This window comes from Fistularia commersonii, chromosome 12, assembly GCF_037954325.1.
Source record: "Fistularia commersonii isolate RoL2024-O1a breed Wild chromosome 12, RoL_Fcom_v1.0, whole genome shotgun sequence".
In the NCBI taxonomy this organism is placed as follows: Eukaryota; Metazoa; Chordata; class Actinopteri; order Syngnathiformes; family Fistulariidae; genus Fistularia; species Fistularia commersonii.
Window position 1 is genome coordinate 2,606,123 of NC_141295.1, and position 71,837 is coordinate 2,677,959.

At 42.1% G+C, this 71,837-nt stretch overlaps 2 protein-coding genes across 6 annotated transcripts in view; both read left to right on the forward strand.

Moving 5' to 3' along the window:
• The first annotated feature begins 6,859 nt into the window (after nt 1–6,859).
• LOC147228120 (serine/threonine-protein kinase N1-like) lies at nt 6,860–54,648 on the forward strand. 2 transcript variants are annotated; one of them, XM_086156340.1, is made up of 23 exons: nt 6,860–7,652; nt 29,616–29,810; nt 31,913–32,018; nt 32,484–32,632; nt 33,538–33,658; nt 40,448–40,593; nt 42,604–42,817; nt 43,559–43,753; nt 44,612–44,721; nt 44,796–44,939; nt 45,237–45,312; nt 46,230–46,365; nt 46,671–46,755; nt 49,162–49,250; nt 49,553–49,625; nt 49,745–49,836; nt 50,042–50,218; nt 51,364–51,426; nt 51,611–51,687; nt 51,800–51,942; nt 52,541–52,648; nt 52,788–52,868; nt 52,962–54,648. In XM_086156340.1, the coding sequence occupies exons 1-23, from the start codon at nt 7,629–7,631 to the stop codon at nt 53,163–53,165; spliced, it is 2,808 nt and encodes a 935-aa protein (XP_086012466.1). In that variant the 5' UTR covers nt 6,860–7,628; the 3' UTR covers nt 53,166–54,648. The 2 variants fall into 2 exon arrangements, with proteins under 2 accessions (XP_086012466.1, XP_086012467.1); XM_086156341.1 differs by having other exon boundaries at nt 49,162–49,241.
• A 3,227-nt stretch (nt 54,649–57,875) lies between these two features.
• Nucleotides 57,876–71,837, forward strand: part of LOC147228121 (dual specificity mitogen-activated protein kinase kinase 7-like) — a 20,628-nt gene continuing 6,666 nt past the window's right edge. The window contains exons 1-12 of one of the 4 annotated variants that reach the window (XM_086156345.1): nt 57,876–58,373; nt 60,338–60,385; nt 63,259–63,397; nt 63,952–64,018; nt 64,664–64,777; nt 65,119–65,238; nt 65,375–65,482; nt 65,566–65,745; nt 66,241–66,321; nt 66,840–66,982; nt 69,668–69,754; nt 69,854–71,837. The exon at nt 69,854–71,837 is cut by the window's right edge and continues 6,666 nt beyond it. In XM_086156345.1, the coding sequence (XP_086012471.1) occupies nt 58,091–58,373; nt 60,338–60,385; nt 63,259–63,397; nt 63,952–64,018; nt 64,664–64,777; nt 65,119–65,238; nt 65,375–65,482; nt 65,566–65,745; nt 66,241–66,321; nt 66,840–66,982; nt 69,668–69,754; nt 69,854–69,920 (1,437 nt within the window). In that variant the 5' untranslated portion in view covers nt 57,876–58,090 and the 3' untranslated portion in view covers nt 69,921–71,837. The remainder of the gene's footprint in view (nt 58,374–60,337; nt 60,386–63,258; nt 63,398–63,951; nt 64,019–64,663; nt 64,778–65,118; nt 65,239–65,374; nt 65,483–65,565; nt 65,746–66,240; nt 66,322–66,839; nt 66,983–69,667; nt 69,755–69,853) is intronic. The other 3 variants (XM_086156344.1, XM_086156347.1, XM_086156346.1) reach the window with 3 other exon arrangements.

The following is a 71,837-nucleotide window of genomic DNA, read 5'->3' on the forward strand; positions in this document are numbered from 1 at the left end:
GAAAGGTGTACAAGACAGTGGTGAGACCAGCGATGATGTATGGACTAGAAACTGTTACAATGACCAAAAGACAGCAGGCAGAACTAGAGGTTGCAGAGATGAAGATGTTGAGGTTCTCTTTGGGTGTAACCAGGATGGATAGGATCAGGAATGAGTCTATCAGAGGAACAGCACATGTTAGATGTTTTGGAGAGAGGGTCAGAGAAGCCAGACTGAGATGGTTCGGTCATGTACAGAGGAGGGATAGAGAATATATTGATAGACAGATGCTGGAATTGGAGCTGCGAGGCAAGAGGTCTTGAGGAAGACCAAAGAGAAGATTTATGGACAAAGTGAGAGAGAATATGAAGGTAGTTGGTGTGAGAGAGGAAGATACAGAGAATAGGGTTAGATGGAGAAAGTTGACTCGCTGTGGCGACCCCTGACGGGAAAAGCCGAAAGAAGAAGAAGAAGAAGACATCTCTGCATATGTTTACATTCTCCTGCACTATGTTTTCTGTCACTATACTTTTTCATTTCCCTCCACCTTCTATAGATTATAACATTATGTTTATCACTACCAGTATTTATTATCAAGACATGTCTAAATGCATTGCAGACCGCAAAGTAAGAATTTCATTGTACTGGGAAAGACATTTCCACATTGTACACATGACAGTAAACATTTTGAATTTTGAATCTCTTCTGGTTCCCATCAATAAATTTTCCCTCTCTATCCTTTATCATCCAAGACCTGCTGCACATCCTCGCTACCTATGTTTTCTTGCCAACCTGTATAAATATGTCCCTATTTTTAATCCTGGATACTTCCCTCCTATTGTCCATTGAAGTCTGCATCAGTTTCCACTCTCTCAGCTCTGGGGATATTCTGCATCGCTTCATGTGACTCACTCCAGAACTTCTCCAGAGGTCCAGTAGGGAGCCTGCAGAGAGCTGATCAGTTTTCAATAGATTCAACGCTCCGTCTATAATCCCACCAACACGTCCAGACCCTCTCACATCCACAGGAACCATTTGACACCTCTCCCCTCACTCTCCTGTACAGCTCCTCTCTCCGTCCTCAGTTCTCAGTCATCCAGGTCCTGGTAAATTCTTCTCAAAATCTTCTTGTCGTAGCAACTGGACTTGATTTTCTTACATTGAAGATGTTTCCCCCCTCATCCAGAGGCTTCTTCAGTTCTAATGGCCTGTGGGGAGTTTACAAATATTAGTGCCAGGGTTTTGGGCGGGTCCACATTTCAATGGCTTTCAATGGCAAAGGGGGTTGTTATGCCAATGGGGTGTTGTTAAGTGGGGACAAGGGTACACTTTTTGGGGATTTACCTTTATTAGAATCGGAAAAGGTGAAGCCGAACTCCTCAGAATGTGACACAAAGGAATGAAACCTGTTGGATCACATGGACTCAGGCTCCAGTGGACATTAACAGGGACTGGTTCTGGTGGTGGATCCTAGAGGGTGAAAGGTTGAGCCTAAGCCTCCTAAGGCCTCTGTTCAGAGATGTTTTTTTTCATTTTGACAAAGATGGTTTCTTTGACTCCTCTCACGCACCATCTGTCTTCTCTGGCCAGAATGAAGACATTGCTGTGTTCAAAGGAATGGCCCTTATCCTTCAGGTGTAGGTGGACCACCGAGTCCTGTCCTAAAGTGGTGACTCTCCTGTGTTTGGCCATCTGTTTGTATAGAAGTTATTTAGTCATCCCAATGTAGACGTCATCACAATCCTCAGAGCAGGTGACAACATGCATCACATTTTCTATCTTATGCGAGGGTCTTTTGTTCTTGGAGTGCATCAGTCTTTGCCTCCGGTGTTGTAGGGTTTGTAATGTACCGGTATATGGTATTTGTTGAAAACCCTTTGGAACGAAACGCCAGCAACATAGGGTATGACAATGTTGTAATGAAAAATTTTGTATGTACCCGTAGTCTCCATATGTGGAAAATATAATGAGGCTTTATAACCTTGATGAAGACTGAACCTGTTACCCACTTGCCTCCCAATTGGCCCTCCTTTTGGTGCAGCTGTTTACTCCTCGGGCTCTTGGTTTCTAAGCAGCCCATTGTCTAGAAGCTTGTCATGTTGGTTCCATGGGGAACTCATGAATGTTACACAGGGGTCCATCCACAAGGAGGGCCCAATGGTCCTCCTAAAGTATAAAAAACACACCTGAGACACACCAATGAATTAAGTCTTAGTACTCTCCTCCAGATTATTCTGTACTGCTTGAGACTTGTACCTTTGAGGCCTCAAATAAAGACCATTCTGACCAGTCTTTGTCATTCACCAACTTTTTTAAAGAAGCCTCCAAAAGGAAAGAAAATTTCCACAACAATGTTCTTCTGTTTCTGTTTGTTTTCCCCCTGTTCTGTGCACTTGCATCTGGTGATTTCTGATTCTGTAAAAGCCCAGTCAGAGAAGCCACTGGATCTTAGGGCTTTCCTAATACAGGGCTTTCCTCAGTCATGCTGCCTTGAGCGGTTGATGGGATGTTTTTGGCCCAGTGGAGTAAAGTTCTGATTACCCATAGCTCGTACTCAAGGGGGTGGTGTGAGTTGGAGAGTAAATTCTGGTTGGTGTGTGTTGGTTACCTGCCCTGTCCATGTCCAGGCTTGTGTCCTGTTTGAATTAGAGAAAAAAATCAAAAGCTCATTATGCAAAGAACTTCATCATTCAAGTGCAAATGGCGGCATGGTTCTACAATTGGTTGCTGGAGTAAAAGGCAACCCATTCTGACCGAGCCTTGAAAGGTAGAGCTCCTTGCAGCCTTTCAGCCACAATTGTCTTTCCGCTGACAGTCATTTAAAAGAGCAATACAGCAGCTTTTTGTCTTGGAGCCCTCTGTAAAGCAGAGCGAGTGGAACACTTTCTAGCAGCTGGACAATGCACTCAAAGTGTGAGACAAACAGCTCGTCGAACCAACTATGAAGTGAGTGATGGCAGAACACCCCCCCAGGCTGCGAGTGCACTCCTGCAACCAGCACAAAGAGCGAGTTGTCCTAATCGCTGTCCAAGAGAGGAATGTTATTGGTGCGGGAAGCCAGCCCACATTTCACACTGCAGCCCAATGCCATGACCAAGGAGTGAGGAATATCACTGTACGGGGTACACTGTACACGATTCTACATGGGCATGTGACAATAAACGCTTTGAAAGGAGTCAAGCCTCGCAGCCAGCATTGGAATTGCCCCCTGAGACCACTGCCATAACCCCCCTCCAGGTCTTAACTATGACTTGGCTGTCTTGGCCGAGCTCACGAATTATATGTGGACTGAAGCAATGACGGCTCGCAACGCAGAGCACGAGGTACACCATCTCCCTGATTTGCCCTTTGGTCCTGCCTGGAACCACTGACCCAGAACCATGAAGTTAGAAATGCACTAGCTTCAGAATCACTGCTGTCACCGACAAATGCACCAAGATGTTGGAGGAGAGGACTGTTGCCTCTCACTGTGTAGATCATAGTTCTGACTGGACACCTGCATCATTGGTCTGGACTTGTTGCATAAATAGAGAAGTGGTTCACGTAACTGGGGCGACACTGTACCTAGGTTTGGAAGCCAATGAGCTCCATCCCTAATGGTGAGAAAGGACTGTGGCGCACCTCATCTCCAGCAAAGGAGCTCACCACCTCTTCACCCCCTGTCATGGAGAGCAAGCTTGCAGCCCTGGAATTACTTCAGCCACCTTCCACATCAAAGCACATCCACATTGATGACCATACTGCCAGTGCCGAGAGGGCTTGGAGATGGGCTAGAAACACTAGTTACTAAACCTACTGGACGTGTTTTACATCATTTTTGCAGCAAAAGAAAAGAACTGCACACAGACCAGGCAGGTTCAGCATGAGACATTAGCTGGGCCCACCCAATCAGTCTGCAGCTGAAAAGCAGATAAAAAAAAGTCGGAAGTAGGAATCGTCAAGCCTTCAGGTAGTCCATGGGCAGCTCCAGTGGTCCTGGTCAAGAAAAAGGTTGAATCCTGGTGCTTATGTGTGAACTATTGCTTAGCAAAAAGACTCACCTATACCTCTCTTGGTACCCTATCATATGTTTTTTTCTAGGTATACAAAAACACAATGCAGCTCCCTCTGGCCCTCTCTGTACCTCTTTATTAGCATTCTCGAGGCAAATATTGCATCTGTAGTACTCTTTCTAGGCATGAAGCCATATTGCTGTTCACAAATGCTGACTTCTGCTCTCACTCTAGTTTCCACTACTCTTTCCCATAACTTCATTGTATGGCTCATCAACTTAATCCCTCCATAGTTGCCACAATTCTGCACATCCCCTTTATTCTTAAAAATGGGCACCATCACACTTCGTCTCCATTCTTCAGGCATCTTCTCACTCTCTAACATCCTGTTGAATGATCTAGTCAGAAACTCTACCGCTGCCTCACCTAGACACTTCCACACCTCCACAGGTATATCATCAGAACCCACTGCCTTTCCACTCTTCATCCTCTTCGATGCCTTCCTCACTTCACGTTTACTAATCTTTGCTACTTGGTGGTCTACAATAGTCACCTCTTCTACCCTTGCCTCTCTTTCATTTTCAATATTCATCAGCTCTTCAAAGTACTCTTTCCATCTTCCCATCACTCTTCTAGCATCTGTCAATACATTTCCCTCTCTATCCTTGATCACCTGGACCTGAAAACCATACAACACTCCTCCCTTTTCAGCTTCCACTACTTTGTCCTCTGCTCTGCCTTTGTCCTCTTGATCTTCCTTGTTACCAGTCATCCTAGGAATAAGCATCCTATGCTGTCTGGCTACACTCTCACCTACAACTACTTTGCAGCCACTGATCTCTTTCAGGTTACCTTGTCTATACAAGATGTAGTCTACCTACTCTCATAAGTTACCCTATGTTCCTGTCTTTTCTGGAAAAAAGTGTTCACTACAGCCATTTCCATCCTTTTTGCAAAGTCTACCACCATCTGTCCCTCTGCGTTCCTGTCCTATATACCAAATCTGCCCATCACTTCTTCAATTTCCCTCGATTGCCTTCACCAACATGTCCATTGAAGTCTGCTCCAATTACCATTGTCTTGTCTCTGGGGATATTCTGCATCACTTCATCTAGCTCATTCCAGAACTTCTCCCTCTCCTTAAACTCACATCACACCTGTGGGGCATAGCCACTAATAAAATTTAGCATCACACCTTCAATTTCCAGTTTCAGATTCATAAGTCTATCTGACATTCTTTTCACCTCCAGAATGTTCCTAACAAACTCCTGGCTCAAGACAACTCCTACTACACTTCTCTTCTTGTCTGTGCCATGATAGTACAATTTAAAGCCTGCTCCTAAGCTTCTAGCTTTACTACCTTTCCTCCAGGGCTCTTCGACACACTGTATATTCACCTTCCTTCTCTGCATCATGTCGACCAACTCTCTACCTTTTCCTGTCATAGTCCCAATATTCAAAGTCCCTACTCTCAGTCCCAGACTCTTGCCTTTCCTCTTCTCTCTCTGCTTCTGAACACGCCTTCCTCCTCTCCTTCTTTGACACTTGCTGTCGTATATTTCGACCACTGATTTTAATCATGCAAATCACTTATGCACATGCAGTTCCATTCAACTTGTCTGTCGCAGAGGGGAAACTGAGTACACTTTCCTTCCACCACCAAAACCTGCAACCACATTTTCTTTCTTTCTGAATCCTTTTTCATGATATCAGCATTCATTATGACACCCACCCCTATTTTCACTCCTGTTATATCAGCATACACATTTTTATCTTTACTTGACTAGAGTGGATTATTTAATTTCATGCAGGACTTTTGAAGGCAATATCAGCATTGATGTAGAAATAGAAATAATAAAAAAATAATAATCATTTGTTTATGACAAAGGTGTTGAAGGACGATCAACTGGCTCAGTATGTACAATGCTTCTCACCCAATGTCAGCTTGGACAATGGATTCCCAGTGAAACCCATGGGACTTGCATGCAGGGTAGCAAATATATGACATATCATGTGAGAACGTGTAAGGTGTGTACTGAAGTAAAGCACCCATGGTAGAGTGAACAGCCATCATGCTGAAATGCATCAGTGACAATCTAACATGAGTGTATTCAGTCTGAAAGGAAGCACAAGTACTTTGAGTCATGGAGTCCATTCAGTTTTTCTAAGCTTTTAGAGACTTTGTGTTTGAAAATGAAACCTTTTATCACATTGATCTAAATCAGGCCACAGGTTGCTGTGGCTCCTGAGCCACATGCAGCTTTTACGTTCATGTCGATTTTGTGTGTTTGCATGCTTTTTTTCGCTGTGCACAGAGAATGCAGGAGACTTACTTGTGCACGTGATTGCACAAGTAAAAAACACACAAACACAAAATTCAACATGAACTTAAGAGCCGCATGTGGCTCAAGAGCCGCAGGTTGGCCAGGCCTGATCTAAATGATTAGACCTTAGATTAATTTTGCTGGTCTTTTAAAGTACTTTCACCTGAACTCTGTCAATATTGGAGGATCGTGAAATGAAGTAGAAGGGGCAGCCATTCAAAACACAATGAGATGAAAATAAACCAGACAATAAAGTTAATTAAAGAGACGCACGCAACACTTTGGTATGGCGTGAGGAGGGTAGACAGTGTATTACAATACACTGTCTACCAATACAGTCCAATACAGACCTGCCTTTGGGATGTATTCGACCTGCCTTTGGCATCAACAGTTGGTTCATTACAAGTTACCGTTGACTTGACAACGATGGCGAGCACATGGTCACGTGACACATCCGGGCGCGTCCGCGTCTCAGAACTCTGACCAATGAATGCCTGGGCGGCATAGCTCTTGCGTCGGGGGCGCGCGCTGCGTGTAGCTTACAAATGTGCGCCCCGCCCGTCAGTTTTCGAAAGCGATGAGCTCTTGTTGCCCATCTGGCCTGTGTACGTATATTACCGTGCGTGTGCGCGCCATCGCGAGAAACGGCATTTTGGGGATTTTTTGGCGTGCGTGTGTTTGTGCCCCATTTTAGGGTGGCCTTAACGGGCAGATCCGCAGTCCATTGTAAGCGGGGTTGACCGCGTGAGCGGCTGTCGGGTCCAGGAGACTGACAGGCGGCTTTTTGTGTGACTTGTGATACGGACGAGAGGCCAAGGCGTGTTCACGGATGTTACCACTGGACAGACCGGAGAAAGACTTTCATTTTAGAGATATACAAGACATGACGGAGGAGCGGATTTTTCTTTCTTTTTTTTTTTTTTGGCTTTTTTAACGCCGGTCTCGGGCTGCTCAATGACAAGCTCTCAGAAGACTGATCCAGCAGCTCACCAGTTCCATTAGATACTTGTATGCAAATGGCGAGGCAGGTTTTAAAAGTCTGCGAACGTATTTATTTTTAAGCGAGAGCTAACGTTTTTTAAAGGAGGATCAATTCAGGCGCGGCCAGGCGAGCCAACAATGCGGATTACCCCTTAACTGCCTTTGTGTCAACAGGCTGTTCGTGTCAAGCGGATACCACACTCTCGCGACCAAAACACTTTTTCTTACCATCAGTCATCGTCATATATCTGTTCATATTTTCCGATGAGCGACAGGAGGCTGAATACATAGATGAACTTCTCCATGGGCACAGGTTACCAGTGAAACTAACAAAAACAGAGAAACTGGGACAATGATGGCGAACGACTCTGTCCAAGTAAGTTGATGAATGATTTGTCTCCTTAAATGTGTTTTTACGCAATGCTGTGGCACAAGTATGTAACGCCAATTTAAAGTCGTCACACTATCACCACTTTTGGCTGGTACTTTAAAGTGAAGTAATGGCTGTGTACTAATCTAGTCACATGGCCCTACTTATGGTTTGATCAAATAATTTGATTTTTTTTTCCCCTTACATTTGAGTTATTTTTGAAGAAATCACTGGCATACGCCATGAAAATTATGTAACAGATTTTTTTACTCAATCATCTGACTACTGAGCGCAGTTGACCCAACTTTTTCTTTGTGTCTGAAACCCACGGGGCTTCTAGTCTGATCTGTGGTTGTTCGATAGCTGCAGTCTGAGGAACCAGTAGCAACTCTGTTGAATTGAAGACGGATAGTTTTTCTCTGGTTAATAATATATGACCAGACATGAATGGTTTAGAAGAGGGTAGATACACAGACCATCACCCCAGGGTGGATTTATACCATGAAAGTAAGGCTGCTTGAGCTGCACTGATGCCTTGTGACATTAACTTGAGTTTGTGGAGAGAAACGACAGGTACATACAGGCACAATAATGGTGTTTGTGATGAGTTGACACACCTCATACGCAACAGTCTGAACTCCCCTGATGCATTATTTCTTCATGCAAGGATTATATCTGGGGACAGCTGCGTACCTGGCATTTCACAGGTAATCTTGCGATGACAGGGAATAAAGGTGAGATCCATATGCTGCATGCAGCTAATCTGTTAACTGAATTGAAATTCTGTGGCAGTTTGACACTTACTCCAGTGTTAAAAAGAAAGAAAACTGCTGTCCTGCAGGTTCCTTTGTCTTACCTCTTTTCCAGTTTGTTTTACAATCACACCATCTTGTTTGCTGCTGAGAAACTCAAACCAAGATAGACTGTACTAATTTTGTTTCCCAAGCAGAAGTAGCCATATGAGAGCCAGGGGCACAAGAAAATGCCCAACTGGAATAATAATGGTGTAGGGGTCAGTCAAGCAAATAAGAAGGAAAGTATTTCAAAGCTGATATCGAATCCTAAACAAACCTTAATTACCCATGGAAGACGAGATCTGTGAAACCCCTTTGTGTTTTGAAGTCACAGCGGAATGCACATAAGTTTCAAAATCCAGACGGGGAATGACAAGTTAGATAAAATACCTATATAATCCATCAGTCGAAAAACCGGTTGCCTGCTGATTTCTCCAAACATTTCCAACTCTCATCTGATCACGACGCTTTGTCTCTATAAAGACTTGCCTAATTGGCACAATTGGCTCACCTGTGCCATTTAACCCCTGGTGTGCCACAAAGGTGCGCAAGTCTGCCAGCAGGTGTCACCACCATAAAACAACAAAATAATTGCTCCTACATATTGTGAGGCAAGGTTCTTACCAAAACCTGACTAACAGAAAACATTAGGCAGTATGCATTTATGAGTCTTAAATTTTTCAGTGATCTTTATTGCAAATAGAGAGAGTTAACATGGAGCATTTATTGTTGTTATTGTTGTTTTTTGGCTCTTTTTAGAACACTACTACTGATCAGATTCCCAGTCAAAGATTAAACAGTACTTCTCTGCTTCTGGGGACAGTTAAATATAAAACTTTTCACACAGAATGTCATCTTGAACACATTAGCACAACCCCTCTCCGAAAGGATGTGGAGGATTTCATGTCATTTCTGTTCCTGAATACCTTATTTGTCACTTATTTGACTGAAGCAGTGTACCTGAGCGTTCTAATGGAAATTGAGGGTCACATTTGCATACTTTGTGTGCTCAATAATCCCAGGATTTTTCTGACAAATCAATTGCTAGACCCTCATTCCAGTTATAATATTGCTGAATGTATCTATTTTCCCCTACCATTTATTTCTCAGGCCAAGTCTCAGATCCAAGCATGTGCCTATAGAAAAATGAGCCACAGTCGTGAGCGTGAGTCACTGTGTAACTACAGGTACAGAGTTGCTTTGCCACTTCAACTGGTCCTAATTGCAGCTTTAGTGTTTTGATGTTCCCTGGCTTGATTACCAAATATGTGCATGCTTTGTGTTTGATAACTATGTGCAGTGTAGAGTTTGAAAATCTAATTTCCCTGTTGACTAGACAAGGATTCATGTACTAGACTGAAATGTGATACCAGATTAAGCTATTTTGTCCATTAATTTGTACTCGCTTTATTAATCTGTGGTTCCAGATGTACCTACCTGTTTATATTTTGTCTATCTCTCTCTCTCTCCCACTTTTTTCTCCCCAAATCACTGGAAAACCACAGCGTTTTTGTGTTTGTCCCCAGTGGTTCTATTCATTTTATTTTTTTGTCTACATGGGGTAGGTTTGGCAAAACTCAGGTGGCTAATGGACCAAAAATGATAAAGCTCAAGAAAGACAGAAAACAAAGGTGGAGATGCATGGAGCTCAGTGTTTCCCTGTAATTGTCATTGTAAAGGCAAAAAGGAGAGTAACTGCTGAGCTGAGAGCACTGGAAACCATTATTCTCTGCTTTTTCGACTGGGCTTGTACTTGTCAAAGAAGTCGAGTTCCCAAGGATTAGGCACTACACCAGACACATTTTTGCAGACCGTACCAATGATCAGAGAGATTTTGAGTTAATATCCTTCTTGTGGTTTTCTTGTTTTCGAAATAATCGAGCAGTTTGCCCATTTAGGTTTGATGGTATGATTTGAATATTCCCTTCATCACACTCATGAGTGACTGAGCGTGAGTTTAATATCAGTATGTACAGTGTCACAATGTGATAACATAATGCACGTTTTTGTTTTAACAGATTTTAATTTATAACTTTGTCTACATCTAGACCAATCATATTGGGGCAATTTTTTTTTCATTTGTGAACAGCAGTATGGCTTCATGCCTAGAAAGAGTACTACAGAGGCACTATTTGCTTTGAGAATGCTAATAGGGAAGTACAGAGAAGGCCAGAGGGAGCTGCATTGTGTTTTTGTAGACCTAGAAAAAGCATATGACAGGGTGCCAAGAGAGGAGCTCTGGTATTGTATGAGGGAGTCTGGAGTGGCAGAGAAGTATGTTAGACTGGTGCAGGACATGTAATGCTGACTGTGAGACAGTGGTGCGGTGTGCTGTAGGGGTAACAGAAAAGTTCAAGGTGGAGGTGGGACTCCATCAAGGTTCAGCTCTCAGCCCCTTCTTGTTTGCAGTGGTGATGGACAGCCTGACAGATGAGGTTAGACAGGAATCTCCAGGGACTATGATGTTTGCAGATGACATTGTGATCTGTAGTGAGAGCAGAAAACAGGTAGAGGAAAATCTAGAGGTGGAGGTATGCACTGTAAAGGAAAGGAATGAAAGTTAGTCGCAGCAAGATAGAATATATGTGTGTAAATGAGAGGAACTCAGGGGGAACAGTGAGGCTACAGGGACTGGAGATCGAGAAGTTGGAGGATTTCAGTTACTTGGGGTCAACAGTCCAGAGCAATGGAGAGTGTGGAAAAGAGGTGAAGAGATGGCTTCAAGCAGGTTGTAATCAGTGGAGAAAAGTTTCAGGGGTACTATGTGATAGAAGACTATCGCCCAGAATGAAAGGAAAGGTGTACAAGACAGAGGTGAGATCAGAGATGCAGTATGGACTAGAAACTGTTACAATGACCAAAAGGCAGGAGGCAGTGCCAGAGGTTGCAGAGATGAAGATGTTGAGGTTCTCTTTGGGAGTGACCAAGGTGGATAGGATCAGGAATGAGTCTATCAGAGGAACAGGACATTTTCGATGTTTTGGAGAGAAGGTCAGAGAAGCCAGACTGAGATGTCATGTACAGAGAAGGTATCGTGAATATATTGGTAGACGGATGCTGGAATTTGAGCTGCCTGGCAGGAGGTCTTGAAGACCAAAGAGAAGATTTGTGGACATATTGAGAGAAGATATGAAGATAGTTGGTGGGAGAAAGGAGGATACAGAGAATAGGGTTAGACGGAGAAAGTTGATTCGCTGTGGCGACCCCTGAAGGAAAAAGAGGAAAAGAGAATAAGAAGATTCTTTTGCATCAATCCTGGTTCATGCATGCAATCGCATGGTGAGACATTAGAAGAGGCAAACCTTTTTCCACAATCAACATAGGGGAATGAAATATATTGCCCGAGCAGACAAGTTGTGACACCTTATCGCTCCCATCCTTGTTATTTGTTACCTTTGTTTCTATTGTAAATATTATGATAGGAGATATAATTGTCTCTAAAAGTTTTGTGAACATACTATAGGCTATGTGACTGTAAAGAGCTGTTTGATTTAATAGAAACTTTATAAGTTTGTTCTGGGGGAGCCTGAATCATGATTTAATTTCAGTTAATTTCAATCTAGACCGGGCACTTTTACCGCTTGTTTGGCAGCTAGGGGCTAGCCCCCAACTACTGTTTGTAATGTTTGTAAATTATAGTCTTAGTTGGTTTTGTGTCTTTCTTGATTTGATCCCTCTGTTCCCCAGGGATCCTGTGTTAAACATAAGGACATCGAGATTGTTCCCTATTGTCAGGTACCTTTTTTTTTTTTTTGTCAAAGCTAAAAAACCCTGGTACAGCTGTAGTAATATTCTTAGTTTACTCCCCTCTGTCTGGTTTTACTGTCTGGTCCCACTCCCAAAAACCTTCAGAATTGGACTTGATTCATATGGTATATCTCCCTCTGCCTCCTGCCTCTTCTCCCTTGCTTTCAGTATTGGCAAATTAAAGTATAGGTAAACTCAGAGTAATGAATACATTAAAATTCATAAGCTATAATGTTAAGGGTCTTCATAACCCAATTAAGAAAAAGAAAATATTGCGCCAGCCAAGACAAGTTAACTGCCAGATAGCGTTCCTATAAGAAACACACCTATCTGATGTGGAACACGAAAAATAAGTCATAGGCAGATAAAGTGTACTATTCCTCTCACAGCTCAGAGAGAAAGAAAGATGTCTCCATACATACGCAAATTAATTTCACAAAAACCTCTTTGCTTAAAGATACAGAGTGGAGATATATCTTAGTTAATGGATTAATTGATGGGGAAGAGGTGTCACTGCAGTAAGCCAGTGCTGTATTTCAGTATTAGCTTACTGTTGATTGGGGGAGATTTTAACCGCATAATGTCCCAGCAAATTGATAGACAGCTGCCCTCTAAAGCCCCTCTACCTAGAATGAGTAAAATACTTTGATACCAAACTACAGAAGTAGGCATAGTAGACATAATAAATATCGATCCTTGTCAAATCTTATTGTGGAAGCTTGGCCTGATTTCTTCTTTTGAGGACATTTCAACCCCCATCTGAGAGCTTGTTCAGTCCAGTCTCATCCAAAATGCTTCCTCAGTTCCTGCAAGCAGCTGCATCTGATGTATACAGTAGCAGTAACAGCTGCTTGTTGCTGGAGGGAATTTTCTTGCGTTCCCGTAGATCAGTGCCAGCATGGGACTAACAGGGCAGTAACATATGACGGTGTTGGTTCCTCTTGTAATATGAGTGCGATGCAGCTGGTGTAAAACAGTTATTGATAAGACAGGGGTTAATGTACCAAGAAAGAGCTTCTTTAGCCTTGATCACAGAATGAATTGATCATGACCCAAGTGGTTATTACTTGACCTCAAAGCAGGTAGCTCAGTGCTTTAAAGAAAGGAGTAAAATTTTAGTAAAATGATTCTAAAAATGGACAGGAAAACTAAAAGGAAAATAAGTCACTTTCAGGCTCCAGTTAAAATCCCTGTCGGCAGGATTTGGATGTCTTGTAGCCATGCTGTCATGCACTGGCAATAAGTAATGGTTTTGTTGTGGTCCTAGAAACCACAACAAAGGAACCACCAATGTGTGGTCCCTGCACACTTATAGTAATTTGGTTAAGTGAAGTCACAAGAAGAACTGGAAAAACATATGACCATCAAGGCATATCACATCTGATTCTCATAAGTAATTTGTTGAAAATGCATTTATATGTTTCAGGTTTTCAGAAGGGTATGTACTTAACTATGAAAAATGATACACCTTTTTTCCCCACTGTCAACTTCTTGCTTTTTCCTCCCTGGTGAGGACATCCACTACTGTTTTGAAAAAATTAATAGGTTCTTAAAAATGGTCCAGTACAAGGACGCACACAGAAAAACAGACATTTATCTGAAAATTCCCTCCAGCTGATGAGAAAGATGATTTACATGACTGTGTGATGAATGTAGTTTGTCGCTCTATTGTGAGGGGTAAATGGAGAACAGTGTTAAATAACCTCCATCCTCCTTGCTCCTGCATACACTGGGGAGAACAAGTAACACAAGATACACTGCTGATTTTTCAGCTGGGCCCACTTGCAAAGCATATAGAAAAAACAGAAAGAAACATTGTATTTTTTCTAAGTGATTAATTTGCTTTGTGTTGCATGACTTAAGTGTTTGATACATCAGAAAAACAGAATTTAATATTTGGTACAGAAATCTTTGTTGGCAATTTCAGAGATCAGATGTTTCCTGTAGTTCATGACCAGGTTTGCACATACTGCAGCAAGGATTTTGGCCCACGGCCTCATACAGATCTTCTCCAGATCCTTCAGGTTTCAGGGCAGTCTCCCTTCAGGGCAGTCACCCTTCAAGGCTCATCTTCATCTTCAAGGCTCTTACTGAGGGAAGGAGGTTGTTGGCCAAGATCCTGCGATACATGGCCCCATCCATTCTCCCCTCAATACGGTGCAGTCGTCCTGTCCCCTTTGCAGAAAAGTGATGTTTCCACCTCCATGCTTCACGGTTGGGATGGTGTTCTTGAGGTTGTACTCATCCTTTTCCCTCCAAACATGGAGAGTAGAGTTTAGACCAAAAAAATCTATTTTTGTCTCATCAGACCACATGACCTTTTTCATTTCGTCCTCTGGATCATCCAAATGGCCATTGGCAAACTTCAGACACGCCTGGACATGTGCCGGCTTGAGCAGGAGGGACCTTGCGTGTGCTGCAAGATTTTAATCCATGACGGCGTAGTGTGTTACTAATGGTTTTCATTGAGACCGGTCCCAGCTCTCTTCAGGACCAGGTCCAGCCTTGTAGTGTTGGGCTGATCCCTCACCTTCCTCATGATCACTGATGCCCTGCAAGTGAGATTTTGCATGGAGCCCCAGACTGAGGGAGATTAACCGTCATCTTGAACTTCTTCCATTTTCTAATAATTGTGCCAACAGTTGTTGCCTTCTCACCAAGCTGCGTGTCTATTGTCCTGTAGCCCATCCCAGCCTTGTGCAGGTCTACAATTTCATCTCTGATGTCCTTACACAGCTCTCTGGTCTTGGCCATTGCGGAGAGGTTGGAGCTTGTTTGAGTGTGTGGACAGGTGTCTTTTATACAGGTGAGGAGTTCAAACTGGTGCAGTTAATACAGGTAATGAGTGGATAACAGGAGGGCTTCTTAAATAAGAACTAAAAGGTATGTGAGAGCCACAATTCTTACTGGTTGACAGGTGATCAAATACTTGTCATGCAATAAAATGCAAATTAATTACTTAAAAATCATCCAATGGTTTTTTTCTAGAATTTTGTTTTCGATTCCGTCACTCACAGTTGAGGAGTACCTATGATGATAATTACAGAACTCTGCATGCTTTGCAAGTGGGTAAAGTTGAAAAATCAGCAGTGTATCAAACACTTGTTCTCCCCACTATATGCCTGATGTCTGGGAGTAAACCTGGCTTTACAGCTTCCTCTTACATGCTTTTTCCAGTATGTTGCCACTGAAACTTTAAGTTGCCTGTACTCCCTTCCTCCCCCACCTACAGTACCTCTCCATGACTTTGTCCGTCTCTCCCACTCCATGTGCCCCCCCCCCCCCCCACACACACACACACGCACACAGACACACAATCCCCTCCCACCTGTTTTTCTGCAACTGACCGCCTCCTTCAACCTTTTTCTCATACTTCTGCTGTGGGGTTTTCCTGGCCTTTTGTCTTCCTCATGGGGAAGGGTGGTGTCCTGCTCCTCTAACCCCTTGCAGCCTCATTCCTTTCTCAGTTCGCAGAGCAAGAGAAATGCCAAAAAACAGAAATATGAGGCAAGGACAAAAAAGTGCAATTTTTTAAGTAGTACAATTTTGTCACATTGGAAATGTGAAAAATATTGTATTTGTCTTAACTAAGATAACAAATGTGTGATTTATATAATGGTAAAGTTTATAAGCTTTAGTAGGTTTCCTTTTTAAGAGTACAAATAATTATATATTTGGATGATCAATATACACCAGTTTGTTACATATAGTCATTGTTTTGTGAGGTTTACGCACCATTTTTTTCAATTCATTGACTGAATACTTCATTAATGCCTTGTGGGAAATTGTTCCCTGAATTTTGCCTGTCGTGGATGAATGAATAAAAGATGAGCAGTGGTCAGCCACTTGAGTGGTGCACAAGAAGCAGTTAGGGGTTCACTTGCCCCCTTCCCACTGTAAGACATGTTTGAAGTTCCTCAAACCTTTAAGGAACTAGACTGTTTTTTGTACTTTCAGACAGTAGAGGAATTACTGACCATGGACCTCAGTTCCTAGAACCATTTTAGTTCCTACTGTTAGATACAAAATCATTTAACAGAGATGCTCAGTGATCGATAGAACTCGTAAATAACATCAATTACCAGGTGTCCTCAAGCAGTGCACCATTTTCAAAAAGTAATTGTGAGCAGTTTTCTTACGACTTGCAAAAAAAAATGGACAGAGCCAGTAAAAAATGGACCAACGAAGAGGACCAAGCTCTTCTGACCTGCTATGCCTCAGAGGGATTTTGAGGTCTTGCAGCAGAACATACATTTGTTTGTCAACAAGAAGTACATAACAATTATCTTCCCAATTAGTTACCTAATGTGGGTAACTAACCTTTTGGAAAAATCGTCACATGCCTTTATACATATTATTTTGATGCAGAGATTATATTTAAAATGAATGTTAAAAATTGAAGGTGGCCCAGTGGTTAGCGCTTTGGAATCTCAGCACAAAGGACCCTAGTTTGATTCCAACAAGAGGACCTTTCCTTGTGGAGTTTACATGGATGTTGTGGTTTTGTTCAGGGTAGAATATTGCAGGGTATTTTTAATGCCATCTTGATATCCATCTCTATAATCTTCTCCTCCCCACTTCAATCTTCTGGACTAAACATAGCTTGAAGACCACCACTGCAAGCCTAACTTCAGATAAACTGTACCGAGATCGTTTTTTTTGCGTCATTGCATAGTTCTATAGCCAATAAAGCAACTGAAGTATTTTCTCCTAGGCAGTCACAATACGTGTATGCGTGTATGCAGGGTAGTCCAGTGGTGGTGTTGGTGATGGTAGTGGTAGTGGTGGGGTGGGGATTCACTAATAACATAGAAAATATCCATCAGGGAAACGTTAACAACTTGGAACATCTTGTTTTTCCAAGTGCACAACACTGTGGTTGTGACAGTGTAGCAGTCATCTTTGACACAGACAATCTCCTCATGCTGGTAATGAAATTTAAAAGGTTTTGTGAAGCCCTCCTCCCCTCAGCTACTGGATTTGATTTTAGCAAAGGACTTAAATGTGACCAGAACACAATTCCAATGGCCAAACCGTTAAATTCATAACTTGAATGGGAGGAAACACGTTTGTGTTTTTTTGAAACATACTGCCACTTTTCTCTACGGCTTCTGTACATAGTTTCAGTCTTTACAAAAATGTGTTGTATCAGTATGAGCTCTAAAGCTCTATCAGAATAACCTCTTCAGTTCCTTTAATTGAGCGCTATGAAAATCCATCTTTTGCTCATGTTAGTGTTTTGCATGTTGTGACTCACATGACAATTACTGGTTAGGGACACTTCCCTCAATAGATTTTATTTTCAGCTGCCACACCCATTACGGTAGCAGTAATCAGGAATAATGTCGCCCTGAGTTGGGAAATATGTTGATTCACCTCTTTTATAGCTGTAACTAGGTGTCATTTGGAATTCCCGGTTGCATTAGTGATTTCTCTAAAAATTTAACCTGACATTGGTCACATTGTATTTGACCTAAGGCAAATCACTGCAGAATTGTAATTTTAATCCATACTTTTTAGAAAGCCATATCCAATCATACGCCTTTCGCCTCTCAGGTCCTTGTTTCATCCCTCCTTCTTTCATTCCTTTCTTTCCTGCCAGGTCGGCAGTCACCACTGTAGCATGTCAGGAATGCCTCCAGATGTTTTCTTTGTATGACTCAGCTGCTCAAGCATGCAGACTTACCCAGACTTCTTGATTCATTTACTTTTTTTGTAAATGTAAACAGTGCAAAGAAGGCAGTGTTTTTGCTTATGGTGGAGGTCTCTATCTATGCTTCACACTCATTTGGGAATAGTTCGTGTCTCCTAAAATTGTCATGTGTTTTATGAGGTGTAGTAAATCTTAACTGACATCACATCAGTGATTTGCAGTTAATTGGCAATGTTGCTGGATTCTGCCTGTCTTCTTCGACGATAACACTTATCTGAAAGAAGAAAGATAAAGTAATTTCAGTGTCAGTGGTTCAGCACTGCAAGGCTGCCCTGCTATCCACACCCTCATGGCCATCACTATTATTTCTAGGCTGTTTTTTGGTGTGAGTGAGGATGATACAGGGAATAGGGTTAGATGGCGAAGGTTGATTCGCTGTGGCAACCCCTGAAGGGAAAAGCCGAAAGGAGAAGATACACAAATTCATAATCTACTGACATGGTGACCTCCCCAAAGAACCAAGCACAGTAAGTGTCTGAAATGCCAGTTTACTGAGCTCTAACTTGGGTTTTCTCAGTTTTAACGTCATTAACATATGTTCAGTAATTGATTGTGACTGAGGTCATCCAATGAACTTACACCATGTTTTTGGACTGTGGGAAGAAACCAGAGAACATGGAAAAAAAAACGACACAGAAACACAAACTCTACACAAAAAGGACTCCAGTAGGGAATGAACAAAGTACCCTCTTGCTGTGAAGTGTAAGCGCTAACCAATTATGCTACCATACCAACAAAAGAAGCAAAAATAAATAAATAAATAACACAAACACTATTCAGGACTCATAAAGTGATGGGTCTTCCATTTTGTTTTAAAGACATCACTAGAGCAGACCTGCTTCATGTCAAGGGGCAGACTGTTCCACAATGTTGTTGCACAAAAGGAAAAGGGCCTTCTCTCCTCAGCCCTCTCTCCTCCATGACACACAACCTGGGAGAGGAATGTACATCTAGGCATATGTGACTTCACAAAGTCAGATAGATAAAATGGTACAATGCCATTGATTATTTTATAGATGAGGAGCAACCCCTTAAAGTTTGCTCTCACCTGAACAGAATGTATTCTGCTTAGGTTTACTTGCTCCAGTCAGAACACAAGCTGCTGTAATTCTGGTCAGTTTTCAGGCTTTGGCTATTCTTCTTGGGCAAGGCGAATAAAAGGACTTTACAATAATTCAGTTACAATGTCACAAATGCATGGATTAAGGATCTGCAAGTCTGTATCAATGAATTACAATATGTATCGCTTGTCAATTTTGGCTCTTTCGGTTTTTGACATTTGTAAATCAAATTTTCATGTCTTATCAGGTCTGCAGGTTTCATTTCAACAGCAGCAAAGACCAGGCGTTCCCTGATCTTTGCTGCTATTGAAATGAAACCTGCAAACCTGATAATACCAATAACAAAAAAACACTCAGGTTCAGATTGTGTGGGCAGCATTCCTCCCAGTCACACCTTTCCAGGCCTCGGGGTCTCCATCCATGCAAGCGTTGAGGTCCCCCAGTATGACGAGGGAGCCCCGACAGAAGTGCTCTCTAGCAACCCCTCTTGGGTCTCCAAAAAGGATTTGTACTCTGAACTGCTGTTGCGTCCCCCAACCTGAAGGCGGAAGGAGGCTACCCTTTTGTCCACCAGGTTGAGCCCCAACATACAAGAGCCAAGTCAGGGGGGCAATCGATATGCCCAGACCTGCTCAGCGCCTCTCACTGGGGGTAACTCCATAGAGGAAAAGAGTCCAGCCCCTCCTCAAGAGGCCTGGCTCCAGAGCCAGAGACAATCGTCGAGGTGAGTCCGACCAGTGACATGAGGTTCATGCCTGGTGAGGCACTGACGTCATCCCTGTACGTCTCTTCTTCATATTTGACCGGTAAATGTGAATTTTTTTTTAGTGATTTTGAAAAAAAAATATCTAAAAACGGTGAAGCTATGTTGAAAATAACTTTATAGTACAAATCACTGAATAAATACAGTATAACCATTTAATTTATTTTTTCATTTTGCATTTTTTTTCTTTCCGTGATGACAGGTGAGGCCCGGCCTCTACTGACTGCACATCATTGAGTCTGACTATATCTAGCCTGAACCTTTTCGCCTCGTGCAGTAGCTCGGGCTCCTTCCCTGCCGGAGAGTTAATGTTCCATGTTCCGAGAGCCAGCTTCCGCAGCCACGTATCAGCCCACCAAGGTCCCCCGCTATGGCCACCAACCAGCTCATATCGCACCCAATCTCCATGGTCCCTCCAATGGGTGGTGAGCTCAAGGGAAGGGGGACCCACGTTGCCCTTTCAGGCTGAGCCAAGCCAAGCCCCATGGGTGCAGGCCTGGCCACCAGGCAATGCTCCCTCTAAGCTGCGCAATTGCGCACTGCCCGCACACTCTCAGCACACAAAGAAACCTATCCAGCGCAGTGAGCACACTGCAAATGAATTATATATATTGTGCCGGACACAAAGGGGCGTGGTCTCTCACCCCACGGTACTAACCGTCCGGGGGTGTGGTTAAGCTGGGTATATATAGATAATCACGGATGTTCAAATTCTAGTTGTATTTTGTTTGTGTTTTAAATTAAAGGATCAAACTCTTCTACGCCTCTGCCATTATTTCATCGTTGAAACACCACATTGGTGACCCTGAACTGGGCATGTCTGACTCAGATGAAGCTTGTGATGCTACCTCATCTACAGCGCCCCATCCTGCTCAGCTGGACCCAACTGTCACGGCTGTCCAGCTGCCAGAGTTTTGGCAAAGTGCCCCGGCCGCTTGGTTCCAATTTTCCAACTGTGGGGAATTTTGTTAGAGGATGCTAGGTATTTTTTGGTTGTCACTGACCAACAGACCATGAAACAGGCCATGGAGCTGTTGCGCGACCCACTGCAGCATGGCAGGTATGCTGCGTTAAGGGAGTTCCTACTCAAGAGGTACGGGCTGTACGCTACAGAGCGGGCGGACAGGCTACTTTCCATGTCCGGCTTGGCAGACGGGTCTGCTGTGGATCTTATGGAGGACATGTTGTCGCTGCTGGAAAAATACATAGGGAGACAGGTCTGCTGTGGATCTTATGGAGGACTTGTTGTTGCTGCTGAAATCCGACAACGGCGGGTTCCTTTTTCTACATGTTTTTCCGCGTCAACTACTGGCTCCTGTGCGCGTGATCCTCGTGAACCCCCGATGTTTAGGCTTGGTTTTAGGCTTGGTGGAGGAGGCTGACCCTATCTTGCTAACTTCCAGAACATTCGTTGTGTAGAGTGCGACTCCGGAGCCCTCAAGGACGGCGCATGAAGACGTGGATGCAATCGTTGTAGCTGAAGTATCTGGGCTGAGGAGACGTTGGACGGGCCTTTGTTTTTTCCACCAGCGATTCGGCAGCAGAGCACGGTGATGTGTTCCACCCTGCTTGTTCGCGAGGCTGGGAAATGGCCAAGCCAGCGCTCAGTAGCAGCTGTGGGCGCCGGCAGTCACAATCATCGGCAAGGACTCGAGGTCTGGGCTCAGGTTCCTGGTTGAATCTGGATCACAGAAGAGCCTGATTCCACCGACAAGGGAGGACATGCGGGCCAGAGGCAGCGGAGCGCTATTGAGTGCTGCGAACGGGTCCGCTATAGACACCTTTGGTTCATGGTCGTTGTCAGATTGCTTTGATGGCCACCAGTTTGAGTGGGAGTTTGTGATCGCTGCCATTATGACCCCCCTTATCGGCAGGGACTTTCTATGCGCCAACGGCCTGTTAGTGGACATCGCAAACTGCCAGCTTATTGACGTATTGTCTTTTGCCACCTATCCCTGCAAGACAGAACGGTTTGGGCCACGTGCACACGCCAATTTTTTGGTTTCAGGTGATGTTTATCCTTGGTTGTTGGCGGATTTTCCGTCGCTGACGACGCCCACATTTTCCACCGGTTCATTGAGACAGAGAGTGGAGCATTTTATCCCTACTGCGGGGCCGCTGGCTTTTGCGCGGGCAAGGCGCCTTGACGTTACCAAACAAGCGACTGCTCGGGAGGAGTTCGCTACCATGTAGCGTTTGGGGATCGTGAGGTGAGGCTGTCGAACAGTCCGTGGGTGTCACATGGTGCCCAAGGCCGACGGGTCTTGGCGTCCTTGTGGCGACTATCGCAGGTTGAACAAAATGACTATGGGCGACCGTTACCCCATTCCCCACATCCAGGATTTCTCTGGGTGGTTTGTCGGGCACCACCATCTTTTCCAAGGTTGACCGAGTGCCTGGTTATCACCAGGTACTCGTACACGCGGAGGACGTGCCCAAGACCGCTGTGATCACCCCGTTTGGTCTGTTCGAATTTCTTCGTATCCCCTTCGGGTTGAAGGGGGCCGCCCAGACCTTTCAACAGCTCATGGACTCGGTGCTGCATGATCTCCCGTTCGTTTTTATTTACCTTGACGACATTCTGGTGGCCAGCCCGTCGGCTAATATGCACCTGAAGTACTTAACTCAGGTTTTCCCCTGCCTAGCCAAGCATGGCCTCATTATCAACCCAGCTAAGTGTCAGTTTGGTCTTTCGGCGATTGATTTCTTAGGGCACTGCATTTCACCGCAGGGTGCAGTTCCATTAGTGCAGGCGGTGACTGATTTCCCGCGTCCAGTGTCAATCAAAGTGCTGCAGGAGTTCTTAGGCATGGATAGTTTTACAATTGTTTCCTCCCTCATGCCGCTCACCTCATTCGGCCGCTGTATGAAGCTTTGTGTTCCCGACGTACAAAAGACGGGGTTGACTGGACTCTGGAACAGGTTCAGGCTTTTGACGGGGCTAAGTGCGGCCTGGCGAATGTGGCCCTCCTCGCCCATCCTGCGCCCATGGCACCGATAGCATTGATGACTGATGCGTCTGATGTGGCAGTGGGGGCTGTGGTTGAACAGTGGGTGTCAGATACCTGGCAGCCGCTTGCCTTCTTTAGCCGCAAACCGAGGGACAGCGAACGCAAATACAGTGTTTCTGACAGGGAGTTGTTGGCCCTGCATCTGGCTACGCAGCACTTCTGTTTTCTTCTGGAGGGGCACTCCTTCACGGCGTATGTGGATCACAAGCTGTTGACTTTCGCCATGTTGAGAGTTGGTGATCCGTAGTCTGCCCCCTGGCGGCGACACCTTGCAGCTATTTCCGAGTTCACTGTGGCTGGGAAGTTCAACCCTGTAGCAGATTGCTTGTCGCGGATTCTGGTCTGTCCCATGCATGTCGGGATCGATTATGCAGGTATGGCCGCCGTCCAGCCCAGTGACATGGATGTCCTCGCCCTGCGGTCGTTGAGTACGGGTCTCATGCTGGATGATGTGGCTGTTCAGAAAGGTCTCAAGCATTTCTGTCTTCTTGGGTTGCCAGATTTGGTACCCCATCAGATATTACTTCAGACAGGGGTCCGCAGTTCGTTTCGTCGCTCTAGTCGGCGTTGGCTGGGTCTTTGGGGATGACTGTGCTCTGTACGACAGCATACCATCCTCAGGCTACCGGCTTGTGCAAGCGGATTCACCAGTCCCTGAAGGTGGCGTTGCGGGCTGCGTCCGCAGGCGACAATTGGGTGGACCGATTGCCATGGGTCTTGCTAGGGTTACGCCCACTCCTAAGGATGACCTCGATGCCTCACCTGCTGAGCTGGTGCTCGGACGGGCAGTACGTGTGCCAGGGGAGTTTTGCCTGAGAGGTCTGCTACACTTTCCCGGTTGTTTGCACCCCTAGGTTTGCGTTTTCTGGGCCTGTCCCACCACTATTTCCTGCGGTCTTTCATGCTAGCGGAGTTCATGTTGTGTTTGTTAGGCATGATGCTCACCGCTCGCCACTGCAACCCCCAAATGATGGGCCATTCCAGGTGCTTGAGGCAGGCACCAAGAGTTTTGTTTTAGGCATGGGCGAGCGTAGGGAGCGTGCCATGCTAGATTGGTTGAAACCGGTACACAGGGTGGCAGGTGAAGATGTCTCCCCTTTCCAAGTTTCCTGCCGGGGCCTCCCCCGTCCAAGCCTGCGGCAATGCTCCTGCAAACTCAGCGTCAGGCGCCTCCTGTTGTTGTGCCAGAGAGACGTCAGAGCCGTTTCGGCAGACTCATCAGGACTCCGGTGCGGGGCTAGTTGTGTTTCCTGAGTCCCCTCTGGGTTTTTGGGGGGAGGCTGTGTGGCGGACACGAAGGGGCGTGGTCTCTCACCCCACGGGACTAACGGTCAGGGGCCGTGGTCAAGCCGGGTATATATAGATGATCCCAGATGTTCAAGTTCTAGTTGTATTTTGTTGGTGTTTCAATTTAAAGGATCAAACTCCTCTACAGGTGTCCAGCCAATCATACTATACGATGCAATTACGCTACACAACCAATCACGGCATTGACAGTACTTGCGCACATGCTCTGCCCATTCACACTTCAATAACAACAATGTTGCGGAGTTAAGTGACGCCAGTGCTAGCATGCTAACCTCTTAACACGCAAAGTGAGCGGGCAGTGAATGTGATACGTCCACTCACCAAACCTAAATAAAAAAGAAATGTGGTTCTTTTGAGTTGGAATGGCTGTCGGAGTACGTGCAAATAGAAGAACAAGCGGTGAAACTGGGTGAGATTTTTTCTTTTTCGAGAGAGAAGTAGTGAACGAGTTTCTGATGGAAAAGTATGAACTAAATGGAAGCTGGACTACCTCAAGCGACACATTCAGCAGAAAAGTCATATGAATGCTGTTGGAATTATACGAAGACTCAATATGGGAAAAGGTATTAGTACATTATTGCGGTACATTATGTACACAAAAAAAAATCTGACCCTGAGCAAGTTAAAGTTTTCATTGACAATATTTTACTTGCCATCAAAATGAATGCTGTCAGTCCAACAAATCCACGATCAGATGGCAAAGTATGTGAGTATACCAGAAAGCTGGCGAAGCAAAAGCTATGCCTTTGAATTAATGAGACAGGGCAGAATGAGACAGTGTAAGTGATGTGTGGCCACAGCATGCATATCTAATGTTGCTCACAGTGGTCCTCAGTGTGCTCAGGGAGGTTGTCTGTATGTCCAAACATGTGTAAAATTAGAAGGAACATTGCCACCAGACACTCGCGTCCCAGTCATACAGGGACTGAATAGCCCGTATTCCAGATTCCGGTACCCATGCTCTTGGAGGACCCCCCACAGGACTCCTTGAGGAACCCGGTGGAATGCCCCCTCCAGTTCCACAAATCCTCATTCAGATTGGTTGAGCAAACTCACATGCCCCTCAAAGACCCTGCTGAGGGTGTAGAGCTGGTCCAATGTTCCACTGACAAGACAAAAACCAAACTACTCCTTCTGGATCCAAATTTCAGCTGCAACCAAGGGAGCATTGATGCCAAGTGTGCCCATGTATATGCCTTAATATGGTGTTCTCTTGGACAGTCCATGTCCAACACAGAAGTCCCATAACAAAACATTGCTCTTTGATTCGGGGTATTCTTCCCAGTCATGCACTTCCAGGTCTCGCTATTGTTGCCTGCCTGATTATTGAAGTCCCTCAGCAGAACAAGGGAGTCCCTGGTAGGAGTGCTCTCTAGCAGTCCCTCCAGGGTCTTCAAAAAGGGTGGCCAGTCTGAACTCCTCTGTTTCGTGTATATGAACAAACAACAGTCAGAACCTGCCCTGGAGGCAGGGTACCCTCTTATCCTCCGGGTAAAATCCTAACATACAGGCAACCAGCTCAGGTCCCTTTCCCACCAGAAAGGTGATACATGTCCCTAGCCAGCCTCTGTAGCCAAGGATTAGACTGCCAATGTCCCCTACTAAAGCCACCACCCAGCGCATATCGCACCCTAGGCCCTTGGCCCCTGCTGTGGATTGTGAGCCCATGGGAAGAATCAGAAATACTTTATTGATCCTGGAAATTGAGATGCTGCATAAAGTAAGAAATACAGAGATAAAATAAGATGAACAGAAAATAAATAAAGATAATAAAATATAAGTGGTGTTAAGGTTTAAGATAAATAATATACAAGACCAAATCAGACCAGACTGATAACCCAATAACCTTAATGGCTTTACGGATTAGTCTAAGTCTGTTGGTGTCAGCCACTTCAGGCTAGCTACGGCACTCATAGAACACCCTGAGCATTGTCTGGCAGATGTTGAAAGATCTCAGCTGCCTCAGGAAGTAGAGTTTGATGTGGCCCTTCCTGTAGACTGTACTGTTTTTTTTTTTTTTGTCAAGTTCAGTTTACTGTGGATGCCCCCCCGTGTGTTTCAACTTGTCGTGCAGGTGTTCTATGTTCTCAATCAGAACACCTGATTTCAATTAGGTCAGCTCCGGTCAATCACCGTGCACTGACTTCTTTAAAGCCTGATGCAACTGTTCAACATAGTGACTGATATGCTGCATGCTGCGGGGAAAACCATTTTGTCCAAAGCGTAACAGTCCCAGTGGATGCAGGCTGCGTTCTCACTAAAGTAACATAGCAGGGGGTGCCCAGTGGAGGAACTGTATGTATTCATAATGTTTGCATACAGAAGGTCTAAACTTTTCCCCTCTCGAGTGGTGCAGTTCATATATTGAGTAAAGCTGGGGAAGTATTTTCCAGTGTGACATTAAAGGTCAACTGAGATTTCTTTGAACACGGTGTTGAGTCTTGAGCCAGGATGTTGTGGAGAGTACAGTGTCACAAGCAACAGATGGATGAGCTGAAGGAGGAATGTAGAAAGCCACCATTATGGCATGAGATAATTCTCGAGGGATGCGGTACAAAGTTCAATGTCTGGGTACAAATCCACTCTCTGATCGTGACATGCGCAGGCTAACACCACTGATTTTTGATAAAGATGGCAAGCGCTCTTCCTTTCTGTTTGCCACATACCTTACCGTTCCAATCAGCTTGAAAGGTGTAAAATTCCGGGATGTAGGTCCACTCCTCATTGATTCCCTCAGGGAGCCAAGATTTAGAGCACATTTCACTACTTCCCTGTTCTCATGACCACCTGCCAAAGCAGTCGGTTCATCAAACCGGTTTCCCAGAGATAATATGTTTTCCATGATGATAGATGGGCTGACAAGGCTTATCTTCTCTCAAAAAGGCTCCACTATCTCACCTTATTGCATTTTCTTCTTCTCTGTCCTCAACCTTTTGTGTTTTGCCAGACTTTTGTATGTATTCGAACATACAAATCAGCATTGATTCTCTCTTTTTTCATAGCTGAAGTAATTGACTCAGTCCATGCTATAGTTAATATTAAGATGCTGTTCCTTGCCTTTTCTCTCTGCTTATTTATCATCTTCCTGGTTAAACCCATGACCCTACGCGGTGGCTCTCTCCTCCCTCTCTTCCTGTCCCCATGCTGCTTTTTGTTTTATTCCTCTGTCCTCTCTTAGCTCTCACCAAACCATTTCTCACATGGCCTAATTTATGAGTATTGCTTGACAAACAAGCTTCATTGTATTTTCTATATTTATCTGGGATTATACGGTTTTCCTATGAAAGCTGTTTTCCTCTTTACCAGCTTTTTTAAAGGGGGGGCCCTGAAGAGTTTCTTTTCCCTTCTCTAATTTGGGGACATTGCAAATTGGCCTTCCCTCTCAACTGTTAAATAAGTCAGTTTTACATTAATGCTTAATGGTAATTCTCTGCAGTTTATTCACAAGGGGCAAAGAGACAGCTGATTAAAAATAGGCACATCTCCCTTTGGCTCTTAATACAGCAGTAGACTCGGCCCTCTGTAAAATGGTGTGAACTGATGGAAAAATACAAACCCACAAGCTCAAGTACAGTTTGAACAACTACTTTTAATATAAAAATGTGAACAAAATTTGGTTATATTTTTACCTACTGTCATTCAGCAACCCACACAAGCATTGTTTTTTTGCCTGAGCACATAGAAGCCAAGTACACAATCACACCCTCTATAATAACACTCCGTGGCCTTGCTCCTTAAGAAACATTTCTTCATGTTTCAGTGGAAAGTTTGAAATGGTTCGCCATTGTGCCTTCATCAGAAGTATATAAATTGTTGTTTGTTCTATGTCATGCACACATCTGCCCACATCTTGCCATGACCTCTGGGTGGATGCGATCTCGAGGAAATCTCAAGGTATTGTTCCCACATTGGCAGACGCTGTACTTCTCTCTCTCGCTCACACATACACACACAAAAAAACTTAATATCTGTGTCTCTCAGTATGCTCATTTATGTGTACAGCTGATGTTTTTCTCTGCTTTTATCTTTTTGTCAAACTTCATAAACAGCTAGGCATTTACATTAAATGATTTGAGTGGATGGCTTGAAAGTCACCAGATTGTTAGCAAACAGTGATTGGTTGTTTTTAAAAATCCCTCATGAAAAACTGATTAAATACCAAATGATCTTTTTGTCCCAATCTTAAAATCCTGCCCAGTAATTAACCCTGCCGTCTCTGTGACAAGACCTTTCTATACTTTTGTTTTCTCCACCAGCCTGAATTGTGTACAGTAATTCTCCTGTCAGTGTCCTTGAGTGATAGATTGGTTATATTGCTCTTTATGGCCGAAAAAAATGCAGAATTGTAAAACAAACTGAATACTGCACTTGTGTAGCCAATAAATTTTTGACCTAACTGAATACTTCTGTTGTGTGACCTGAATGTTAAGTTATTAATTGTGGCATTAAAATGCTCTGCAAAAAGACAGTTCCAGTTATCATAACTCAGTAGCAGAACAGTATACCCATCTTTAAAATGAGTTGTGTAAATGTGTAGCCTGGGGTAAGAGGTTGTGGAAGGGACAGAAATGCATCGCAACTTAATTCCTTGGCTTTGATCCAATAATTTGAAAACTCATCCTTTTTCTTCCACTCTTTTGAGATTTTATCAGACAGAGTGTAACAACTTTTTCACTATCAACTCAAACTATGATTTTACAAATTGATTTAGAATAACCTTCAGAGGGTTTGCATCAAACAAGCTTAGTGCCATCTGTTACAGGGAGAAGGACTCTCTTGTGGGCCTGTGTCCTCTTCTCCTCTGTTTCCCATTCTCCACTGACAGCAACAAATCACAGAGGAAACAGGAAAGGCCTGAACAGCTTGGTGTTGGGACGGATATCCTCTTGAACAGGCACCCCCCCACTTCTCTCCCTCTCTTGCACCCAACACAACAAACCAACTGTGCTCCCTGTGTGGTATTAACTGTCTATGCTCAGAAGCATAGACGTACTGAAGATTTCTATGCCCCAGTAGTTTTTGGTTCATAGTATTTGAGTGATCTGCACTATGTGTTGGCATGGTGAGGAGGAAGATGAGGACAGCTCAGAGGTGAACTGTTGTTGGCTTGCTTGTTTGATTTGTGTGTTCCTGTAATGGTGAGTGAGTGACTATGATTCCAAGTAATTAACACTTTCTGTGTTCCTGATTGTGAAACTAGTTTGCCAAGTCTCCACCTCCCTTCCTCTGAGCCCCCCATAAAGACAACTGTTATTTATTCTAGAGGTACAATAGGCAAGAATGTTTTAAGCTGTACACTTATAAGCAGAAACAGAGTTGTAATTGTAAATGTTTAAAAGCAAACCCGTTGTTTGTTTTTTGTTGTTTTTTTTACCCAATTGAGAGCTTTAGCTGTATTTTTTTTCCTTGTCAAAAATTGGATTTTGTCCAGCTGCTGAACAAACTCCAAGAATTGATCATGACCCGGATGACTTGAGAACCTCCACAAATGTGAGGTTTGTTTGTTTGTAGATTTCTGCTAATTTTTCTTGTTTTCCATTCAACTTTTTTCCCCTCTCTTCCCCCTGTCTAGAGTGACTCAGGTGGCCTTTCTGTGCTGGAGCAGCTCGGTCTGGACCAGAACTCTGACTTCTCAGACTCAAGTGTACAGCAACTACTGGATGAACAGCGTGAATGGATTCGCAGAGAGATACGCAAGGAGCTAAAGATCAAGGAGGGAGCCGAGAACCTGCGCAGGGCAACAACAGACAAAAGGAATGCACAACAGGTTAGCAACCTCAGGATCAAGGATGGGAACTCCTTGCCTGTTTTGAGTTGGTTCCATATTTATGTTGTCATTCAATGCAATATGACATTGTCGACTACATTTATATATAACTTAAAATGGTTTTCTTCGTGGGCCACCAAGGGAGTTTCATCCTCTTAGACTTTATAAGGGGGTTTGTACTGCTATAATGATTCTGTTTTAAATTTCAACAGCAAGCAAAATAAACTCATAAACACAGGCCAAAAACGTTATCCATTAGTCAATGTTTTTTAATTCTAGAAGTGAGAGTCAAAGGCACCAGTAGCTGAGGAGCAGCAGCTTTGCACTAACCCCCTCATGAATGGCCAGGCCTCTTACCTCTGTCTCAAAGGGAGAGCCTGGACACCTTTGGAGGAAATTCTTTGGGTGCTTGTGTCCATGTTCTTGTTCTTTCTGACAATTCCACAGTTTGTGACCAAAAGTGGGGATGGGAACATAGATGAACAGGTAAATCAAGAACTTTACCTTTGGTTATGCTCCCTTTTTCCTCTGCTCCATTTATCCAACACTTGGGAACTGGACCCAAAGATACCTTAACTCCTCTACTTGGGGCAAGACCATCCCTTTTTTTTACAGCTGAGGACCATGGCCTTGGTTTTGAGGTGCTGAAAGGGGAGCTCAGCCAGACTCCAAACCTCACTGGAAACAAATGCGATGTATGCTGCAGAGACATATCAACCAGGACATCCCCAAGACATCCAGAGCCTTGAGGAGCTTGGGGCAGATCTTATCTACCTTTGGAGCCCTGCCAATGAGTAACTTTATCATCCTCGGCAACAAACCTCAGCAAAGTATTCCTTCTGCCGAGACACATCTTGAGTCAAGGTCAGCAGCACACCTTTCCCAACATTCGGTGTACAGCAGTGACCGTGAAGTGCTTCCCCCTTCTGAGCCACTGGACGACTGACCAGAATCTCCTTGATGCTGTTCGGACGTTGTTCCACCAAACTCCTTTCATGCCATAGTTTTCACCTCAAGTACTAGCAGGCCTATCGGAATGCAGCTTCAGTGGCTGCTATCAGTCAATTATCGAACAGGGGTTTCATGGTACGCTGGTGCAAATAACACATACGCACACACTTATGCCTGAACGTGATGTATTTTATGGAGTAGTCCATGATGAGCATGAAAGTCAAATAATAAACACAGCTTGGATGAAGAGCGGGCGCAGGGGGGGGCATTCGTCCCAATTGCACCGCTCCAGGTCTCTTTCGTTTCCCACTTGGGTATTCAGATTTCCTAGTAGAATGAGAAAGTGCCCTCTCTCACCCCTTCCAAGGATTCCCAGAAAGACGTGTGTAATCTGAACCACTGTCTGGTCCATTGCACAGTCAGAACGCATCCCCCAACAGGGGGCAAAAGGCTACCCTCTTATCCACCAGGCTAAACCCAAGCCTACTAGCACAAAGTTAGAGGCAATAAGTATGGCTACACCAGCACCTCTCACCGGAGGCTAATCCAGATTGCAAAAGAGTCCAGACCCTTTTTCAGGAGACTGATCCCTTGTGGCAAGGTGAGTCATGCCTTGTCTAGCCAGAACCTCCCCACCTTGCACACAGGCTTAGGTTCCTTTTCCACCAGACAGATGACATTCTGAGTCCATAGAGCCAGCTTCTGTAGCCAAGGAATGGACACCAAAACCCCAACCTCAGCCACCACCAAGCTCATACTGCACATGATCCCTTCGGCTCCTCCCTTTAAGGTGAGCCAGCTAGGGCCCAAGGGTACAGGCCAAGGCATCGGGTGATCACCATCTATCCCCACCCCTGGGCCTGCCTCCTGTGGGTGGCCCCAGTGATATCTGCATCTAGGCGAAGGAAAACTCCCTCCAATGATGTCTTTCTTCATGGCGGTACTCTGCACTTTGTCTCGATCTTAACCGAAGACGTTCTTTTTTCCATGGGTGACCCTGCTTGGGGCATAAAGTCCCTGACAAACTGAGCTTATAGGATCCTTGTGACACGCAAACCCCTCCACTAGGATATGGTGGCGGCTTGAGGTGCAACATCAGAACCCTGATTAAGCAGATAAATGTTGCAAAATAATGTTTCTCCTTTTTATAGGTGGAAAACCAGCTACGAAGCTCCAACCGCAAACTAGATAATCTACATGCTCAGCTGCAGGAACTTGATGCTCACATTGTGGTCAAGGGAAGTGACGACAATAAAGGTGCGTTCATACTTAAAGCCCCTACCTATACCTGTTTATCTTTCAGCAGTTACACAATGTCTAAAAATGTTATGTCAAAATGCAGGTCTTTGTGGCAGCATTGAACTTAGAGGAATTTCACAATCATATGTTAACATACCCTTTCTCATCAGATTAACCCTCATGTGCAGTATACCATAGTCTAAGTTAACCACCACCACTTTATTATGATTTATCTAACTGCCAATCCCACTTTCTCCCCAAATGAATTGCACTGAGAGGAGGAAAATTAGCTGTAATGTTCTCAACTAAATAAAGCTAAAACGGATTTGAAGTCACAAATGTCCCAGGATATATTTTTTTATACAAAAACTCAAATGGTTGTGCCCATGACATTCTCTGGAGAATTATTCTGTGTTAGAGAATGCTTTTGTTGCATATTTTTGTTTTTTTTTAAATGCCATTGGCATATTTTCCCCTACCAAGATGATTGTCCTGAATCTCCTGGGCCAGACAATCAAACATCGGCCCACAAGGAGCGCATCACTGCCCTCGAACGACAGCTGAACATCGAACTGAAAGTCAAAAAAGGGGTTGAAAGCATGATCCCAATCTATGCCAATGGATCGACCAAGGTAAGATTAGATTGTGGACAAAATGAGCAGACGTCACTTGATCTGTGCCCACTTTGTAAAGGTTGTTGAAATGAGATTTCTAAATTGTTTTTTCTTCAAGCTCAGACTCAGCCCCCCTTACTTTGACTCTCACAGGGTGCAAGTAGTGCAGTCTGACTCAGGACACAATTTCTAAACACCATCCATTACATTTTTTTTTCACAAAATATTCCCAGCTAATTATATTCACGTTCCTCAGAATTATAATTGTTGAATTTGCAATATGGCAAATTGAAATAGTAAAATTGAAGTGACATTAATGATTTGACTAGCTCAAATGTGTTTCTACGTAATCACATAAGTATTGTCTCGTCAGAGTATCCACTATATTACTATACAACTACAGTATAGCGTTTGTAACTTCTATCCCCCCTCCCTCCCAAATAAGGACTTAAGTTGAACAAAGTCTGACTTTCTAACATGGAGATAAAATACATAAAATACATTGCCACAATTATCCTGGCAAAAAGCTCTGAAATGTGATACTTCCACTTCAACCAGGACTGATCTTCCGATGTAATTCAGAAATGAGCAGCTAAATTAATATTGTATTAACTTCTCTTTGCCACTTTATAACATACAATTTCCAACAGATCTCACCAGCTGAGTTCATGATGTTGTTTTCAGTAAATAAACAGTGCAGTCTGTGTGGGAGAACCTTACATTTCATTGTACAGTGACAACGATAGAGATTTACCAATCTGAATTTTAATACTATAGGGCAAAGCAGTTACTTTTCCCAGTTCTACTTAGTTTTACTCATACTTTTAGATAAAGAAATTAGTTAAATATTGCATCAATGGCAGCAATGTTGTTAGAGAAACTAGATGGGGAGGATATTTCATTCTTTCCTTTCCATTCCTCAGGATAAAAAGATGCTGCAGACAGCCCAACAAATGCTGCAGGACAGTAAGACCAAAATTGACATCATTCGCATGCAAATCCGCAAAGCAGTACAGGCCACAGAACACAATGAGGATACACAGGGTAAGTTTAAAGTGTACTGTAATCAGTCACTATAGATTCTAGAATTTCTTATGGCATTGTTGACTCTAAACTTTGGTATCTGCCAAATAAACCCCTTAAGCTGTTTCTAAGCCTCAGAATCAGCATGTTCAATGCAAACATGAAATTTGGCTCCAGTTGACAGTTACGCTCCTTACAGATAAGGTGAACTGACTGGACAAAAACATTGTAAATCATGCAAAATAAAAATTTGAGTGAAATGTTCCAGTAAACAGATAATAAAATTTTAAGAACAATAAATTCCGAGCCATCCAATTGTATCTGCCACATTTTAGCACTAATTAGCTATGTATGAGTCTATGTAACCAATTCACCATTTGTTAGGATCGAATGTACATTCTTAGCATATATTAACCATATATTATCCCCTTGTCTTTCAGACAACTAATTGTCTAACAATAGTTTGCCATGTGTCAACATTAAACAATTTGTGTTGTTAATATATTATTAATAGCTTATCATCATTGTCTCAGTATCTGCAAGTCATCTATTAGCCCATTTAGGTTTATCACCAACAGCTATTCATGTATTAACCTCTGGAAATTCTGTATAAGCTTCTCTTGAATATTTTAGCATCTACTAATCATCACAGTATCTTTTTGCTGCAGTTAGTCATACATTCGCATTGTTGCACATTAATTATACTCACTTCAAAGTTCTGACTAATCACAATAGTTCATGGACATTATTAGGAAAAATATAAGAAAAATTCTGGCCAGGTGAGAACAAGGTGCAAGAACTCTTAAACAAGGGTTGTGAGAAAAGAGTGTAGTTTTTGTTCTTGCAGCCCTCTGAATATTAGCAAATTCAGTATTAGCATATTTGAAATGTGTGTTAGCTTCTTTTGAAATAACCATGGTTTGGCTTACAATTCGTATGAGAGCTTAAATTCAATGCAAGTAATGTTACTTGCATTTAATTTAAGATCTCATTATCTCTAATTTAAGATCTCATTATATCTCCCGATGGCTTAGAGTTTTAATTTTTAGCCAGTTAAGTTGCCGACATCCGTTGATAACAAGAACCACTTAAATTAAACAGTTAAGTTATTCTGTCAGCTCAAGGTTATTAATACAGCCTGCAGTAGCATCCTCCTCAGTGATGATTTACAGCAGTTTCCATCCTTTTAGTTATTTGACAGCCACCTTCAAATTATTTTCTCGTTCAGTACTATCTATTTACCCAATTCTATTCAACTCCATATGGACTATTAGATTTGTATGTTTTAACAAAAAATCTTGGGACATCAATACACTTATTTCAGGGACCTGTAGGATAAGTCCAACATGGCCAACAACTCACCACCACACAATAAATCCAATACTCTTACTAAATGCCTTTTGATACGGAAGGACACTAATTGTAACCCCTATGGCCTATTGTTGAGGTCCCTTTTACTTCCCTTGTACAGACGTGTTCTGCCTTTCGTACTTATTGTAAATTGAGCCCCACCTCTGGTCAGCAAATGTTAAAACCGTTTTACAACAAAATCATACAATTGTTTGTTTGTTTGTGTTTGTTTGGTTGTTTGTTTAATCGGTTGTTTGGTTGTTTGTTTAATTGGTTGGTTGGTTGGTTGGTTGGTTGGTTGTTTGTTTTAATCCAAGGATTAACAGCCCACACTATTTTACAAAACTGTCAACTGTATTTAAGATAAGATACTTTATTGATCCCATTGGGGAAATTCCTTTGTCAAAGCAGCATAACAATTATAGTGTAAAAAAGAGGAAATAGAAAGACTGAAGATAGCAAGACAAAAAAAAATCCACAAATCAATAGAGAGCAGATAAATAGACAGCAGACAACATCAGGGATGACAAACGGCAACACCAAGCAACAGGGAGGGTGAAGAATAAACATGTACAACTAAACAACAATAAAAATTCATATATTCATCCATCAATCTTCCCCCCGATTATCCAGAATCAGGTTGTGGGGGCAGCAGTTGGAGCAGTGAGGCCCAGACCTCCCTCTCTCCCGCCACATGGTCTAGCTCAGGGGTCGGCAACCCGCGGCTCTCTCATCTTAACACTGCGGCTCCAAGTGGCTTGGGAAAATAAATTATCAATATTTAATTGAAGTGTATTTCATTTGTGTTAATTCCTTTTTTTAACTTTTAGTTCCAAGTTGGAAGATTATTGTGATCTTGAAATATTAAATGAAATTATATCTATTATTTTTCGCCGCTCAAAATAACGTCACACTCGCGGAAGCCGGTGTACCCGCCAGCCGGTAAAGTCCCGATTTGCAGATTCTGTGCGTAGAAATTCAGGAGCAGAAGTCCCATAAACCAGGTAAAATAAATATTTATGAACATATTTTGTAAATATTTATTTTTTATTGTTTACTGGCACAGTGATTTTTTTTCCCGATTTATTTTTAAAATTCAGGCCAAGGCTCCGCTACACGCTCTGAAAGCCCAATGCTCAAAATGAGATCATTACATAAATAAAATTTAATTTTCTCCATAATACTTTGTAAATTTCAGAAGCAACACACTACACACTTGTTTATACAAAGTGTAAAAAGCAATATATACAGTGGTACCTTAATTTTAGACATCAAAAAGTAATTGCGGCGCCCAGTGTTTTCTTTGTCGAGGAAACCGGGCCCAAATAGCTCTTTGGGTGTTACCGGTTGCTGACCCCCAGTCTAGCTCCTGTGGGAGGACCCCAAAGCATTCCCAGGCCAGCCTGGAGACAGCCTCTCCAGCAAGTCCTGGGTCTTTCCTGGGGTCCCCTCCCAGATGAGCATGCCCAGAATACGCTGGCGGGGTTGGGGAGGCATCCTGACCAGATGCCCAAGCCACCTCATCTGACTTCTCTCTATGCGGAGGAGCAGCAGCTCTACTCTCGAAACTCATTTCAGCCACTTGTATTTGTGATCTCGTTCTTTCGATCTCTACCCACAGCTCATGACCACGTGAGGGTGGGAACATAGATCGGTTGGTAAATTGAGATCTTCGCCTTTTGGCTCATAAATGGACCCCTCCATGAGCTGCCACCTTACCGTGGTGGAGGGGTTTGCGTGTCCCAGTGACCCTGGGAGCTATGTTGTCGGGGGCTTTATGCCCCTGGAAGGGTCACCCAAGGCAAACAGGTCCCAGGTGAGGGACCAGACAAAGTGTGGCTCAGAAGACCTCCCATGAAGAAGACACTCATTGGGCCCACTTTTCCCTTGCCCAGACGTGGGTTACTGGGGCCCCCCCATGGCTCGGCAGTGAGTGCCTGGTGGCGGGGTTTTTACCCATGGGGCTCAGCCGGGCACAGCCCAAAGGAAAGACATGGGTCCCTCTTCCCCTGTGTTCATCACCCACACTAAGGGCCAAGGGGGTCGGGGGCAGTGTGAGCTGAGAGGTAGCCGGCCTGGGGGACTTTTTCGGTCTGATCCTCAGCTGCAGAAACTGGCTCTTGGAACATGGAATGTCACAATATAAATAGTGACAAAAATAGATAACAATAAATAAAATAAACAAAAAAAGGCTGGATGTGTGCGGACTGGGACAAACAAGGATAAGAGAGACAGCAGAGTTAGGACATGATGGAAATGGGCTAGGTAGTGAATGGGGTATTATGGAATTGCGGAAGCAGCGCAGGTGCACTCAGGCCGGTCAGAGTTGGGACTGCGGTTATACAGTCTGATAGCCACGGGCACAAAGGAGCGTCTGAAGGCATTTGGTTCTGCACAGGGGTGGGATGAACCATTGGCTGAGGGAGCTGGACATCAGCTACAGCTCGTCGTGTTGGGGGTGGGAAGGATTGTCCAGGATAGCTACCAGTTTGTCCTTCACCCTCCACACTGCCATCGATTGAAGATGGTCCAGGTTCGGTCCTACCACCAAGCAGCTTTTCCTCGGCCTTGAGCAGCCTCTCGAACAACTTCATGGCATGTGACGTCAGTGCCACCAGCCTGTAGTCATTGAGAGTTCTTGGACGTCCCTTCTTTGGTACTGGGACAATGCAGGAGGTCTTCAAGAGGTCAGGCACCTTCAGCAACCTCAGAGAGAGGTTGATAAGGTGCTGGAGAACTCCCTCTGCATCTGGCTGGAGGTGAGGGTGAGGCCATGGTTGGGGAGAGGGCGGGGGGGGGGGTTATCTGCGTCAGTGATCAGGGGGGTGGGGGGGGGGGTTGATGTGAGGGGATACTGACTGACAGGACTCCTGGTGGGCAGGGGGGGAATGGTTGTGTGTATATTAATGTTCCCTGGGATGTAGTAGGGGGCTGAGGGGGGTGTTATGTGGATGTGCTGCTGGTGGCAGGAGGGGGAGTCTGGGGAAACAAGGTGGGGGGGGCAGAGCATACAGCAGAGGTGGGAGGGGGAGGGAGCCCAGAGCTCACTGGGTTGTCAAACCTATTGAAGAAAAGGTTTAGCTAAAAGGTTTTGGTTTAAAGCAGCAAAATCAGGGCTACCCCTGGCTCCAGGCGTGGTTTTCCAACAGCCTGTCATCTTCCTCACCTCCCTACAAACCTCCTTGGTTTTACTCTACTCCGTCTTGGACTCCTTATACTTGAGCCTTGCCCCCCTCAGATTCTTCCTCAGCCCCTTCTTGACGGCCCCGAGGGTCTAGTGGTCCTTCGCTATGAAGGCTCGTTTCTTCTTGTTAAGAAGGCCTTTGATGTCCTTGTTGATCCATGGTTTGTTGTTATTGAAACACCTTGAAGACCTTTTTTGATGGGACTATGATGTCCTCACAGAATTTGAAGTAGTCTGTTATGCAACAGGAGAGGCCCTCGATGTCACCACTGAAGTCCTTTTCAAAAAGGCTCCAGTCTGTGACATTGAAGCACTCCTGCAATGCCTCCTCTGTGACTTTGGACCAGATCTTCACAGACCTGGTGCTGGCCATCTGCCGCTTCACCACCAGTGTGTAGGCAGTGTCTAGGAGTACCAGGTTATGGTCAGAGTTGCCCAGAGGGGGGAGAGTTGTATGCATCCCTCACGTTGGTATACAGAAAGTCCCGGGTTTTATTCGTTGCACAGTCCATTTATTGAGTGAAGGTGGAGAGAACTGGAATGAGGGGGATGTGATTGAAGTCCCGGCAGGTCCACCATGACCAAGTGGATGACGTCACTGGTGCTGGCTGCAACTGCAGACGGAGGAACGTAGACGAGTACCAGGATGGAGTGTAAAAACTCATGCGTGAGGTAGTAGGGGCGAAGTCCTACAGCCATGAGCTCCACATCGGGGGTGCACACAGACCTTCTCAGTGATATGACCAGGGGTTCACCTTTTCTTGTTAATGTAGACGGCAAGCCCTGCTCCTCTCTTTTTGCCGTTCCGTGTATCAGCATGAAGCCTGGCAGATCAATGGCGATATTCACCTGTATGTTCACCTGTAGCCAGGTCTCTGTGAAGCACAGCATGCTACATTCCCTGTAGGCATGCTGGCTGTCAACAAGGGGTGCCAGTTCGTGGTTTTTGTTGGCAAGGGACCTCACATTCCCATGATGACTGAGGGCAGGAAGGGCTTGCATCCCCTGTCCCTCTTGGTCCGCTTCCTCAACTTTGCTTTCCTCCCCCGGCTGGTGCTCCGCCATAGCTCTTCTGGGATGCACACTGAGGGGAGTCCTCCTTTTCTCATTTGGACGGCCTTTAGCAATTCTGACTTCTGGTCTTTCAAATTTGTCTCCCTTGCGTCACTATCTGTTGGTTCTAAACTTCCTCATTTGTTCCTTCTGTTATGCCCGAATGTCTTCAGTTTTTCCTAATGACTCCTTTTTACCATCTCATCCATCGTCCTCCCTGGCATCCAGGAACTGTGAAAGAATGTTAAATATTACATGCAAAAATGTTTGACAATTCTAACCTGAACTTCACAGATTGACATTTCAATGGAGCCTATAGGGTACAGATAAAGCGGGAGGAATGATAGCTCTCTGAGGCTCTCGTGGAAACTTTGAACAACTCAGAACACAAATATCTATTCCCTCTAATTTTTTCTGTCAACATTATTTTAAATGGCAAATGCTTAATCAAAGAATTTAGCTTATTCTTTAGCCTCCTTGCTGTTAACTCTGTTTACTTGTACTGTGCGAGGCTGCTTCTTCTGGGCTGTTGACCCAACCACTCAGCTGTGCTTGTCCTTGCCAAAGCATTGAAGGTATTTTTAGAGATTCCTGATGTTGGTGGTGTGTTTTATGTCACCCAAATTCTTTGGGCTGACAATTGTACTATTTCGCTTGTTGATGTGACTTGAACCATCACATCAAACATTAGTTCAATACTGTTGGAAAGAAACTACATTTTATTTGCAAATGAAAACCATTACCACATTAAAAAACATCCAGACTTAATACTAATTTTCCTATAAAAGCTGTGGAAAAAGTCAATTTGCATTGAATATTTGTCCAGCTGAAACACATTCCACTTTGGTACTATGCTTGTCTAATAAATCAATGTCATTTGGCATGAATTTGGAACATTAGATGGCTGTTTTAACATCTCCTGGCATTAACTCAACAACCAACATATCAATATCTGAACAAAACTGGTGTCAAGTGAAGGGCTGTTGAGAATTTTGATATAGCATTCTAATCCTAAAAAAATATTTTTCAGCCATCCATTACAATACCACAATATATTCTCTAAGTTTGGCTTTCAATGTAAACATTAAAATACATATCAAGCTGCCTATTCAGACTACAGGGTAACAAGCAGCTGAGGTCCAGGAATTTTATTAGCCTCCTCATTAATGGTCTGAGCTTAAAGCATGCTAAAACACAAGTAACTGGTCTGTCAATTGGTCTAGGTAACCAGGACATTTGCGGGGTGGAGCTTCGTATTGAGGAGCTGAGACATCACTACAGGGTGGAACATGCTGTAGCAGAGGGGGCAAAAAACGTCCTCAGGCTCCTAGGGACCAGCAAAGTCCAAGACAAGAAAGCAATGTCTGAGGTAAGATGGGACATACAGCCAGGTCAATAAGTATTTGATCCCCCTGTGATTTTGCGAGTTCTTGCAGTTAAAAGTCATGTAGGGGTCTAAAATTTTCATCGTTGGTGCAGTTCCGCTGTGAGAGACAGAATCTTTAATAAAATCAAACAAACAAACAAACAAACAAATATACAATGTGATTTCCGGGGGGGAAATCACATTGTATGATTTTTTTTTAACAATTTATTTGTAAATTACAGGGTCAAATAAGTATTTGATCCCTTGAGTAAAACAATTATAATATTTGTTACAGAAGCCTTTGTTAACAATTACAGAGGTCAAACAGTTCCTGTAGGTCTTCACCAGGTTTGCACACACTGCAGCAGGGATTTTGGCCCACTCCGCCATAGAGATCTTCTCTAGATCGCTCAGGTTTCGGGGGTGTCACTGAGCAACAACGGAGTTTCAGCTCTCTCCAAAGATTTTTTTATGGGATTTTGGTCTGGAGACTGGCTGGGCCACTTCAGAACCTTTTTGCTTCGTACAGAGCCACTCCTTGGTTTTCCTGGCCGTGTGCTTCGGGTCATTGTCATGTTGGAAGACCCAGCCACAACTTATCTTAGATGCTCTGACTTATTATTGGGCTGATACTCATCCTTTTCTTCTGCCAAACACAGCGAATGGAGTTAAGACCAAAAAGTTCGATTTTGGTCTCATTTGAGCACAAAACCTTCTCCCATGAGTCCTCTGGATCATTCAGATGGTCCCTGGCAAACTACAGACAGGCCTTGACATGGGCTGACATAAGTAGGGCAGCCTTCTGTACGATGCATGATTTTTAAACCATTACGTCTCAGTGTCTTACTGATAGTAGTCTTGGAAACGGTGGTCCCAGCTGCCTTCAGGTCATTGACCAGCTCCTCTCGTGTAGTTCTGGACTTTACCTTTCTTAGTATCATTGATACGTGACAAGGATAGATCTTCCGTGGGGGCCCAATCCGAGGGACATTGGCAGTCTCTTCCATTTTCTGACGATGGCACCAGCAGTTGCTCTTTTTTCACCAAGCTGCTTGGCAATTGCTGTCCAGCCCTTTCCAGCTTTGAAGGTCAACAATTTTGTATCTTGTGTCTTTTGACAGCTCTTTGGTTTTACGCATGTTGGCTGTTACATTTTTGACAGATTGTGGGGTGCACAGGTGTCTCTAAGAAAGCTAACGACATCACATAGTTGCTACTCTATTAGAATTAGCAGACTGTAGTTGGACTTATTAAAAGCAGATTTTCAAATACTTATTTGACCCTGTAATTTACAAATAGATTGTTAAGAAAATCAGACATTGTGATTTCCATTTTTTTTATTCCGTCTTTCACAGTAGAAATGCACCAACAATGAAAATTTGGACCCCTCCATGATTTCTAAGTTGGAGAACTTGCAAAATCACAGGGGGATCAAATACTTATTGACCTGACTGTACAAAAATATTTTTGCCCTTTGGTTGAAGTTGTAAGTCTCAGAAGAAATTTAGTCTGCCCTTAATTACAGAAATTAATGCTTTGGCTCCCTGGGACAGTTTCTTATGGATTATGACACTGAAAACCTACTTTTTTAAAAACTTTAAATATAGCAGCAGTGGAACGTGTGGTATGTGATATTAGATTTAGAATGAATGAAGTTTTTTTTGTTTGTTTTTTTTTCTCTTGGCAACTGGACTGGCCCCCAGGGTTGGGGGCTGATCTAGATTGCATTGACTTATGTTAATGAGGGAGTAAGAACATAATGTGATGAAATGTCTTCAAGGGAAGAACTACATGTCAGGTTGCCATGTTCTGCTTTTAACCCTCTCAGGCTCAAATTAAGTTGTGGCGTAATTAGCTAAGTAGCATTTAGCTGTCGCAAATCTGCAACATCTGCCTGGAGAGGGTTAAAGAGTCCAACGGCAGTCATCCAGGCCATTCTTTAGACAATAATGGCTTGGTTGACTGAGAACCTCCACAGACATCCATTTAACATGTTTCAAAACTGCTCCTCAGGCCCAGTCTCGTTTGAGTGAAGCCTCTCAGCATTTGGACTTGCTGCGAGATTCTCTGGACCAGCGTCTAGCCGAACTGCCAGAGGATCATCCCAAAGCCAATATTATCAAAGAGGAACTTGCACTGGCCTCCTCTCCTGCATTCAGTTCTTGCCATGGTGCCCCCTATGTCCGCAGCCAGTACAGCACCCTCAACAAGCCCTCTCCTCTTACAGGTAAGATATCTATGGAGGCTCTCAGTCATCCAGCTGATGTTTAATTCTTGGCAATCTTTTCATGCTCTCCTACCCCCCATGACAACCTAGTTTCTGCAAAACAACCCCATAAACACAACAAGCCATTGCAATTTAGACCATCCCCCAACCCTGGCACTTATATATGGGAAAACTCCCCACTCCCCATTTGAACTGAAGAAGCCTCTCAAATTAGAGTTGAAACATGTTCAGGGGATGAAATTCAAGTCCAGCTGCCACAAAAAGATTTCGACCTACTTTTAAGACATACGAAGTAATTTCACAGAGCATTATCAAGAAACCACAAAAATACACTTATTCCAAAGCCCAACATAAAGGGGGTAACAAACTGAATTATTTCAGATCATTTTGCAGTGTCATCCTCACGCTACAAAGGAGAAAAAAAAGGGTTTGACATCGAGACATCAATATAAATTAAATAAATCAAAACATGTACACACATATACTAATTTGATCAGCTAAAATTATTAAAATTTTGGATATGAGGCAAAAACAGTAAAAATACGCTGATTTTTGTACTCATTTAAATATGTTTCTTCCAGCTATGACTTTTGTAGAACTTGAGGTTGCCTATTCAGAAAGGGTAAGACTTTGATTGGTGATAGTTGTGGAAAAGTTAGAATACTATATTGGTCAGTCCCAAATGAACTGGTCATCTTCTGGTTTTTGGACCTGACTTGGGGATTTTTTTTTTCTCTCCAGGTACCTTACAGGTTCAACTGCTGGGCTGTGTAGGATTGTTAGAAGTTGTTCCTGGTCGCAGTAAAGGGACAGCGGTCATGCTGCCATGTTACAGCCCTGGAGACACCAGATCCTTCATGAGGGGTAGCAAGGGATTGTATGGGCGAAGTGGCTCCATCAGCGGGAAGACTCCAAATAAGACAGACGAACTCTCTTGTAAGTTATGTATGTATGTGTGTGTGTGTGTGTGTGTGTGTGTGTGTGTGTGTGTGTGTGTGTGTGTGTGTGTGTGAGCGCGCGCGCGTGTGTGTGTGTGTGAGAGATCTTAAGGGGCAGCATGGCGCAGGATGCCGAACAATCGTCCTTGGAACCGAACATTCCTGGCTCCTCTTAATGTGTTGTAGTGTTGTTGAACAATAAACTGAACCTCTAGCTGCTCCCGTGGCAGGGATTAATAAAGGATAAATTATCAATGTTTCATGTAAATTGGTTTTAGTATCATATTCCTATTGACGTATTTTATAGCATCAGTCAGTATTATTTAGCATTGCAGTGTACCTCATCTATGTTCGACTTGGTCACAGAACGGTGTATAGGGTGCCACTGCTTTCATGCCTGTAATTGGATGAAAAGTCAGCACTTTTAATGTTCCCATGTAAATACAGAGTCAGCAAAATGGATTCACATCAGTGGCCTGAGAAGGCAAATCATAACTGCATTGCACTTTCTGCAGCTATGCCAAGAAATCAATGTTGGTAAATAATACACCATTATGTTTTTATAGTAATAGCATGCATTAGCATTAATTTCAAAGACTTTATTGTAATGTGGACAGTAAGGAAACGGGCTGCTCGTGCAATGACAGTCTTACTTTAATGTCCACATTGAAGCCACATAGCTTGGGTGGGTGTTAGTAGAGGCAAAATAGCTAAATTTAGAAGGACAAAAGGAAAATATTCACAAGAAGGATGTGCAAATTCATCAAGTGCATATTGAAATTTAAACAGTTCGTTCTTTTTCATCAGCATTCTGTTCAGTCATGTATGGAGGAAATCTTTTTCTGTTTGTGTGCAGCTGAGGTAAGTGCAGTGCTAAAGTTAGATAACACAGTGGTGGACCAGACAGCATGGAGAACCGTGGGAGAACAAGCCTGGGATCAGACCTTCACTATAGAGCTGGAACGGGTTGGTAAATTTATAATCAACACACTCAAACATGATAATTATTTTTCTCACAGCCATGTGTGTATTTTTTAAAGTCAAGGGAAATGGAAATCGCAGTATATTGGAAGGATTACCGCTCTCTGTGTGCTCTGAAGTACCTGAAGCTGGAAGAGTTCTTGGACAATCAGAAACACACAGTGCAGCTAGAGCTGGAGCCTCAGGGTTTACTGCTGGCTGAGGTACATACATACACACACACACACACACACACACACACACACACACACACATAGACACAAATGCACATGTCCCATCCATCCATGGTAACTAATGATACAGATGCAGTAAATGTATCCTAGGAGGTTCAGATGTATACACCTGTAACTACATCTGTGCATTACACACAGGCCACGTTCAACTGTGCTAGGAAAAAAAGCTGTAGTCTATCATACTCAGGAGCCTCTACTTTAAGTAGGATGTCAGATAGTTGAAATTTAAATTAATAATTTCTGTAACCTCCTTTCCATGCATTACAGGTAACATTCTTCAACCCAATTATTGAGCGAGCTCCTCGCCTCCAGAGGCAAAAGAAGGTCTTCTCAAAGCAACAAGGTTTGCAAATTGGGGAGAATCTTTAGGGTGGGGGGTGATTTGCAATGTGTGACCTTTGTTATATGCCGCTGAACCCTAACACATTTTACAAGGACTTCATTTTAGAATGTTGGAATAGCAGTTCAACTGAAATGGTCATTTATTGTAATGTAAAAATGAACATGAGATGATTGGGAAAAAAAAGCTCTTGTAATGTCTCATTTAGCTAGCAGCACTCTCTAGTGGTAAAAAGGTTTGTATTTAGTTTTTCAGATTTGCCTAATTCAAACAGACTAAATACTGACATTATATTAGGTAAAAAAATATAAAACACAATTTAGCTAAGACAAATTTTGTTAAGGTCCTTCAACATGTCTATAGGAATCCAAACCTTCATCAACCTCAGATGGGATCTAATGGCTATCATTTAAAATCATTATGTATTTATCATTATTTTGTTACCTTCATAACCTTTACTTGGACTAGCCAGAGTTAAGTTAATAGTGTGGTGTGAAATTCAGCCCTTAATTTTTTTACATTAAAAATCTCATTCTATGAAGATGTATAAAATAAGAGTCTAAATTTTGACTTGGTACATCAAATTGTTATAATGGCAGTATATATCAGCAGTATGTTATATTGGCCAGGCAGCACAGGGACGTAGTGGTTAGTGCCTCCCTATGTTGTTCCTGTGTCTGTGTGGGGTTCCTCCTACGGTCCAAAATCATGCAGTTAGATTAATTACAGACTATAAATTGCCTAGATTTTAGAATGGGAGCATGAATAGTTGAATGTTTATCTGACCCAGTGATTGATTGGTGACCGATCCAGGGACAGGCTCCACACCCTCCCCCCTCCCCCCAGGGCAATGAATGAATGAAAAATTACATGTTCTTTGGTACATAAATGATGATTGGAGACGGTGTGGGTACTTCCAGGAAAAGCATTCCTTCGGGCTCGTCAGATGAATGTGGACATTGGGACGTGGGTGAGGCTTCTTCGAAATGCCATTCCCACCGTCAACAACTCAGGCACATACAGTCCCAACGCACACAGCTTAACACTCAACACTGGGTAAGACACTCAAAGAATTATCAAATAGCAAAAGCGTGCGCTTTTTTCAGCTTTCAGCTCAGAAAAAAATTCATAGACCACTCAGTTGTAACGGAAAAACTTTTCCATGGGCCTGATAGCTACCTCTGAAGTTAATCTGACATGGCAATGTTTTTTCCTCACGTCTTTGCACAGTATTAAGTACCTGATGCGATCTTGCCCCATGTCTAACCCCCTACTTTGTGTTTCTTTCCTTGTTCATTTGTCTTTTGGCATTGCCATGTTGGTCTGTTTGTGTGTATGTGTGTTTCCTTTGAACTTTTCAGAGAGATAGCAGTGGAGAAATTAAGTCTGGACAGCGACTCTCCGATAAAGGGCGATTATAAGAGAGAGACGGAGCTATACACCCCGGTGAGACAAGGAGACCAGAAAACGGGGCATGTCTGTGTGTGAGGAAATTTGGGGATGTGTGTCCATACATGCTTGAGTCTGCGAAGAGATTCTGTGCTCCATGAAACAGTCATCCACATGCAAACAATGAACATATTCCTTCAGTGAGGCATGCATGAAACAGCAGCACACATGAAAATGAAAATGTTATGCAAATGTTATTTGTTTCTGAACAAAAACTTGTAGATTTCTTTCCTCCAAATTCTCTACAAAACAAGTGAAATGGATGTGAGGTCAAAAGTCATGTTCAGTCTGCCAGAACTGTCCTTTGTAATACTTGCAATCTACATGTAGAGTATTCTCACTTTTGACGATTTGTCAGATCAGCCATTAATGTCACTTGAAAAATAAGTATTCCAAAATCACACTTCAGTTCCCATTATACATTTGTGTGGAACATTTCACCCTTTTTTTAAGGATCTTTGGGTATCTTTGCATTACAATTTACCTTAAAGCATGTTTGGAACCATTCATCTCCTAAGAGATATCAGTTCCAAAGCAGAGTCTCTAAGACTGACAGGCAGCAATGTGATTTAATTCCCTTAAAGTTGTTGGAGTTGTATGGGTGCTGTTTCCAAAATCTTTTCATCTAAATGCAATTCCATGACTTGCGCCACAATGCCCTTCCAAATTTCAAGCATTAAGAGCTTTTTCTCAATGACAGGAGGACAAAGAGAATCTAGAGGGAACCTTGGCAGGAGGATATGGACAGACACAGTGAGAACTGTCCTACCCAGAAGTACATCTGCTGTTTGCTTTATTAATTCAAGGAGCACTAGAGATACTCAACTCTTCCAATTCCATCAGTTATATCTAATTTGTACCTGCTCATGGCAGTAGTGGGAGCACTTAACGCAACCAAATCACATCCTTTATACGTTTACAGACACTCATATCCCTTAATCAGATGTGTTCCAAAGTAGGGGCACAGATAAATTAATGGGGGCCCGGGGATGGTTGCTATGCAGCTTTACCAGTACGTCAGTGTCACAGGGTCTTTCGGCTTTTAACACTTGACATCCTCTGCTGAGGTAGGCCCACCACAGGTTAATCAAGAGATGTGTCTTGCGGATAGTGTTGTATGTAGCTCAGTCGTGGAGCACATACTTCACATGTACGAGGTCTTGGGTTCAATCCCCAGCATCTCCGCTGTTGGTCGCTTTGGATAAAAGTGTCTGCCAAATGACTGTAATGGATAACTGTTCATGTTAGCTTTTGTTCGTGTTTCCAATGACTGGATCTCTCAGTGGTGTTGACCATTTCTCTGAGTCCAAGTGAGCTTTGGAGCTCCAAAGGAGTTTTGATGTTGTACTGGATTCAAAGCCCCCAGGGTAACCTCTTCAGTAGTCAAGACTGATGTAAACTGAAGGTTATTATTTCATTCTGGAATTTTACTCTAAATCAAAATATCTGCTGGGTAGACAGCAGACCCCCTTTTGTCAGCTGCTGCCCCCCCTCTGTAGTACCCCCCTCCCCCCCAACCAAGTATGACGATTAATCTTGAGATTTTACAAAAAAGCATTTAGGTCATTGAAAACTTCAAGGCTTTTTGAAGTATACATGTTTTTTCACCCCAGCTTGTATTGCTTTCACATGATGTGACTTCTCCGGTGCTGACTGTTTTTGTGTTTGTAGCTTTAGGTGCATCTATTACATTACATATCATTACATAATTCATTCATTCATTCAAATTGGTGGATGCCTCCCTGGAAGGCCAGCTACCAAACTGTCTTCCTTAGTATTATGAACATATACTGTACAGTGGTCTTTAGATGTTGTCTGTAGTGCATCATTTTATTCCCCGACATAACACATGCTGTTATGTATAATATGCAGTGTTGGCTTTGGCCTGTCATATAGCTGGTGTCCCTCCACTTGGTAGATTTGCAGTTCAATTCCTTAGCTTCTCCTGTCTGCATATCGAAGTGTTCTTGGGCAAGACACTTCCATTTGCTCCCCATAGCCTGGGGAGCACCTTGCATGGCAGCTCTGCTGTCATTGGTGTGCGGGTGTGTGGGTGAATGCAACCTTGTTTAGAACAATTTGAAGCTGTAAGGTGCGAAAGTACCATATAAGTTGAATCTATTTACATGGGATCGGGATCTGGTGGATTGGTGTAAAATTTGTTGTTCTTCACTTTGCAGATAATCCCAAAAAGATCAAATTTGATGTCATAAAAGAGCAAGAGATTTTGTGGATTTTGATATTTAGTTTGAGTCCAGGAACACAGTGAATCCTACTCACTGAGTGGGTGTCTGTCACATTAAAACTGCCATCATGACATTATGTAACTTGTCCTCCATCATACCCCCTTTTATCACCACTTGTCTTTTGTGTCTTTTGTGCCACCCGCACGTTCCCTGTCAGGACCGTCTGCCAGTCATCGAGCCCTTTCCCCCCCCCGATCCCACCCCAGAGCGCCCTGTCCGAATCCAGTCTGTCAGCAGGTACACTAGGTGCCCAAATCATTTACATTTGTGATATCCTTACCTACTTTGTACATTGTTTTGAGATTGATTTTGTGTATCAATGTTTTTTTTAGAATGAGTCTTTGACTTTTGTAAATTCAAACATTTGAACTTATACTCACATTCCATAATTTTCTGAAGGATCTCCCAATGAAGGTCTATCCTATTATCATTTACTGAATATAATCCATGTGAAGTTTCAAATATGGTATTTTATGCGACTAAATAAATGCGTATTATACTGCAAACATTACCATTTGTAATGTCTGTCTGTCTGTCTCCATCTCCAGTAAGCAGAAGGGCCCTCTGTCTCTCCAAGATTTCAGACTGATTGCTGTGCTAGGCAGAGGACACTTTGGCAAGGTAATTGTCATAAATCAATAGAACTGGTGAATTGAGTTCATCTTACAGGTTCAAGTTGTAATTCATATTAATGCAGTCACATGAATCAGTCAGTTTTAAACTAACACTTGGTTCGGCAGGTGTTGTTGTCAGAATACAAGAAGACATGCACAATGTATGCCATCAAAGCTCTGAAGAAAGGTGACATTATAGCTCGAGATGAGGTGGAAAGGTATGCGTATTCATGTGTCTTGGTTTGTTTTTGTTTAGCTTCCATTTTACCCACTCCTATAATACAGTTTGCTGTATTTCATCCCCGTGCACAATATAAAGTTGTTTTTTTTAATGTCAATAGCTGTAATTCTTCTTTAATGTTGTTTCTCTTATCTCCCACTCCTTCAATCCTTTCACTCCACCCATCATTCCCTCCAATCTAGTTTGATGTGTGAGAAACGCATCTTTGAGATTGTGAACATGTCACACCATCCCTTCCTGGTCAACCTGTTTGGGTGCTTCCAGACTACGGAGCATGTGTGTTTTGTTATGGAGTACACAGCGGGTGGGGACCTGATGATGCACATCCACACAGATGTCTTTACAGAACCAAGAGCTGTGTATGTAACCCTCTGCTGAAAACCCAGCCACTCGTTTTTTGAAGGGCCTAGAGAATGATTTGTTCATTACATTAATAAATATATATACCGTATTTTCTGGACAATAGAGTGCACCTGTAAATAAGCCGCATCCGCTCTATTGAAAAAAAAAGTAAAAAAAAATATATATATACAAGCCGCACCAGGATATAAGCCGCAGATATCTATGTTGAAAAGAAATGTCCTCCAGGACATTTTCAAGTTCAGGCCACCTGCTTTTATGTCCTCTGAAAGCTTTTTTCGACTTTTGCATTGCATGAGCTCTTCCCGCTGCCGCCTCCAACGTCTTACCGTAGATTCATTGACGCTAAGCTTGCGTGCGAGGGGCGAGGATTTGAAAATAAGTACCAGTTAGTAATTTGTCGTGCGTGTTCTATCTGCTTTTATTTGCTCTGTCTGCTATTCTTCTTTGCATTGATTTATACGTCTTATCTTATTTTGGATTCTACTTCCGCCCCCTAGCCGCACTTTTGTATACCCCGCATGGTTAAAAATCTAGGAAAAAAGTAGCGGCTTATAGTTCAGAAAATACGGTATGTTACAGAATTGACTATTTGCTTCAAGACATGGTCTGTCAAATAACATTGAAATATGGGGAAATCACCTAAAAAGTAAGCAAATTAAATTAACTTGGATGAAGACTCAAATTGTTTTAAATAAAGTGTATTATCATCATCAATATCAATGGGTGTGAGATCCTTCTGGCCAAGGAGAGAAAAAAAATGTAGGGAAAAAAGCTGAAGTAAACTTTATCTACATCTTGTTTACTGCCAACTAATGTTTTGCTAACACTACTAATATGTTTAGATCATTCAGGCTCATGAATGATCTTTACAACTTACTTGAGACATTTCTGTTTCGGTTGGAGAACTGAACCCATAACTAGGTCCCATCTCCAGTGCTTATTGCTCCAGCAGTTTGAGTTTATCAGAATGTCTCTCTCGGTTTTTGCAGCCACAAAACCTAAGCAGCATTTTCATCTCACTCGATGCACTTACATGTCTTTATAGCTTGTAGTTGCCGGTGTGAGTTGCTCATCATGACATCTAATTTTGCCAGTTTTTTACTGCAAGTAATGAATTAATTTTGCATTCACTTGACTTCAGGTTTTATGCAGCCTGTGTGGTTCTTGGACTTCAGTTCCTCCATGACCACAAGATTGTGTACAGGTGAGTGATGTTGAGTTAACACTTTTGTGTTCTAAAGCTGTTTATTTATTTTTTATTCATTTTATCCAATCGTTTAATGGGAATTTAAAAAAAAATGATCCTAAAAGAAATAGAGTTCATGGTAACAGACTGCATTATTTGTGTGATGATGCATCATCTTTTCACATCCTGTCTTCTATTCCAGAGACCTCAAGCTTGACAATCTGCTGTTAGACACAGATGGTTATGTGAAGATAGCTGACTTTGGACTTTGTAAAGAAGGTGTACATTGATCATTTTTTAATATTTTTTTTTTTCTATTTTGTAATAATACCTGTATATAGTATGAAAATACGACTTAAGTTTTCACTCATGATAATTCATCTGTCTGCAGGGATGGGTTATGGCGACCGAACCAGTACATTCTGTGGGACTCCAGAGTTTCTGGCCCCAGAAGTCCTAACAGATACGTCCTACACCAGGGCAGTAGACTGGTGGGGGCTGGGTGTCCTCATCTATGAAATGTTGGTAGGAGAGGTGAGGAAAAATTGGCTTGCGCACACAGTCTGTTGGAAGATTGATGATTGAGATGAAACTTGTTTTTGTTTCTTATGGCACAGAGGCCCCAAAATTATTTGTATTTATATTAAACAAAAATTTGGGTTTCATATAGTATCTGCATGAAAATTGTCTTCATTAAGAACTGAGGATACATTTAACTGATCATTCAGTTATTAGACAATGGTCCTGCTTGTTACAATCATGATAAATACTTTCTTACACATGTTATCAGTTTGCCAACTGCTTTTTAGACATTTTTCCTCACTCTGGCAACTGAGTATCAGATCAAAAATCTTTAAATCTTTAATTTTTACCTTTTTAACGCTGAGTAAGGTCAACAACAGATGACTTAGACAAATCTAACTACTTCAACCTCAAGTTCTACCTAAAATTGAATGGCCTCAGTATGGTGATATATTCTTTAACTTCATGATTTATCTGTCATATTTCTGTGTGATGGTTGGGAGCAGTTTTGTTCTCTAAATTGAGTTGAAGGAGTGTCTGCATTCAGTGATTTTGATTCACATAATTTGTGATTGCGTGCATGCGTGCGTGTGTGTGTGCGTGCGCGCAGTCTCCATTCCCAGGAGATGATGAGGAGGAGGTGTTTGACAGCATTGTTAATGATGAAGTCCGCTACCCGCGCTTCCTTTCCACTGAGGCCATTGGCATCATGAGACGGGTGAGCAAACACAAATTGACTTGATGACTTCATCACCAACCAGCAATCTGGTTGGTTGGAAGATGCATGCTTTTAAACACTTGTTCATCAAGATGGTTACACTGTGTATGTGTTTGTCCACATGTATGATTATGAGCAGCTGCTAAGGAGAAACCCAGAGAGACGTCTGGGCTCTGGAGAGAAAGATGCTGAGGAGGTGAAGAAACAGCCATTTTTCAGGGTAAGAAGCCTGGAATGTCTCAAAGAAAATACAGAGGAGATGTGCAGGTTATATTTTCTATTAAATTTGTTACCTCTCTCTCTTCTGCTCCAGAATGTGGACTGGGATGCATTGCTTCAAAGGAAGGTTCCCCCCCCTTTTGTTCCCTCTATTGGCGGAAAGGAAGATGTTAGTAATTTTGATGAAGAGTTTACCACTGAACCACCAATGCTCACTCCTCCTCGCGAGACCCGTGTGCTCTCCAGTAAAGATCAGGAGAGCTTCCGAGACTTTGACTATGTATCTGATCTCTGCTAGTGGGCTTTCAGCTCATTCTTCAAGGAGATGTTCAAGACTTAAGGCCTCACAACAATGTCATTGAGAGAGACTGACTGACTTGATTGTGTGACGTTAATTACACTGTGAATGAATGTAGAGACACCAATAGAAGATGGTCTGTTTTGTGTCTGCAGAAGTTTAAAAAATAAATATGAGGATCGGCTCATGGGGTTATGTCTAGACAAATACCTGAGAGCTGTCCATCGCAATTATGTTACATCACACCAATGACATTTGTCTTCATAAAACCTCCACTGATCCTCTTGTGCAGCTGTGAGAGGGACCCTTCACATTGCTCCCTGCTGCGGTAACTCAATGCCTCTCATACCATCGATTTATATTTTTACTTGTATTTTATCCACTGAATGTTTTTAATTTGTTGACTCTTTCTTATAAAGCAACAGGAACACTGACTTGATGAGCTGCAAAGTACTCCACCCTTTTTTTTTTTCTTTTTTTTTGGCTTGTTAGTGGACATGATGTGAAGAATGAACCACTTTTCAGCAGTCATACGAGAATTATTCAAGCATTCAGTCTTTCTAATTGAAGCCACATAGAGTTGAAGTTGACTACAGGGTAAAGAACCACGGTTTTACTTTATTCAATGGACTTTCAATGTGAACCAACCTTTCTTTTGTGTTATATGGATTTTGACATCTGATATGTCACATTTCAATTATTTCAATTTTTACATGAGCTTTTGAATTGATACAATTTGTTTCTTTTTTTTACTCCTTATGTACTCCTAGATCACAAGCATTTATACTTATCAATTATCAAAACTTTCAGGACACAAACTTTATATACAAGTGATGGTTTGTTGGATGTCAGTATACCTGTTTTTTGTGGAAATAAGTGATATTTTTCTCTTTAAGATAAGACATTGCACGTGTTTGTTTTTAGAGCTGGCCTTGATCAAGTCAAAGTTGGAGTTCCATCACAGTGGAAAGATTTAAACTTTTAGTTTGAATTCATTTATATCTTTCATAATTTTATGGCATCCAGATGGCTCTGGCTCATCAGCCACTTGTCCACTGTAAAGCCTCCGCTACTATCAAGGTCCCTTTGATACTTTTCTTACTGAACAAGAATATCATGAAGACTGGTAGTGGCGACTCTTCTGCAACATGTTTCTATTTCCAAGTACAGGGGACATTTGTTGTGAACCTGTATGTATAATGATGATGTGGGTTTTACTTCTCTCGTGTACGACTATACGAAAACCATGTGAGATGACTTATTTTACAAAGAAAACCTGGAGTGATTCTTGTGTTTGTGTGCTAGTGTTGATTTGATACCAAGGAAGTCTATATGAAGTCATTAGAAATTGAGTGGTATAGGAATATGGATATAGATAAAAAAAATTGCCTTTTTAAGAATTTAGACCAATAAACATTCATTTCACCTTAAAATTGACCTAACAAGTTTGCCATATTGCAAATAAAGAAGTTATAAGATTAAATAGGTCTGATTGTGAGTTTTGTTGAGTGGAGCAACCAGAACCACCTCCCACTCAACATCTCCAAGACCAAGGAGGTAGTTGTGGACTTCCAGAAGAATCGGAGGAGACTGGTACTAATCCCCATCCAGGGTGGAGATAGTGAACTCCTACAAGTACATTGGGGTCCACATTAAAAACAAATTGGACTGGTCACACAACACTGATGCACTCTACAGGAAGGGGTCAGAGCAGGATGTTCTTCGCGAGGAGACTGAGATCATTTGGCGTCTGTAGTGGGCTCTTCAAGACCTTCTCCCAACCTATGGTAGCCAGCGCACTTTACTTCGGTATAGTGTGCTGGTTGGGCGGTGCCAGGACTGGTGAGGTCAATAGGCTTAATAAGATAGTGAGGAAAGCCCGCTCAATGGTGAGACTGAACCTGGACCAGCTTCAATCGGTGGCATTGGGGAGGGTCAATGACAAAGTGTGAGCTATCCGGGACAATCCTTCCTACCCCCTGTATGATGAGCTGTGGCTGATGGGCAGCTCCTTCAGCCAACGGTTCATCCCACCCCAGAACTGACTGCTTTAAACGCTTCTTTTTGCCCACAACCATCAGACTGTATAACAGCAGTTTCGACAGCACACAACTCTGATTTGCCTAAGGTGCACCTGTGCTGCTTCCAGAATCGCACCATCTTACCCCATTCACTACCTCAGCCATTCACATGACATGCCCTAACTCTGTTGTCTTTCTTATCCTTGTTGGTCCCAGCCCGCACACATCCTGCCTATTTTTATTTTATTCTTGTCATTGTCATTGTCACTCTGTTTATATTGTCGCTAAGTTCTGGTTGTGTATTTTTCACCCTCACTGTTCCTTTAGGATGTCCATTATTATCCCTGATGTTATTGCTGCTGTCAATTTATTTGTGGATGTCTTCCTTTCGCCTGCCTTCTGTCTCTCTATTTATATTCATATTTATTTTCCTTTTTTATTTTTTGAAATAACTGTTGTGCTGCTGTGACATAGGACTTTCCCCTATAGGGATCAATAAAGTTTATCTTAAACAATATTTTTCCACAAGGAAGAAAATGCAGTACAAGCTACAGTTCAAGTATAATATCTCTGGCATGCAAAATAGTGGTGCAAAATGCACAGATGCTCATTTTAATAAATCACACTATTTAGCTCTAATTCAGATGAAGATTGGAATTGTGGGGATCCCATTATGTCTTTTTGGATAGTCACTTGATAAACAATTTAAGAGCCAGCAGAGACAAGAATTGTGTACAAAACATCCAAAGACAAGTTAAATGCTATTACTGTGATAAAACAATGTATCTACAATAACCAGAATAGTTTTTACTGGGTAAAATTAAGTTATCAGTTTAGTGATAGGACAAAATTGACTGCTTTTAGAATTATAACCAGTTTCACCTCATAACACTTTTTATATTTGATGATCTGTCAAATTTTCTGATATATTTGCCATTTTTACTACTCACTCCTTGCTTGCAACTACTTTTTCTTAAATCTGCTTGTTTTCTTCCCCCAATTTTTGCTTTTTTGGAGAAAAAAAATGTTAGGTAATACTTTGGAAACATAGGTATTTTCTCATTTTCGTTCAATATTGTCGAATAATTTCAATCCCCAATATGCACTCAAGATAATTATCAAATATACAGTTTGACAAATCGGTGTGAGTATGAGTTTATATCTTAAAGGGTATAAAGAAGAGCAATAGCTCACAGTATAAGTAAGCATCAACAGCAGGAACAGAAGGAGGACTCAATCTATCATATATGGATATATATTACATGGCCAAAAATATTAACTCACCCATCCAAATAATTGGAATCAGGTGTTCCAATCACTTCCATGGCCACAGGTGTATAAAATCAAACACCTAGGCTTGCAGACTGTCTTTTTTTTTTTTTTTTTTTAAACAAACATTGGTGAAAGAATGGGTCGTGCTCAGGAGTTCGGTGCATTCCAGCATGTTACTGTGATAGGATGCCACCTGTGTAACAAATCCAGTTGTGAAATTTCCTTGCTCCTAAATATTCCACAGTCAACTGTATTATAAGAACATGGAAGTGTTTGGGAACGACAGCAACTCAGCCATGAAGTGAGAGGCCACTAGACTGACAGACCAGGGTCAGTGGCTGCGGAGGCACATAGTGCAAAGAGGTTTCCAACTTTCTACAGTCAATTGCTACAGACGTCCAAACTTCATGTGGCCTTCAGATTAGCTCAAGAACAGTATGCAGAGAGCTTCATAGAATGGATTTCCATGGCCGAGGAGCTGCAGACAAACCACACATCACCAAGTGCAATGCAAAGCGTCGGATGCAGTGGTGTCAAGCAGGCTGCCACTGGACTCTAGAGCAGTAGAGACGCGTTCTCTGGAGTGATGAATCGTGCTTCTCCTTCTGGCAATCTGATGGACGGGTCTGGGTTTGGTAGTTGTCAAGAGACAGGTACTGACTGCATTGTGCCAAGTGTGAAGTTTGGTACAGTGGGGATAATGGTGTGGGGTTGTTTTTCAGGGGCTGGGCTTAGTTCCAGTGAAAGGAACTCTGAAAGCTTCAGCATACCAAGCCATTTTGGACAATTCCATGCACCCAACTTTCTGCAAACAGTGGAGCTGGACCCTTCCTTTTCCAACATGACTGTGCACTAAGCAAGGTCCATAAAGACATGGATGACATGGAAGTCTGACCTCAACCCAATAGAATACTTTTGGAATGAATTAGAGCAGAGACTGAGAACCAGGCCTTCTCATCCAACATGTGATCTCACAAATGCGCTTCTGGAAGAATGGTCAAAAATTCCTATAAACACACTCCTGAACTTTGTGGACAGCCTTCTCAGAAAAGTTGAAGCTGTTATAGCTACAAAGGGTGGACCAACATCACATTAAAACCTCTGTATCAAAAATGAGAGGTCACTTAAGTTCATATGCAAGTCAAGGCTTGTGAAGCGAATACTTTTGGCCATATAGTGTAATTTCAACAAAATTATAATAGAAATACAAATACTTGATTGTATTAAATACTAGTCTTTTTGAAAAGATATGGGGTTTGATGCACTGCCTGATAAATTACATTTTGCCATGAATTTTAAAGGGACAGCTGAACACAAAATTTAATTAGAAAAAGAAAAGAAAATCCATCTTGTTTTAGTTATGTTTCTCCATCTTAGGATCGCAAACACCGTGAAACATTTGAGTTGTAAAGAAAAGTGCAGGTTTATTTCACGGTTTATTTAAAGTTTATTTCAAGGCTTAATATTAAGGTCCAAACAAATGAAGAGATACACATATTGAGAAAGTTTTCCCTGCCTCGCGAGTTATAATTGCTGATGAAAGAAATGAGAAATAAAGGGGAACTGGAGAATCGTCATATCTCCTATAACGAGTGAACTGAAGACTCCACATGCAAAAAAAAAAAAAAAAAAATGATGCTATTGCTTGGAAAATGTGATAGAATGTTGGTGAGATCGGAGAAGTACCGTGCGTGTCTTGAGTTAGACGGCGATTGCTGGCCATGCCTGCCCGCCTGCCAGAGAGGGAGTCGAGAGCTCTGCTGGGAGCTAGATGGTGCTCAATTTTTCAAGATGTCGTCGCTGGAGCAGAGGCTGTCGCGAATCGAGGAGAAATTAAAACAGGAAAATGAAGAAGCTCGTCGGAGAATCGACCTCAACATCGACATGAGTCCACAGCGATCACGTCCGAGGCCAAGTGAGTGTGTAACTCGGGACGACGGGGGTGTCGGTAACGGCCGTAATAGCGGGGGAAAAATCGGGGAAGCGGAGGGAGGGAGTGTAGTAGAAGGGGGTGTTTTGCTACTCCTAGCTACAAGATGCTATATGGCTAGCTATATAAACAAACAATGACTCTTGTTGATCGGTTAATTTTATTGTCCTATTAACTTAAAAGTGAAGACAGTCCTTCAATGGATTTAAAAGCTTCAAAAACGGAATCACTGTCATAAAACCTTTTACTGGCTGTCACGTCCCAGAAAGTGTTGTACGGCGTACTGTCAAATATGCTAGGCTAACGAGCTAAAAAATTGAGTGATAGGTAGGCCTACAGTCAAGTTGCAATTTAGATTTGTTTTCTGTTCTGTTTGTGAAATCACACTGAGGGGCTACCTATCCCCCGCGAATCACCACTTTCATACACTTAAACAGTTTTGTTGCAAATCTTACGTCAACACATTTCAAGTCCCACATTTTGACTGGTGAAGAGGCGATCGCTAATATTTGCAAGCTAGCGCGTCTAGTCCAAATTACAGATACGACAATGAACGTTATAGTGCGATCGTATAAACGACTCTATTTGTCGCAGTACATTTTAATTCCCTAAAGACTGACTGGATAAAATTCTCCAGTTTTACTTTTACTGATTCATAAAGACTGTTACACAGGTTGGGTGAAGCAATAATATCGCCTCCTTGGTCCGTTTGGAGGGGGAAGAGTCAATTTAGCAATCCATCAAGTTCAGCCGAGCAGTCTGCAAAACCGCTTGTGAGTGACATGCAGCAATCAGACATGCCTGTCAGTGAAACAAACAATTCTTTTTCTACAGATCACGACATCACTCAAACTCATTTTCAGCACGAAACTGCCCTTTCCTCTCTTTCTCTTCTTTTAAAGATTTTTTTCCCTCCTGAAATTACATTGCTGTGAGTGAGAGGTTGAGGCTGGGGATATTCTGTACTTTTCTGAACCAAATTTCAGAGTATTATTTCAAAGAGCACATCTGGAGCTGACATGCCTGTGTTCTATTTTGTTTGTTTTTGTAAAGTAGGATAGTTGTAGCATAGGATAGTAGTTTGAATGTAAATTTCAAAGACTCTAAATTGAAAAAAAAAAAATGATCATTTACTGCAAATGAGAAAATGAACAGTTAATGAATCCTAATAGCAGTCTGAAAGCATGACTTGTACCTTGTAGTGCAAGACAGAAATATCAGTGTGTCACATTTTGTTCATTACATTTTTTGCGATGAACCTGGACAAACATGTGTTTTGCTGAAAATGTAACTTTTTTTTTTCAAGACCTGGTCCATTGTCTGGGACAGATCAGTAACTGATCAGGCACCTATTTATGTTTGTTTTTTTTACTTTCTTCTCAATATAGTTCATGCAGCTGCTATAAGATGTAAGGGGCAATTAGTTATTGATTAACCTGGATGACTGAGACCCCACACTGACAATAATTAACATGGTAAACATTGAATGGGAATTAATGGTTGCTACAAAATATTTTCCGGCAATTGTAAAGTTGCATTAAGGTAGTGCACTTTATAACATTCAGAATAGCAACTCTGTCTTCAGATAACTGCAACTCAGTGGTGAGTTATTTTCAAAGCTCAGTTACTCTGTAGACAGTGGGGTTTGACTAAGGGTTATAGACAGGGTTAGGACTAAAATTAATTATTTTCATGGGATATCATGAACAAGATAAAATACAGAATAACACCAGCATTATCCTTTTGTTAACCACAGTGCTAATTTGGGATTTATTTGATTTGTATCAGCAATAGATTGTTTTCATGATTAATTTTTTTGCTACCTGCTGGATGATAGTGTGTGTGTGTGTGTGTGTGTTTGTGTGTGTGAGCGCACACACAGCGTGATCGTTTCAGTAGTGCAGTGCAGTAATGTGCGTGTGTGTATATTTTTCTTCTCCTCTGTCTAGTCATCGTGATCCAGCTCAGTCCTGCTCCAGCCCCTTCCCAGCGTGCAGGTATCATTCAATCATCGCTCTCTCTGCCACTGCAACCCTCTGTGATCCCCCCCCCCATTCCCACCCCTTTATCTTGTCTTCCAGAATATTCATTACCACCCTTTATCATGAATTGCTTTTTATCTTGCTCCCAACAAAGAGTCAAATTGGTTTGTGATACCTCAACTTCTATTTCATCTTTTCAACTTTTATGCTTAAGGCTTGGATTTGATGTTTTTACTGACTTGAGTGACATTATTTACATGACCATAACTTAATCTTTTACAAGAGGCTGTAAAAGTCATTTTGTTCTTTACAATCAACGTAGAAGCTTACATGCTGCCTGAATGTCTAAATGGTGTCCCATTCACTTGAAATCAGAGTCCCATGTTGGGTTCTACACCAGGGAAAAAATCAAGTCAAATTGCTGTGCTAACATTTTGACAAGGATTAACCATAACTTTGATGACAGAGAACCTCCACCGACCTGTTACAGACATACATTTCACCCTCAGTCACAAATTAAATAGCTTATTCTGTATATTACACCAACGTCTGATTCAAGAAATTCAGCTGAAGGGTAATTTTTTTTTTTTGACTTTTTTTTTTTCCCCCTCTTACCTGTGGTGGTAAAACTGGACCTTGACCAGGGTTGACATTTTGGCCTTGTAGTTATTTGTACCTCCCCTCAAATCACATCCTCTCCCCAGTTTCCCATCCCTTGTCATCTTTTTGTGTGTGTCAGTGGCAGGGCAGCGTTGGTGTGTGCTGATAGTTAATGTGGATGATGTGTGTCAGATGATTAACCTTGGTTTTGCTGGAGGCAGAGAATCACGGTGCATGTGGCCTTTCTGCACGGCACAATGTTTTGGGTTGTGTTTGAAACAGTCTCTAATTCAGCATCCCCAGTGGTCCGTCTGCCGGAGTGCTGTGAACACTGTGCTTATCTCTTTCTTTTCCATGTGCAGCAACTGAAGACTAGCCTTCCTGTCCGAGTCTAACTGACTGTCTAAGTTCCAGCTTAAAGTCTGCTATGCAGTTTTGGCTGAATTTCTCATTTTTTCTCTCTTTCTCTGTCTCTCACATATCAAAATGTTCGATATTGTTGGTCTGTTGTCATATTCTGGCATCCCCCCGTTCTTCCTTTTGTAGCAGCACTGTGCTAGCAGGAGGCAGTGCAGCAATTTCCGCACTTTTGTGTGTTCACATTTCTCCTGTCTTTGCTTGGTCTGCCTGCCTGTGCTGCCATCCATCCATCTGGAGGCCCGGCCAAACTAAAAGAAGTTCTGTTCCAAAGACTGTCTTGAGTTTTCATTTCTCTCCACACTAACCCCTTCACTAACTGATTTTCCCCTTACAGGCTGATCCATCCACAGGCGACTCATGGATACAAAATACCCAGTGGCATCTCAGTAGTTGCCAGGCTGCTCCTATACAAACAATAATAATTACAATGATAGTAACAGCTTCATGGTGTATGAAAGGTTTTCCAGACCAGCCAGGAACATTTAAAAGACCTATAACCAATTAGGTAACAGCATATGTGGTGTGGGGAAAAATAGGCTGTGTGGATAACTTTTTGCTGTAAAAAGTTGAGCCATACTTTATGTTCCCTATTAACAGTACATGCTCTTATACACTCATTTTAAATTGTAATTAAAGCCTTTACAAGCGACATTTGATTTTGTTAGTTTGAGCTTAACTGTCCTCTGTCACAAAGGCATTTACCTGTCTGCAATTCCCTTTACTTTAAATGGCTGGCATTGCCTAACTTCTTTTTATCAAGTTTTTAATGCCTATTGAAAAAATCCTTGCTGTTGGTTAAATTTCCTCATATCATTTGTCTGTGTAAAAACTAGATCATCAGTGGTCTAATTGTCTTGATATGAACAGAACTAATTAATCTAATGACAGAAAATCAAAAAATAATTCCCATACTGCAGTAAGCCATTCTTTCCTTCCAAAACAGCTTGAGGGCTTCTGCATCCCTAAAATCTATTTCTTGAACTATCAGCTAACCTATCACTGTGAATCTCAAAGTGTAGTGTTTCTTTTCCTCTGAGATTTGCTTTTCTTGAACATTAGTTGTGGTCATTGGTAGAATAAAAATAAAGCTGTGGTTTATTCCACAACAAGGTTGGTTTCTTAAGATCGTCTGTACTCTGCTTTAAGCTCAGAAGGTGGCAAGGACAAAAATGTACCTAAATTAGACAATTTTTTAAAATAAGTATCCTGTTGAATAGAGACCACGAAATAAGACCTCGAAAGTCTGAATTGTTTTGAACCATCTCCCATTTTATCTCAGATACAAATGATGCACACTTTCAAACAATTGGAAGCTTTTTATTGCTTATGTTCACACAATTTAGTAATTACTGTATGCAAAGTGACATTATTTCACATAAACCTTACAGGGGGCGGCATGGCTCAGAAGGTAGAGCAATTGTCTTTGGAACCGAACATTGGCTGTGGAAGTGTTGTTGAGCAAGACACTGAGCCCCTAACTGCTCCCTTGGCGCTGGTAGACGACAGCCATGGTTCATCCATGATGGGTTAATTGCAGAAAACGAATTTCCCCACAGGGATTAATAAAGGATGAATTATTGTTCTAAAACAGCAACCTGTCCCCTAAATTTAGCTAAAACTTTGAAAATACTTCCAGGACGAAGGGGTTGAAGTTGCCCCCATAACCTTTTAAGTTTTCCACACAGGTCAATTCTATTCAGGAAACAATGGACATTGTGTTCTGTATTGGTCCACAATCACTTTTAATCACCAAGAAACAGAACAAATTAAAGCTTCTGATGCATGACCACTGGGCCTGCTGGGATCTAGTTTTAAACACATCTCTTGCCCATCTCTAATGCGTTTTGTCGCCCCCACCACTAACACAGCCCTTCAGCTGCCTCTTGCCAATGATGGAGGCAGCCGTCCATCATCGTCAGAGAGCTCGCCTCAGCACCACCCCTGCCGCCCAAGACACATGCTCACCCTCCCCACGCCTCCATACGGCCTACAGAAGAGCCTGGAGAAGTATGTTGTCTCACAGTCCCCTCTTAGGTGTACACAATAATGTGGTCATGTAAGAAAAGCAAAAAAAGGGAAAATCTATTTGAAACTTAATAATAAAAAAGATGAGTGGGTCCTCTTTCACAATTTCATAACTAAAATCTTTTGAGTTAGAGCTCATTTTACATTTAATCCCCATGTATGATTATCATCATGGAATGAAATGTAACTGTGGATGCTGACCACAAAATCGACGGTTTCTCCCATGCATACACTGAGCATGCACTCAGACTGTAAAATCAGCATTTCAGAAACAGGAGCAAAAAGCTGTGTTGTGCGTTGCGCAACATCTTTGAATATGCACAATCTGGAGTAGAAGAGATCTGCAGAAACACAAAGGCCAGAAACTACTCTCATCTCACTGTAAATTAAAACCCCAAACTCTCACTGTTTAAGTACATCCTACTATGCAATAAATCAGGGGATCCACCAAGATTATATTTAATTGCTTTGTTTAATCTTCAATCTAATCTGACTTTTTAAAATTGTAATGATTGTGTACTTTTTTGCCGCCACAGCGCAGAGATCGACCAAAAACTGCAGGAGATCATGAAGCAGACAGGTTATCTTAAGATTGACAGTCAGGTGAGTTTTGTTTCATCTTTTAATGCAGTGCATGATTTATTCTCTGGTATGTTTTTGTTGTTCTTGGGTTGTAGAATAGTTTTTGTTCCACCTAGTTGAGAAAATGAAAATAACATATCCTTGTGACATTTAGAAATTGGGTCGTTCTGTAGACAAAATTGTATATTCTTTCGTGATGATTTTTCCATAATGAAAATCACTTTCCAAACTAACTGTGCTGTTTTGGGTGGGCTTTATTTAGTTTGTACTGTTTGTCTTTAAGCCTGAATATTCAGTTCTGTAGTCAGCACCAGCGGAGTCAAGATAATCATGCTGGAGGAAATGTGACTCATCACCACATTATTTTTCCCTCCTCTGGTTACTACTTTAGCCACTCAATGGCACATCGCTTCTAACATCTTAGTCATCCAGGAAATGATGCATCCTCTGAGAGTATGCTTGTATTCATAGGGAAGTGGCAAATTATTGTTATTACAGATAAAATTATTTTGAGTCAATGAGCTGGAGGGGTTCTCTTACATAAATATAGAAAAAACTCTTCTCTGATTTCCAGCTTGAATTGCTTAAATTAAGAAGACAGCTCGCATTTGAAGCATTAACAATATTTGGAGCACTATCTATGTATTTGCCCCTTACTTTCAACAGCGGTATCCAGCAGAGGTGACAGACCTGATCAGTGAGGGAGAGATCGGTAGTGGGACCTGCGGCCAGGTCTTCAAAGTGCGATTCAAGAAGACAGGCCATGTTATAGCTGTCAAAGTATGACCCATTCACACTCAACTCTTCACACAACCAATATTTTCTGTATAAAACATTTATCAGGTCCTTCGATGGACACTTGCATGCATAAAAATGGCTGAACTACTTTTATTATTTGTTGTGCTTAATTTATATCTATTTACCAACACATTGGCAGAAAATAATCCCTGACAGCAACCCATTTAAGAAATGACTTAATTGTAGCATCTCTGCCTTTCACCAAGCAGCTCACAGCAGGAGTCTGCTTGTGACTTCTTCATGGCTCCTTTCTAATGGCAAACCCAGCATGGTCAGTGGTTGATATACTCAGTCTTTTTCTGTGTATGTTTGTGTGTCACCAGCAAATGCGTCGCACAGGTAACAAGGATGAGAACAAGAGGATCTTGATGGACTTGGATGTGGTGCTTAAGAGTCATGATTGCCCTTATATCATCCAGTGTTATGGCGCCATAGTTACCAGTGTGGGTGTCTTTTACAATAAATTATCTGCATTTTTACCAGCATGACAAATGTTGAAATCTTTACTGAACTCAGTTTTAGTTTACTCCCTTATGGAAGCTTCTCATGAATTCCATATGTTTTTATATACATTTACAGACAGATGTATTTATTGCCATGGAGCTGATGGGAACATGTGCCGAGAAGCTGAAGAAGAGAATTCAGGGTCCCATTCCAGAGCGAATCCTTGGAAAGATGACAGTGGCAGTAAGTCAGGAGCACACGCTGGGAAACATAGTATATTGTTTACATTATTGTTTTGTTCTTATTGCTGTATCTTTTTGCTGCAGATTGTGAAGGCATTGCTGTATCTTAAAGAGAAACATGGTGTCATCCATCGGGATGTAAAGCCTTCAAACATCCTCCTGGATGCAAAAGGTCAGATCAAACTGTGCGACTTTGGCATCAGCGGACGTCTTGTTGACTCAAAGGCAAAGACACGCAGTGCTGGCTGTGCCGCTTACATGGCAGTGAGTTTCCAGAAGTGTTGAGAACCTGAGAACGTAAACTATGTCAACACATGACTTATTACGAGCCTTACTCGTCACTGTAACCAGAGCTCAAAAACACAGCATGATGCACGTAAACAGCATGAAAATAGTCACCTAGGAATATTTTGATATTTTGGATCCAAAGTATTGCCAGTAGAAGCAAAGTGAATTTGTTTTTTTTTACTTGTTTTAACTTTTAACATCTCCTTAACCTTCAGTGTGTTATGTTAGGAAGGTAGAAGTGGCATGCAATCCTTATGTTTGCAAATAAATGTTTCCTCATCGTTTTAGATAATTGGAAAATGTGAATTGATTTACAGTCATCATCTTCATTATCTGTGTTGTAAACTCTTTTACCAATAGATTCCTTTTTGTATGTATTCAGTGAAATAAGCTAGTGATTACAAAATGGTTCAATCAGAAATATCTGTTTACATATAAAATAGTGTCTCTTGATATGCTTGTGTTCTGTAGCCTGAGAGAATAGACCCTCCAGATCCCACCAAACCTGACTATGATATACGGGCAGACGTATGGAGCCTTGGCATATCTCTGGTAAAACTGCTATAATTCTTATCAAAGTTATGCTTGTTTTGTTTCTTTGCAGTACCATTGTCTGTCACAGAATTGTTTTGGAGGAGCACAATAATTTTACATTTTTGTATTAGTTTCTGTCCCCATGATTAATTTATAATAGCAATACAATAATGTTCAGCAAATATCAAATACATTTATAGTAGAACCCAGCAAGAGATGGGGTCATTTCAAAATGTCAACGTCAAAGACCATAGTTTAGCTACAGAAAGGGCTGGTGCTGCATCCATCCTTACAAGAAAGGTATGAAAAGTCATTATTTACCTTGAAAACAGAAGTTCATTGTGTCCATATCAAAAAAATTAATTTCTCTGATCTGAAGATCTGCGGACTTCAGTCTAATAAGGGCTAAAAAAGAAAATGGTTTAAGAATGAGTTATTTTTTGCCAAATGAATTTTTGATATGTTGACAACAACTAAATGTTTCATCATAATTACCAATTCAACAGATAATGTTACTGAGTCCCATTCTCCTCTAGGTGGAGCTGGCCACTGGACAGTTTCCCTACAAGAACTGCAAGACTGACTTTGAGGTTCTGACCAAAGTACTGCAGGAAGATCCTCCTCTGCTGCCACTCAGCATGGGCTTCTCCCTTGACTTCCAGTCCTTTGTCAAAGACTGGTGAGGATCACATACACACAGTTGTATTCAGGAGTTGTATTCACTCAGAACACATTTAAAGAAAAGTTCACTGTTGAGATTGCTCTTTCTTGAGGAGGGAATATTTCAGTCATCATGGTGTATAAGCCTTGATGAAAGGTGAGAACCGGTGAGGACACATTCGGTAGTAATAGTCCTAAGTGAGTCTCTTTGGTCCCCAAACTGTTTTACATAATTTAAACACATGTAGTAGATGTAGACAGAATCTACTGTTGTAGGAATATATGCCCTAGAGCAGGTTTGACTCACAGGTCACAATGGTTTCTAAAATTTGTCAGAGGGGCTAGGCCAGAAATAAGTAGATGGTCTGTTTGTGTCAGCTGCTATAAATGACATAAGTACATGCAAAACCCATTACAAGAAAGGATTTGGCATTTCAGCCTCGTCATACAAATTGTTTTCAAAATGCATTGATTTCATAAAAGTCGAAACTCACATTCAGTTTTAGTAGGAACAGTGTTGATCTCCATTTTTTGCCAGGACATCGAAGTCTGGAGTCTTTTTTGTTGTGGCAATTCTCAGGATGGGTCTGAAGGTGTTGGTTAGTTAACTTGGATCTGTGACAGGCTTTGTTGATGTACATGATGCTAATTGTTTGCTCACACATGTACCGTAATTTCTGGACCATTAGCCGCGACTTTTGTCACATGCTTTCAACCCTGCGGCTTATGCAATGATGCGGCTAATGTATGCATTTTTTCAAAGCAGAAAAGGTAAGAGTTAGACCGATGGAATATATGTGTCGAGGAAGACGCAAGTTTAATGTAACTTCGTGCTTTGTGCATGAATGAAATAAGCATGAACAGGCCCTCTTAATGGAAAATGCAAGCAGAAATACATATGAAGCAGCTTTTAAGTTAAAAGCAATCGAGCTGGCCAATGAAGAAGGAAACAGAGCCGCTGCACGTAAACTTGGCATAAATAAATTGATGGTGAGACGCAGGAAACAGCAGCGGGAAGAAGTGGAGCGATGTAAAAAGACGAAAAAAGCCTTCAGAGGTAGTAAAAGCAGATTGTCCAAACTGGAAAACATTCTTGAAGACTGGGTGAACACACAGAGCAGATGGCCGAGGAGTTTCCACTGTGCAGATCAGACTGAAAGCAAAAACAATCACCATCGAAAAGAAAATCCAGGATTTCAAAGGAGGACTGTTGTGGTGTCTTAGATTTATGAATCGAAAAGGTCTGTCCATCCTTTTCAGTTCATGGCACATGCAGCTTATAGACAGGTGCGGCTTATGTATGTACAAAATGGTTTTTCCTTTTAAAATGTACAGGGTGAGGCTTATAATCAGGTGCGCTTTATAGTCCAGAAATTACGGTAGGTAGAGCCAAACAATGTCATCAGGCGGTTTAGAAACATGGCTAATTGCTAATTTGAATGCCAGCATAAAACTTGCCTTTGCTGCCACAGTTCCCAGTGCTTTTATTCCATGGTACCACCTTGTCAGCTGAATTGGTCCACTTGAGGGCAAAGCTGCTGCCCGTGGCAGGCAATCAGTGCAAACTTAAAAGCTTCACTTCCAGTCCCAGGAGTTGCCTGGTTGTGTTCTTTCCCTTCCCAGTGGACAGGTTGCCTTGTTTACCATGGATACCCTCTGGAACCGCCCTTTTGTGTCCCCACACTCCCTCGCTAGACTTTGGGAGCCCCAAACTCTCTTGCCAGGCTTTGAGAACCCAGTACCGACCTTGCCTGTGTCAGATTCCCTCACTTCATCTGTTAAGAGCTGTTCACCTGCTGCCAGAGCCTCTCTAAAGTATTTGAACTCTTTCTCCGTTGGTAGGTTGTTGTGGTGCTACAATTGGGTCTATACCCGACACACTGCATTGGTACTGGACACTTGAATTGTGATTCATCTGTGGGGGAAAAAAATGCAAAGTTTGTAAATTAGCAGTCATCTCTGAGCTGTGGCGACTGCTCACAAGCTTAGTTGGCATGCTTTGTGGGAAAGTAACGGCTGATATTGTATTCTGTAAAAAATGCAACAGTTTCTTGGTATATCAGTCATACAGTCGTCTTCATTGAAAAACATTTAAACACTCAGCACAAACTTTCTAATTTTCTTTGCATCATCCCCTCCTTACAGAAGGGTTCAAAGGCCAATAAAGGTCTGTGTATGAGGAGTGCACCATCTATTGGGGGAATGTGAATATTTCAGGGAAAAGGTAAAATAAATAAGGTTTACTCCATAATAAAACTAAGGTTGATAGGCAGGATTTAAAAAACCCAATCGGCTGTATATGGCACATGGACAGTAATTTGCCCAATGCCTGACCTAAAGACACATGATTAATGTGATTAGCAAGTGAGTTAGGCAAAATTAACATGTGCAGATGCATGGAATGGGATGTCATGGTTTGCAAGCATTCACAATGTATTGCTTGTTTTTGAAAGATAGTATCTGTCTTCGTTGCAAGTATGTGTTCAGAAATAACAGTTCTTATTGTTATGGATTTTCTTGAGTTTGTTGACAATCAGTTCAAACACTGCAAACAGACACTTCCTTACAAAGACCTTTTTTGCCAGTCATGGGCACAATTTTCCAAATATTTAGCAACTTAAGCCACAAAGATTTGCCACTGAAGTACAATAAGCACACAAATGTATAAAGGTCATCCCTCAATACTTATGGTGGCCTTTTTCAGTTTGCTTATTTTAGCTGTGCTTCATGCCTGTTGTTTAACAGCCTCACAAAGGATCACAGAAAAAGGCCAAAATACCACCAGCTGCTGGTAAGATACCAGTTAATGAACTACTTTATTTTAGTATCCAACCCTGTCACCATTTTGAAGTTTAACAACTGTCTCTTCTCTTCAATTTTCCTTGTATAGGAGCATAGTTTCATCCGACGCTACGAAGTGCTTGAGGTCGATGTGGCCGGTTGGTTCCAGGCAGTGATGGATCGGACCGAGTCACCACGCAGTAGTCAGTGTTACAGCCATCAGCACCAGCTCCACTCGCTCTTCAGCAGGTAGCCCAGCGAGTTTGTCTGGCGTTAGCGTAGCCATATGCTAGTCTAGCCTAGCTTTAGCTTTGCCAAGCTCAGATTTAGTCTGCCCTAGTCTAGTCCAGCATTAGCAGCTAAGCTTAGCCTTAGACCCAAGCCTGCTTGTCCACCCGTCTACCAGAGAAGAGCTTGGAGACAGGAGAAACCGTCTGGATGGATGGACAGATGGAGTAATCAACAGAGGAGAGGACTATTGGATGGATAGATGACACTCATGCTTGTTTTATAAATTTGAATCTGGACAGGCAGACGCAGTAAGGAGGTGACAGGAGAACAGTACACACTGTAGCTAGCTTCATTCATGGGCACTGGGGTTTATCATGTCATCACAGTCACACACATATGCATAAACTCTACATGTATCTTGAATGTGCTTCTACATTTTCATCTACTTTTCCATAAATGTCCAACGGCGACTCCAGCCATTTCTACTATCACACGGTCTCAGGCTATATCTTTGTGTGTTTTTGCGTATGTTGTTAGTTTATATATTTGAATTCTTAATTTACTTCACACTCGTGCTGTAACAAACATCAGAACAAATTTGACTTAGTTGTTCGTCATTTGTGACATGTAAAGACAATAATGCTCATAATATTTTCTATGGAAACATTTCCCAATTATTTAGCAGTTGCATAATTTGGGAAAAATGGTAACTGTTTGATTTTAAAATGAAAAAATAACTGTATTCTACCTTTGTTGGAAATAATTTGTTGACTCAGAATGAAGTAATTCAACAATAAATAGTATGTGAGTAGGATGATAGGAAGACTGAAGTAATTTGAAAGGTAAAAATGAAGTTGTGCTGACTGTTCAACTTTGGAAGATAGGAGAGGAGGGAAGAGAAAAGTTTTACTGACTCAATTAGAAATGTAGAGTGGAAATTCAGCCAGTGTTTTTTTATCTCAGTGGTACATAACAGGAGCGTATTTTTACAAAGAATGGGGCAGAACTTATTAACTGTTGAGCATTGTTCTGTTTTTTGTTTTTTTTGTTTTTACTTCGCTCTGTGGTCTACCTCTTCCTCTGTCTGCTCTGCTGTTTAGTGTGATGTAGTACTCAAATTATGTTGTCAGACCAAAGGTGTGTAAGTAGGTGTTGTTGCTGGAGGCCAAGAGATGGAGCTGCTCATGGAAACTGACATTAATGGTAGAAAAAAAGTCCACTCAAGTCCTGTTAAATCATCATAAAGCATAGGTCTCTAAAACTACCAATCTGGGGGCACATCAGGGGCAGGATGTATTAATGCAGTTTACACACAAAAAACATCCTTACACAGCACATACACAGTTATATATAAAGGAAGACAATTTCACAGCCAAGTATTACACATCTGATTTTAAAAAAGTAAGGCCTGATATATTCAAGTGAAAAGGAAACAAACATACCATGAAAGCAGAATTGAACATAATTCAACTGACTCAATTTGCTCCTTTATTTTTCAAGGGCAAAACTGATGTTTAGAGCCATTGGCATGCAAAACTGAATACATTTTTGTTGAAAAAAGTTGACCTTAAACTTATATAATATATATATTTTTAAAATGATTTATATATAGTATTCATAATTATATATAATACTTGTAGAAATTGTCAACAGCAGAAAATATTCAAGTTTAATCATTTAAATATAATAATATTCAACATTTGTGGGTTTTTAACGTGGATTTAACTCACAACCCATAAATATCAGCCTTTATTGGTGGTAGGATCAAATTGTTGACATGAGAGGTCCTGAAATTAACTTCAATATGCCTTTGTCAACTCCATTGCTAATGACTGAAGACATTACTGCTCATTGTGTGTGTG

Coding starts and splice junctions, on each gene's coding strand:
- LOC147228120 (XM_086156340.1), top strand. CDS start 7,629: ATGATGGCGAACGACTCTGTCCAA. Junction 29,811..31,912: donor ACAAAAGGAATGCACAACAG/GTTAGCAACCTC, acceptor TCCTTTTTATAG/GTGGAAAACCAGCTACGAAG. Junction 32,633..33,537: donor ATGCCAATGGATCGACCAAG/GTAAGATTAGAT, acceptor TCCATTCCTCAG/GATAAAAAGATGCTGCAGAC.